The sequence below is a fragment of the Silene latifolia genome, chromosome 7 (genome assembly GCF_048544455.1).
Source record: "Silene latifolia isolate original U9 population chromosome 7, ASM4854445v1, whole genome shotgun sequence".
In the NCBI taxonomy this organism is placed as follows: Eukaryota; Viridiplantae; Streptophyta; class Magnoliopsida; order Caryophyllales; family Caryophyllaceae; genus Silene; species Silene latifolia.
In genome coordinates, this window is record NC_133532.1 from 16,103,736 (window position 1) to 16,175,824 (window position 72,089).

At 35.5% G+C, this 72,089-nt stretch overlaps 2 protein-coding genes, 1 non-coding gene and 1 pseudogene across 5 annotated transcripts; 2 read left to right on the plus strand and 2 right to left on the minus strand.

Moving 5' to 3' along the window:
• The first annotated feature begins 522 nt into the window (after positions 1–522).
• LOC141593348 (small nucleolar RNA R71) lies at positions 523–629 on the plus strand. The gene has a single exon (XR_012521437.1). It is a non-coding gene; the product is annotated as a small nucleolar RNA R71 (small nucleolar RNA).
• A 6,090-nt stretch (positions 630–6,719) lies between these two features.
• On the plus strand, positions 6,720–10,468 carry LOC141591850 (auxin-responsive protein IAA12-like). The gene is made up of 5 exons (XM_074412337.1): positions 6,720–7,221; positions 7,749–8,053; positions 8,674–8,809; positions 9,994–10,055; positions 10,187–10,468. The coding sequence occupies exons 1-5, from the start codon at positions 6,830–6,832 to the stop codon at positions 10,234–10,236; spliced, it is 945 nt and encodes a 314-aa protein (XP_074268438.1). The 5' UTR covers positions 6,720–6,829; the 3' UTR covers positions 10,237–10,468.
• Positions 10,469–13,300: 2,832 nt separating this feature from the next.
• LOC141591851 (xyloglucan galactosyltransferase MUR3-like) lies at positions 13,301–16,009 on the minus strand (annotated as a pseudogene).
• A 2,780-nt stretch (positions 16,010–18,789) lies between these two features.
• Positions 18,790–25,079, minus strand: LOC141591853 (NADH dehydrogenase [ubiquinone] 1 alpha subcomplex subunit 9, mitochondrial-like). 3 transcript variants are annotated; one of them, XM_074412339.1, is made up of 13 exons: positions 24,832–25,048; positions 24,602–24,704; positions 23,520–23,584; positions 23,349–23,434; positions 23,183–23,267; positions 23,035–23,105; positions 22,156–22,287; positions 21,381–21,496; positions 21,114–21,237; positions 20,953–21,021; positions 19,372–19,492; positions 19,100–19,282; positions 18,790–18,960 (listed from the first exon to the last, which is right to left on the minus strand). In XM_074412339.1, the coding sequence occupies exons 1-12, from the start codon at positions 24,914–24,916 to the stop codon at positions 19,143–19,145; spliced, it is 1,197 nt and encodes a 398-aa protein (XP_074268440.1). In that variant the 5' UTR covers positions 24,917–25,048; the 3' UTR covers positions 18,790–18,960; positions 19,100–19,142. The 3 variants fall into 3 exon arrangements, with proteins under 3 accessions (XP_074268440.1, XP_074268441.1, XP_074268439.1); XM_074412340.1 differs by having other exon boundaries at positions 18,790–18,942; positions 24,832–25,023; XM_074412338.1 differs by having other exon boundaries at positions 18,790–19,282; positions 24,832–25,079.
• Between the last annotated feature and the right edge of the window lie 47,010 nt (positions 25,080–72,089).

A 72,089-nucleotide genomic window follows, 5' to 3' on the forward strand; every position in this document is an offset into this window, starting at 1 on the left:
GGAACAAAGTTTCCTTGTGGTTGATTACCACGATTTGGAGGAATGATATAAGCATTATGTTGTTGGGCTTGAGCAAAAACATTCTGACTCCTTTCAGGGAAGAAGTTAGAATAAGGAGTACCTTGCTTGAAGGACTGAAACGCATGGACTTGTTCAATGGTACTCATACACTTTGCCGCAGTGTGGCCATCTATCCCACCTCTCTCACAGGACGCCTCTTGATTAACCATTGCATGGACCGTTTCTTTCTTATTACCCAAAGACTGAGATGTCTTTAATTCATCTATTTTAGCCGTTAAGGCCTCCAGTTGTGCCGCAATAACATTGTCTAAACCACTTCCTCTCTTACTACGTCTTGGGTTACCATACTCAGCAGTGTGAGTAGGTATCTGATCAATCAACTTCCAAGCATTACCGTCATTAGTATTATCCTGGAATCTCCCATTGGCAGCGGAATCAAACAAAGCTCTGTAATCGTCACACAACCCGTTGTAAAACTGGTTGCAAAGGAACCAAATCTGGAAGCCATGATGAGGGAAGAATCGAACTAGCCTTTTGAAACGAACCCATGTCTCATTAATGTCTTCGGTAGGACCTTGTTTAAAGCTCGTAATCTGGCTTCTAATGGTATTAGTCTTCTGCGGTGGAAAATACCTCTTGTATAATGCAAGAGCTAGTGAAGTCCAGTTAGTGATTGATTCAGTCTCTATATCCAAATCACGTAGCCATTCTGCTGCATCATCTCTCAGAGAGAAAGGAAAAAGAGTCTGTTTGACTTGAACTTGAGTCACCCATATAGTCAAAGGAATAGAACAACGATATGTAACAAATTTCTCCATGTGCTTGGCAGGGTCCTCTCCAGTTTTTTCTCCAAATAGATTTAGCTCAACCAGGCTTATATAAGACGATTTGATCTCAAAGGTCCCTTTATCAGTGGTAGGGAGCTTAAAGCCTTTAGGAATGGAATCAATGGTGGGTTCGGAATGACTTATTGCCGAGGTCGACATCTTCAACGTTGTAGGAGTAATGGGTGCAGAAATAAGTGTGTCCTCTTCAAAGGACGAATCTTCTGCGAAAGTAAACCGCTCGTAGTCAAGTGTACTCAAGTCTTCCATCCAACTTACTTCTCTTTGAAATTTTCGTCTATAGCGAAAAGTCTTCTCTGGCTCGGGATCAAAAGGTACAATTTCGGACCTGTTAGACCTGGATATACACGAAAACAACAAGAAAAAATCAAACTATCTCAAGGAACTGATACTCCCTGAGACAAAAGACAAAAAAAAAAACAAAAAGAAACAAAAAAATTGTTGCCTCCCTGGCAACGACACCAAATTTGATAAGGTTATTTTCAGTCGTTGGCCTATCAAAATAAATCCTATTCTCAACTAATTAGTAGCTAGCAGTAAGAAAGAGTCGAATCCATAGGGAGGCGAGTTAATTAGTCTAGTTTGTTTATATTTAAGTTCGTCTTAAAGGTAACAGTTTAATGGGGTTTGATTGTTTGATTTCTAATAACTAACTGCGATGTAAATAAAGACAAATTCAAATAATAATAAAGAGTCTAGGGATTGGGTTCACTAAGTAGTCATCCAAGGATAAGGTTTAATTCATTGATTGAGCAATTTATATTGTTGAAAGTCATACGATCGGTCGATTCTAATATGTCTTTTTGGATCTGAACTTAACATGTGATTGCTATTATTAAGTCAGTCTAATTCAATTATCGTGGCTTATGCTAGTCTTAACCCGGTTAGTGAAAATCCTAGTTTGCAAGACTAATTAACCAATTCTGATAAATAATTAATTAACTAGATGTAAGACGATAATTGAACAACAATCAAAAGAAATTTAACAATCAATTCATTAATAACTCCTTTTCTAAAAACCTAGATCTCCTTTCACTCTAGATTAGAGGTTTAGCTATGCATAATAACTGTAATAACAACAATAATAATAAAGGAAAACATAATTAAAAGCATAGAAGATGAACAAGCAATTGAATTATTAATAATTAAGGAAAGATTAGAAACAATACTGTAATAATAATGAAGAACAAGCTTAGAAAATCCGAACAATAACAATAAAACTAAAACTAAGAGTATTTGAGAGTTTCTAGGGTATATATAGCGTAGCTAGGTAAAATAATGCGTAAATAAACATAAGGTACGAATTGAGTATTTATAGTAAAACATAACCGACTTAAGGAAATTGCTGAAAATTCTGGAAACTAGTGTGTACTCGATCGAGCCTATGTGCACTCGATCGAGTACACTACTTCCTCGATCAAGCCCGCTTGTAATTGATCGAGTATTCTTCTTTCTCAGCTCTTTTCTTCGTGTTGTCTTCTTCACTTCTCTTCCTTTATTCTTCTAGATTCTCGTGTCATGCTTCGTGTATTCCTTCATGCCCACTCCGCGGTGCTCATTTAATTCATTTGCTCCTCAAATGCATAATTCCTGCATTAAACACCAAATAGCGGAAGTATCGACATTCTAACATAAAAGACATGTAAATAATATAATTTAGCACGATAACCGTATCAAAAGTAACTAAGGGGAGGCATAAATATGTATATAATTATGACTCATCACATATAATCAACACGACACGAAAATACGACATGGACACGACACGATATTAGCGGGTTATGGTTGAGGCTTGATGACCAATTTGTGTAAGTGAGTCTACACCAACGCGACATAATATTTAATTGGGTCGAATTTGGGTTAAAAAGTTCATGATCCGTTTACATGTGACATGAACATGACTCCGATACGACCCGATCTGTTTGCCAGGTCTACTTGCGGGTGGTTGATATATTAAATGTACCAACCGACAAGTATTCGTTACCCATCAAATTGTGTATAACCCGATTAGTTTTAACAAGCCATTTTTATTTTTCAATATCTTATCCAAGATCTGATCAAGGTCATTTCAACAAATTATTCTAGGTTGGGTTGAGTTTGGATAAAGTCATTTTGAAGTCTATCGTATAGGGTTACATGTAAGGTAAAAGAATCAATGACATGGTTATTTAGGATTTTCATAATTTCTCATAAACTCAAATTGTAATTTTTGATTGGTAATCTTTGGTGAATCAAGTCATTTTCAATTGTGTGGTTTTGGGTTGGATAACTCCAGTTTAGCTAATCTGAAGTCATTTCTTATCAAGTCTCTTTGGAACTTCAGGTCATTCGGGACACTTTAAGTCCGGTAATGTAACACCCCCACTTATTAAGCAGCCTTAAGAAGACCTTCCCTAGTAAGTAAGGGCGTCATCATCTCGATTGCCTGAGTAAGTATATCAAATAGATCATAAAAAAACAATTAATAAACTCTTTACAACTTACAGCGGAAAAAAAAACAACTCAACTATGATAACATAAGAAAATACAACTGGTAAAAATACTATCGTCCAACGACCGACTCTATGTCATACGACCTCTCCAATCCAGTAGCTACATCGAGACAACAACCATAGCAACCTGAAAAGTCTCACTGCTCACCATTTGCCGGCAATATCAAATGGATCACCACAGACACAGAAAACAAGAAGAAACACAACAGACACCACATAAATCAGTAACATGATATAAAGACAGTAACAACAAAGCTATACAATGGAACAGTACAAACTCAAGACCACCAATTGCCGAGCTCCACCACTCCAACTCCATAGTATCCGATGGTTCCCATCGTATAACGGGTAACCTGCACCGCCATGGGAGACCACAGCCTTGCCATCTAAGCCCCGCTCACCGCAACGAGCGAACCCAAATCATTAATGTGCACATCCCCCTTGTGACGGGAGCCAGAAGGGGCGAACATGGGGGTGAAGACCATCTCCTGACAATGACTCCACAATCAATACCAAAACCGCTACTACAACGCCACACCATAACCACGCCGTGGTAATCAAATTCATACAGTATAACACTCACAATAAAAGCTAACACAACAACAATCAATCAATCAAACAATAACTGAAACTGAGTAAGGAAATCCTACCTTCGCGCTACTCCACAGAAATACATCAACCACATCGTGCCTAGCAAGAATCCACATCATTTCCTTGGAGAATAATCAAATGTCGACGGCGACGACCCGACTCGATGACTTCATGCATAAGCTATCTCCATCCCCGGATTAGGGTTCATGGCTAAAACATGATTGGATAGTGAGAGATGAGAGGATTGATGAAACGTATGACGGAAATGAATTAAGTTGTAACCTCCACGTTATATAATAACACGCTGTCAGACGCGTACTCGGTCGAGTATGGAACATACTCGGCCGAGTACACCGCACTCGGTCGAGTACGAAAGATACTCGGCCGAGTGACCCTTACTAGGTCGAGTATCTAGTCAAGAACGTAATATAACTCTCCCTTCCATCTCTTACTAAGGGTCTCACATGGTCATTAGGCCAGTCAACGGGTTCCTAACAGAGCGGGTATTACAGGTAATTTCAGTTTGGGTCAAGTTATTTTAGCTCAATCGGGTCAAGTTAGAGTCATTTTTTGGGTCATTTTCGAATCTCAAGTCATCCTCATCGAGTCGAGTCAGTTTTACCAGATCACTTTCAGCACAAGTGATTATTATCTCTAAATTTCCAAAATTTCGATGAGAAATGACTTCTTAAATTAATTTTGAAAAAAAAAAATCTTAAAATGGTAACACTCTCAAAATGTTGGGGTTATGTAGGGATAATAGGCCACCCACATGAGTAGATAAGATAAAAAATAGAATGTTCAGGGAATTATAAACAAATTGTCTTTATCCTGTTATATGAGTTTATTTAACCCGTTATAAACTTGATACGAATATTGACCGTCACAAATGAGAATTTGTTACGTAGGGAGGCGTAGGAAATGATAAATAGTTGATACTTGAGTCAACAAATAGGAAGGTTTAATGAACAAATAGGAAGGTTTAATTTGAAAGATACGTCGTCGGTATTAGTATTAGCAGGTGTCAAACGGGACTCAACGTCTTCGAGCACTGTGACGTGCGGGCCCCACTTCTGTCGGCTTGTCGTTTGGAGTGGAGCGTAATGGACCCCATTTGTTTCTATTCATCTCGTGAGAGACTTGACATTTGACACTCCATCCATCCGGATCCCACCCACGGGTCTCTCACCCCTTTCTCTATTTTAACTTGCCTCTTATTTTACGTTTAATTTTCTTCTTCAATAAAGTCTCCTCTTAATAGTTAAAACAGGTATATTCGTTTTAAGTAGACCTAACAAATAGATTAATCGAGTCGTTTTCGGATGGGTAAATTTCGGATCGAGTTATTTCGGGTCTGTAGACTTTGGGTCGGGCCAAGTTATTTTCGGGTCAACTATTATCAAGTTATTTGTGGATTAAATATTCGGGGCGGGTTATATTAAGTAGATCAATTCAGGTTCGAATCTTGAGTTCAGAAGCCGAGTTGGGTAATTTAAGCCGGGACAATTTTGCCATGTCTAGACTCTTAAAATTAAAACGAATCGAATTAAATACAGCACAAAATCAAAGGAAATGTGAAAAAAGTATTTTAATAATAACAATAATGCATGACAAATCTACCACTTGTACCTCGATAATTTGCACGGTAGAAGTTACTATAAATAGACATGATAACTATTGACTGATACATCTAAAAATAGAAAATGATAACTATTGACCGAGACAAAAGGAGTAGCTTGCAATTTAAGTTGTAAGTAAGTGTACAAACCAAATCATTGGACTTGCTTTAAAAAATTTCAAGTTAAGAATAAGAGCTTGCCTGGTATCCATGGAATAATCAAGAGGTAAATTTTAATCGGGTGATAATTACCGGGGAAGTTAATTACTTGGGTAATGAGTTTCTTGATGATAGGTTTGGTATATTGTAATGATTACTGAGGAGATGTTTTACTCTCATAATCATTATCTAGGGAGGAGGGTGGGGTATCCGTCACAAACAAGAGACGGGTACCATATTGTCTCACAAAAAACCCATAGGGGGTGAAAGAAGGAGCACATGGGATGGGTACCCACCTTGTCCCCTCTACCCATTTCTACTCATAAAATACCCGTCGCAAGATCCGACCCGTCACAAGCAAGACTTATTGATGAGGGTAATAGATTCAGAATGTGAATATTTACTCTCATACCAAACATGAAAAATGCACCTTACATATCACTCCCCTATTCATTTCCCCCATTTTACTCTCAATCCAAGCAAGCCCTAAAAGTAAAGAAATAATCGGGAAGGAATCCCCTAGAACTAGTAGACCTGGGAAACGGGTCAACTAGACCGGGTTTGGGTAGGGTCAATTTTGAATTTGCCAGCTTTGGGTCGCGCCGAGTTATTTCGTGTTCAAGTCATTTTCTGGTCAACTATTATCAAGTTATTCATAGATAATAATCAGACTTTTCAACAATAAACTTTCGGATAGGGTTATATGGGTCGGGTCAACTCGAATTCAGGTCTAGCTCAAATCTTAAACTCAGACATCAGATCGATTTATTCAGATCGGGTCAATTTTACCGGAGCTACTAGAAGCGGAGGAAGGATAACATTTTGTTTTAGCAAAAAGCAAAAATTGACCCCCAAAACAAATTTGTTTTACAAAAAAAAAGAAAAAGGTGGGCAGAACAACAGACAAGGTGAGGACCCACCATAATCACTATCTCCACCTAAAATTCCCCCTTTCATTTCCCACAAAACAAACACCTTCAACCCCATAAACAAAAAAAACACACAAACACAACATTCATTCTCCTCTCTTCTCTTAAACAACAAAAAATCAAAAGTTTCTCTCTCAAAGATCACAGCTTTCTTACACTAGAAGCTTAGTTTTAATGGAGTTAGGAAGTGGGTCATCAGATTCTTCAACAGTTGATCAAAATCATGATCATGGTCATCAAATGTTGAATTATGAAGTTTGTGATGAATCTTCTGAACTTGAATTAGGTCTTGGTTTAAGTCTTGGTTCTTCTAAAATTCATCACCAAATTCCAAGGATTTTAACTGCTAATGATTTGCAGCAGCCTTGTTCTACTAATCTTGCTGCTGCTGGTGTTGGTGTTGTTTCTCCTCCTTCATCTTCATCTTCTTCCTGTTCTTCTCTTGGTTTAAGACCTTCTACTAAATCTGCTCTTACTAATATTAATACTAACACTACTAATATTAGTAATAAAAACGTTTCTGTTGCTGTTGGTACTAAAAGGGCTGCTTCTCCTACTGGTGTCAGGTAATTTCATCTTTTCCTTTTTTTTTTTTCCTTTTTTTAATTAGCACTAATTCTTGTTTAAGACCGTCTTAAGTGAACCCGGGTCCTTATAATTAGTCCCATATAACAATATGAGTTAGTATTTGACCTGTTTTATTATTAAGACGGATATGACCGGGAGACCAACCTGGTTTTTTTTTGCTGCTTTTGTTTTTTGGGGTAAATTATGATAATTTGTGGTGGGTTTTTATCAGAAAAAATAACCAATTTGGAAAATGTCCATGTAGTTAGTTCTAATTTTAGGTTAATTGGGTTTGGTTTTCTGTATTTGGATGTTGATTTCATGTTCTTATCATAATTAATTTGGTAATTGAAAGAGTTAATACTCCCTCCGTCTCAATCATTTGTTTACATTTGATTGAAATACCCCTGGGACGGAGGACGTAAATAAAGATAAACAAATGATTGGGACGGAGGGCGTAATCCTTAATTTTTGAGGATATCTGTAGGATGAATTTTGATGGGGTTGTTGTTTAATTTGTGAACAGTCAAGTGGTGGGATGGCCACCTATAAGGTCATACAGGATGAACAGTATGGCTAACCAAGCAAAATCAATTGCTACTGGTGAACACAACTCACAGTTTGATGAAATTAAAGGGAAAAATGGAATCTTTGCTGAAGACAAAGGAAATGTCTGTTCTAAGGATAGAGTAGCCAATAAAGGCTCTATGTTTGTGAAAGTGAATATGGACGGTGTCGCTATTGGAAGGAAGGTTGATCTCACTGCTCATTCGAGCTACGAGTCTTTAGCACAAACTCTGGAGGAGATGTTCACCAACAATGGTGCTGAAAGTGAGTTCTTTCACATTGCTCTTTCGTAGCATGAATTTGGGGTTTTATGTTTTGTATCATGAAGTAACAAAGTGTCTCTGCATTTTAAGAGTCCATTGTCATTATGTTTTACCCGGAACAAATTCCGTTTGTGTCATAACAGAACCGCAGAAGTTTGATGCTAGTTAGTGAGATTTTTGAGTGCTTAGCTGCTTGCAGATAGAGTACCTTCTTGAATGCATGCGAACTACGTACTGTGATTTTTGGTTGAAGATATTTGTATGACAATGTAGAAGTTTGATGCTAGTTAACGTATTACATATTCGTTTAAGCGCATACTGAATTAGGCAGCCATGCTTAGATGTGTTTCTTCTTCTGCTAGGGAGAAGGGGGGTGTCACTGAAAGTGTAAACTCGTAGCAATATCAAATGTAATTGTTGAAAGCAACTCTCCTACGGCCTATGGGATTGGATCTGTGATGTTTATGAGTAGTTGCAAGTTGCAGCCGTAGTACGGGAACGGCTGAAATACTGATGTTACTGCAGAAACTTATGAATGTAACTTTGATGATGGTTAAGTTGAGCTTGATGTTACTTTTAATGTTTGGAAAATAACTATTGATTGATATATGCGACCACCAGAAACAAATGCAGAGGAGCTTATATTGATGCCGAAAGTGACAAGACCTTCGAAGCTGTTGGATGGAACGTCTGATTTCGTGCTCACATATGAAGACAAAGATGGAGATTGGATGCTTGTTGGTGATGTGCCTTGGGGGTATGTACTATCTAGTTGCTTTCGCATATTTATGGACCTTTCATGTTTATCAACAATCATGCTTCTACACTTTATAATGTTTCATGTCTCGTGTCCCATTGTCGACCGCTCAAATTGACAAATTTGCTCTTAGCACTTGGGAGTGTGATGGATACAATTTCACTAAATCTATAAGTTTTGGCTTTGTTTTGACTTTATGTTACCCATTGGCGGTCTACCCTATAAGGACCCGGGATCCTCCATTGTCCAGTTTTTAGCCGAAAGTCTTAAAATTTTTGTAAGCTTCAGTATATTCAGCGAAAACAATTTTTTTTGGGATTTCTGTGTTACCTTGACGCGTCTTTGTGTTTGTTTGCTGCGTTTTGGCATGACAATTCAACACGGCTAACATTACTTTTACGCCACCCACGAACATCAGTTTTTCACAAAATTACAGCCAGTGTGTATAACTTCTTTCAAAATTTCAGTCACAATGAATTGTGAAGCTTTACATTTATGTAACTTACCTTCATGCTGTGGCCATCAGTTTTACTCTGGTAGTTATTATAACTGTATCAGTGAGATTTGCATTTTACTGTGACTTCATGAAGTGATCAGCAGTAACTTTGATGCATGTATCAATGCTGAATGCAATGTGCCATCCCCATTTAATTTGTGTATTAATTATGTCATTGTCCTGTAAATGGTAGATGTACTATTGGTTAGCTAAGCAGACAGTGAAGGCATGCATGCATTAATGTCAATATTGAAAATTTGTCTCATTTGCAAAGAACAGCTATTGTTTGGTTTCGAGTTGTCCTTATTTCTTTGCCATTGATGATCTTGTTATGCTGTTGAGCAACCAAACTGCTACTTATTGTCGAAAGTAGGCCCGTTAAAACTTCAATTCAAACTGAAAGCTTGTTGGCTGAGATGTAGGAATGATAGCGCTAAAAATGTAAAAGCCGTCTTATATCTGTCTACATAATGACGCCGCTTGAATCCCGTAAAATAGTTTTTAGAAACAATAATTTGTCTTCAGAACTATGGCATTGAACGTTGATCCATGTATCGCTTGTTGCGACTTGATCTCAGTAGAAAATGGAATGCTTAGAAGTTAGCAGTGACTTAGCACCCTTAAATGTTACTGGCACCATCTACCGAAATTTGTGACCTTTGTTAAGCTCCCATTATTTACCACGCAGGATGTTTGTTACCTCAGTGAAGCGGCTTAAAATCATGAGGACTTCTGATGCTAATGGACTTGGTAAGCCTCTATCGTTTCAATTCACAACCTGATTTTCGTTAGTTTTTGGAGAGACGGTTTCATAAAAGTATTTGTGCCCTTAAATTTTGGTCAACTCTATGTAAAGTGATTCTTAGTTTCTGAATTGGCAGCTCCAAGAACAGAAGACAGAAGTTCGAAGCAAAAACGCAGACCGATATAAGTCCCTCTTTGCGAAACAAGATGAAGATAATACAAGAAAGACCTTAGATGCTGAATACTCTCTTAATGTTGCCTTATTTTACCACAAGTTTTGTTTGTTTATTTTGTCTTTTGGTTTGTAGTACATGTGTCGTGGAGACCGGCTTGAGTCACTGTAAATATATATGGGGTGCTAGTATGTAAGTCTGCATACTAAACTAATGTTTCTTCTATTGGTTTCCGACTGTTTTCTCGTCTTTGCTTCTTCACATTTTGTATTTGTATGGTAATAACTAATATCGAGTGCAAATGAGTTCAATTGAATTGATTGAGATTTGATCGAGCCTATTTCAAGTTGGGGTAACTAACTTCATTATCAATAACCCAAACACCCTTTTTCTTGTTTAAACTGCCTGAACTTACGACTGCTTGCGCAGGTTTCGACTTTTGAGAGGTCTTAAGTTAAGACGGCCTTGGCCCAAAGTCCGAGGAGAGTAGGGAAGAGGGTTGAGAAAGAGGGGTCAGAATGGTCAGATGGTCCAAATCGTTGAATTAAATGTGGAATAATCATGATGGTCAGCTGTCAGGAAATGGGGTCACTGCATTCAGTTGAAGACTTGGGGCACTTCATAAATGTTTCTGAATCCTGAATAATTCATCTCCTTCAACCCCATACATAGGTTGGACCAAACTCTATTTACCTGAATAATGCAGTAACAAAAAAAAGTCTACCAACAAAAATAGTAAAAAAGGTCACTATTTTAATCAACTTTTGCTGTTAGAACCCTTTCCAGGACAAAATAGTTCTACCATTTTGGTATTGAGTTGTTGCCTGTGCTTCACAAGTCGCAAACTCGCAATGTATGTCACCTGTTTTTTTTTCCGGCAAATGGATTAATACTTGCCAAGTTGCCATGCACAAATTGACATAAACGGCGGCCTCAGTGGTCCTACTAAAAGTGATCTTGGTAAGTAGTGTTTGTCTCTCTAGAGGGTCATCCTAATGAGGTGGTCGGTTCGACCCCTACATGGCATGTGGTCCGCGCTCAGGCCGGCCCGAACCGTGACATACATGGGCTGGTTCAGGGCCTCACCTTTTCCAGCCTCACCTGCCCTGATCTACCCTATGTCCTGTTACTCTTGTCCAACCCGCCCCCTAAATCATGATCCAAACCGGCCCAGTGTGCATTAAAGCCCATTGTTAGCCATTATAGGTCATTATTATTATTTGTCCAATAATGACTCAAAGATGGCTATAACAATACTATACTCAATTTTTATTCTCTGTGGAAAACACAGATAAGGATAATTGCACTTAGTATTGCATTGATCTGACGGACTGACTGCCAGTTCTCGGAATGGAATGACTGAATGAGTAAGTACCCCTTTGGAAGCTTTGAAGACGAAAGTTTCCTCGCAGTCTTAAATGTACTCTATAGGGCGACTGCACCACATCCTTGACCCGACCAACTCACTACGGGTCAAAACTCAGTAGTATTTGGCTACTTCTATGATCATTACAGGTTTATCAGCCATCCTCAAACAAGTCTAAAAACTAGAAATAATATGTACACGTACATGATACATCTGAGTGATCTGACCCTCGTATCCCACCTCGAGTAGGACCATACTACCACTGAAGTAGGAGGGCGGAATCAATAAAACATCAGGTTACAGTGCACCAAAATGGAAAGTTTCCTTCTTTCGGTCCTTATTACACCAAATTTTACTAGTCATGTAGCATTTTTTTTCAGGTCGCGAGATTGAGTCAAGTATAGCTCAAAATATTGGGCTTACTCAACTATGTTGCCCAGTTTCCTAATAATTTAGTGTTTCATGTCCCCTACAAAATTTCCTTGACTGAAATTTCTTATTACATTGTTTTCATCATTAGATTCGAGATTAACCTCCTCCACGTCGAGTTGAGATTTTGACTTTACAACAATAACATTATCCCAGTGCCTCAATGGCTCCCACAAATTGCTGGGTAAGGGGAAGGGTAAGGGTAAGGGTAGGGGGGGGCGTCGAGTTGAGATTTTGACTTTAGAATTACAAAAAATGAATTTCGAGAATAAGTGTGAAACTTATATGATTTGAACCCGATGAAAATATTTCTGTAAATGTAGAGTACACAAGTCTACGAAAAAATCAAAAATAATGGGGTGTGAAAGAATGACAGTGTAGACTTGGGTAACCTCAAAGCTTGCAAAGGCAAGAATTGCGAGGTCCCGTGTTCGAACCCACGGATGAGCAATTGCATGCGGTTATCTCGGCGGCCCCAATTGGGGTGGTTTACATGGTCCAGGTGGTGACGCCGAAATGCCTGGGCCCGGGGGGATTAAACCCCTCGTCACCAAAAAAAAAATAAAAAATGAATGACAATGAAATATAAAAATACTAATAAAATAGGTGATTTGGTTAACTAATATGGTTGACTTTCACTATAATTTTCTGTGATATGGAATTGTGCAGGCATATACGGTAGAATGGCCGGCCAACGTGATGTGGTTAGATAGCCTCACCAACTCACCACTATTCCTTATTCACCAAATCTATCTCACAATTCTTCAGATTCTTCCATAAAGACACTGGGATTTCTTACTTATGCACACCGATAAAATCCCGAATTTGAAATACGCGAGAACTGATACGATGGTACTAAAACTGAAAACACCTCATTTGTAATTGAGATTTGGTTCATGTTCCTTCCTTAGACTCGTTAAAAGTATTCAGAACGGGTGCGTATCTAATGTCCGATAGTTTTCTGATATACTCATCTTTTGGTTCAAATGCAGATGGTTCAGCAACAAACTTGATTATACGAGATCATACAAACAGTGTCGGAATATCAGAACTTAAAAGAGTTATGGGGTAATGTCAAAATCTCCGTCTACCACGACATTAAGAACAACCAGCAGAATCTATCAGGACAACATTGCCTAATCTAAGTTCACCTGGAACAAGAGCACTTCGCTCATAGTTATACTGTCCTATCCACTCGAAACTACCAACATATACATGTAATCCATTTAGCAGGCAAGAAAACTGTATGTTTCAGTAACAGTAAAAATGAGGCAATTCCAAATCAACAGCAGTTTCAAGGAAAATGCCAATTTTGAAGTAAACTGTATATATTGAAGGAATGCTGAATTGAACTACAAAATCATACACGTATCATATGAGTATTACAATATATCACTACTTAAAAATGGAGAACCAGAAAGAAAAATTCTATTCAGACCAACAAAATCGCGGATTATATATCAAGTTTCAACATGACCATAAACCCGAAACACTAAGATGTAAAGCTCTAGAGTGAAGCCTTTTGTACCTGGATAGTCGAAACTCGTTCTTCAAGATTACTTGAAACCACGAATGACTATTCTGCTCATTCTTCCAGGATTTTTTAAACCCCGTTTCTCAAAATGAGCCATCAGAATTCTGTCACACCTGGTTTTGGCTTGGAGAAGAAAGGATCCCATTCATGAGCTCCTACCGCCCTTTTTCCATTTTCTAAAAGGGCATATTTCCAGCTGTTTTCCTCGAAAAAGTAATCATATTCCGTCCTGCCTTGAATAATATTCCTTCTTAAACTCGTCACCTTGTCAATGATCGCCTGCACGGATGTATCAAATGCATCTTTGAGGGTCTCAAGTTTGGAGCGAGGGTCTGCGTATATCAACCGAGGTATCAGGTTGACGACCGTTTCTCTCATCAACTTCACTTGCTCAGGCGATATTTTTCGCAGCCAATTCTCAATGCTGATGTTATCCTTTCGGACAATATTCTCAGGAATAAACACAGAATAGGTGGAATAATTCTTAGGTAGATGCCATGTGTATTGGGTGTAAGCCGAGCCCGGGTGGAAGAATACGGGGATACAGCCCGCCAACATCGAGTCAAAAGCGGACCTCCGGGTATATGAATCCCCTTGAGGTTGTAGGCAAAAAACAGAACTCTGAAACATCTTCATTATACTATCTGGAGAATGGCACTTACTCTCCCCAAAGTCACATTCCAAGAGCTTGCAGGCCTTTGTCGCCTTACACTCGTTAATTATGTGACCCCTGATTGACTTTGGATTATCAGGTCGCGGGGCCCCAGCAAAAGAGAAGAGATATTTTCTATTCAACTTCCTCATTCGATCTTGCCAAGCGAACACTTCAGCATCGCTTGCTGGATGAAAGTAGGTTGGGTATGGTATCGCAAAATCATTTGCATTCCATGGGCTTGATTCTACAACCAACATGGACATGTTCTTAGCTGCAGGCAAAAATAAAAGCTTGCTACCCCAATCCTGTTCGTTTTCCGACAATCTCCTAAAATCCCAAGTGATCCTGCCTGCAACTAGAAAATGATCTCTACCATCCATAATTTTCCACTCTGGTCGTTTCATAAGCCAATCAACCAAATCAAGGGAAGCGGCATCCCTCATAGATATATTATAACCCCAAAGATACCGGGCAATATCAAACCCGGCATAGAATGGCACAAATATAGCAGCAGCAAGAGACGAGTCATTCGTCAAGCACTCATATTGCTTCATCCGGTTATTAAAAATCACATCGACAGCAAATTGGTTAGTAGCATACCACCCAGTATTAGAGAACACACCATCAACATTCTCAAGTGGCGGACCAAGACCGGCATTGGTCGTAAACTTACACATATTGGTCCACAGACTGAGACTCCTACATTCTTTAAGCATGTCATCATTAAATCTCGAAGGGAGATCATGAACATAAATGTACCTCCCACCACAAGGATCACTCTTGTCATCAGCCGTCTTCAGCGCTTTCATAAACAAAAACTCCTGAGGCTCCTCCTTAGGTACCAAATCATTCCTAGAACTCGGAATATTAACATCAATCTCACTACCATTCATCGATTTACCCACATTGTCGACCTCCCTTTCGACAAAATCATCATCTCTACTCGAATTAACCTCATCCGGGATCATCAATTTGGCAGGCTCACTTACTACAGGAGGATCACTACTCGAATTCCGATTAAAAGTCTCGATCTTGATCGGATTCGAGTGTAAGGTAGCGGGTTTAGAGAGAGCACTACCTCCTAGAACAAAATAAGTATACAAAAGCAAACCCCAAAACAATGCACATAATGAAGTCAACAAACAAAGCCTACTCTTATGATTCTTTCCATTTCCTTTAACTATTTGAAATGGAGCATCAATTGTCCACCTTCTCCTCATTATATTTCGAGTAGGTCTCCTGAGAGACGCCGTCTCTTTATAAAACCCCAATTAACTACTAATCCGATACACAACAAAACACTAATCTAACAAAAACCCAGATTAGAATCTGTAAAACCCTAAAAAACCCAGATTAGAATCTTCGATTTGGTGAATACCCAGATTGTGATTTAAGCAATTAATGATGAACACACTTCAGAAATCAACTACAATGTTGAACATCTAACTAAATATGATATACAAGTAACTAAATATAAGCAAAATAAGGAAGAAAGTAAGAAACTTAGAGGTAATTATAGAGTAAAGAAGTAAAAAAGCAGGAAAAAGAGCAGCAAACTTAACTGTTTGAAGCAGAAAAACGTGGAAAAGTAAGTCAAAGCAGTTAAATTTAGGGAATTGAGATTAGAGAGAAAGTGGAGGAAATGTGTGAGAGATTAATGGAGAAAGTGAGGGGATTGTGCAGTGCACGTTAGATTTGAGCGCCGTATCTCAAGGGACTGGTTGTCGGTGGAAGAGTAATATGATGACACGTGGCATGTGAGGTCATTTATGGCTCCTAATTCATGCCTTGTTTACTGTTTAGTTGTTTTTACAGTGTTGGTTTTTTTTACTTTGCTGAAAATGATTGGACTTCAATTATGTCCACATTTTACCTGGGAAAGATTGTGCTTCCGTTTTTTCCGACTTAATTTCAGTTAACACTGAATTTACTTTAATTCCTTAGCTCGGCGTCGTTTCGTGACTTGACTTTATAATTTAGATTTTATTCAACTTAGTTTAGTTTAATCTATTTTAGTTCTGTAAAGTTGAATTGCTTACAGCTTAAAAGAACAAGGCTTAAGATGATGACAAATTAGGGTTTATTTTTTCGGCGGAATTTGGAAAGAGTTGATAGCTTAACAACCGTTCGATAATAGATTATCTAGTACAGTAAAATTTTGACGCTTAATTAGAAAATTAAAAGAAAGAAATAAAAGAGGATTGTAATTAGTGGGTGAGTGATGAAGTGGGAGTGGAAACATGTAAATATTGACACATCACACATAAGATAATAGAAATGGTAATAATATATATGAAAGTGTTTATGTATAAGTAGTAGAAGTGATGAGACACAAGATAAGATACGAAATAGGACAAATGATCTACAGTGATAATTAGTGGGTGAGTGAGGAAGTGGGCATGGAAACATGTAGATATTGGCAAATGGCGTCTTGATTTGGCAATTGTTACATTGCAACCGTCCACATTAAAGTTAGTGATGACGATTTGTTTAGTAAGTCATGAATTACATTTGGTTGGGGGCGTTAAGTGTCAGATCAATACATTATTTATTGCTAATTAAACGTTTTTTTTAATATATTTTCGGTTTTTATTACTCCCTCCATTCAACAATTATCACCCCATTTATCCAATTTATGTGAGGGGTATTATATTAAAGTGGGGTGATAAAAATTAAATGGAGGGAGTATTTCGTTTAACTCAAGTTTGAGTTGGGTATGATCGCAAGAGTGACAAAAGTTCGGGTGCATCTTTTACTTCTTCGGTTCTTCTACTCTTAACGGATAATTGATAAACGTAGTTGCTAAATCCAATACGCTATTTTACTCAATCCAAACATTTTGCCAGTTTTTTTTTCCATTACTATCCTTTATTTAAAAAAGAAAAAGAAAAACACATAATTCCCAAACCCGACAGCTCTTCCCCACAGCCCCAATCACCTTCCACCAGCACCGGCCGCCTGCCCTCGGCGCCGACCTCCTGTCCCCCTCGCCGTCAACTCCATCCTAGCCTCGTCGTCGATTCAACACCTTCGTCGCGGCTGATGGTAGATCAAATGACGATTGCGGCTGAGTCTAGGCAACGAACATGGTGCGGAGAGGGTGGTCGGTACGGGTTTAAGGGCAGGGAGCAGATATCGGCGCATGTATAGGGCGGTGAGGGGTGGTTGGGGTGGGGGAGGGGTTGTTTGCTGTTGGGTGATTGGAGGTTGTCATTCTTTGAGTTTTTGATTTCTCGTTTGGTGAGAGTGAGGAATTAGGGCAAGAAATGGGAGGGGTAAACTCGGAATAAGACGAGAAAATGTTCGGGATTTAGTAAAATTGCGTGCGGGATTTAGCAAGTCCCTTGATAAATGGGTGTACTTTTTAGGAACGAGGAGTAGAGGTGATGCAAATAGTTAATTCTGGTTCCACATCATATTTTTCCGGTGATTAAATTACCAGAAACCAAGTATGTGGACTTAATTGCACGCTAAGGGCTTGCTTGGGATGGAGTAATTATTATGGGAGTAATGAGAGCTAAAATAAGAAGAAATTGAAGGAGATTGGTGCTTTGTGGTGGTTGTGGATGGTGGAAAGAGGAGGTGAGGGAGAAATATTACCTCTATATGGAGGTAATTATTACTTGGGGGGGAGGGGTTAACAATTACTCCCTTAATGGAGGGACTATTACACTATATTTCCCAATTTTTATCCATTTCTATCTCCAACCCCCATCTCTTCCCTCCATTTTTTAGTTCATTTTAGCTCTATTACTCCCTTAATCATTACTCGCATCCCAAACAAGCCCTAAGAGAAATATTTGGAGCTAATTTGCTCATTTTAAAAGTAAAGGGGCTCAATTACACGTAGGGACAAGCGTTTGGGGTCAATTTGCAACTTTCCCCAATACACAATACACATCATAGACCATTGCCATATTTGTAAGTTAATTAATGAATTGTGATAGCAATTTTTTAAGTTGCCAATTTAATTAGGGACTTCAATCCTCATGTTAGTGGGTGAATACAAGTAAAAATGGCATATAAAAAGCGACTACCGTGCATTAGTGTCTTTGCGAGGGATGTTAAGTGAATGTTACTTATTTATGAGCCATTTTCAAAACACAAATTCTCATTATAGACGGACAGTGTCTGTCTATAATGAAAGACGGGTCAAATACAATACCACTTTCCTAATAAGACAAATAACAAGTGGGGTGGTAGGGGCAAAAAATGTCACCACTTTTATTGTATTTGACCCGTCTATAGCAATAGACGGATATACCCGTCTATAGCAAGACTAGCTGTTTTCAAAAATGAAAAATAAACCCCTCCTATGTTAATTTTCTGAATTCAATATCAAAAAAAGCAACTGTATTGTGCTTTTTCTCTTCCTTCCGAATTTCTTTATCCAAACAAGGTGGAGCAAAGATCAAGCCGGCTATCTAATTTGACTTCCGACAAGATGGGTATTGAGCAAGTCGGTTTCATTCCAACTTTCTACTACAACAATGAAGCCAAGAAGCTACGAACACGAGACAACACATTCCAAATACATCAAGTCTAGCATGAGATGGTCTCACAGGTGAGATACGCACAAAAACTCAAACTCGTGCAAGAAAGTTTGTTGATATTCATGGAAGAATGGAAGATACAAAAATCATTTCTCAAGATTCGGGAATCCATGGATGACAGAACAATCCTCCTGTTTATTATTTCTCCTGGGTTTTCCCGACAGCAGACGACATTCCTCCTTGCTAAATAGTTATGAATTGCTACAGATGGTCAGTATTTTTTTTTTCAAATTAATGTACTGAATCCACCTTGTTACAATTTATGAAAGATTACATAAAGAAGTTGAGAAAGTAATGCCTCCTGTACTCAAAACCGTGACAGAGAGAATGCGTCACATACCGATTCAGTGATTCCAGGAAGCTAAGAAAAGTTGACGCAGATTTCATTGGCCGGCTTCTGGAGTGACTCTATCACTGATTGTAGACCCAAATGACGGCCCACCCTTGCGATAGCATGAAAGAAACTCAACAGGATATCCCCTGAGCTTGTGCGGAGAAACACCAAGATCGGTGAAAGTCAAAGCTGTTTCACCATCCAGATCACAGTAAAAAAATAGTTGACCCTAATCATTAATGAATGAGATGATACCATTATGAAACCAGAATGCTAACCATTTTCTGAGACTAAAGTATCCCCAGAGAGGGCTTTGATCTGATCGAGATTGAAAATTGTGGGATTTGGCATTGGAAATGGAACTTTATTGAGCAAAATCTCTCGAGGTGAGGACATCACCTGGATTAAGCACAAATGTACCATATTACGTTGAGTTGCTTCATTGTATACTTGGTAAAGGAAAAGAGAGAAGACTGAAATTAACATTCATATACATTGCCATCAAGTAATTCGACTATCCTACTTTAAACATCTAATCAAAAACTTCAAAAAAAAAAATTAAAAATAGTCCCCATGTTTCTGAATTCTGAGTGCTCTTTTTTCTTATTTTTGGTGATTTTTATTGGAAGAAGACAAGATTATCCTGATTTTTCACTTTTAATATTTACACAATTACAGTACATATAATTTAACCCATTAGAAACTAACTTATCCATTAGAAACTAACTTATCCATTAAACTCATCCACCCTAATAATCTCATTTGTTCGCTCTTTCTCCTCCATCCAAATCTCTCCTTTCCCCAGTGCTTCCAGCTGTTCCCAACTCCAACGGCAACTGACCACCCTACGGCCTCACTAACGGCCAAAATCTCTCACCCCCCTCCCAGTCGCCTCACTTGCTCTCCTGCCCTACTTTCTATCACACTAATATGCTCCAGAATTCTCATCCATCACATAATAAAGTTTGTTATGTTAATTAACTAACACTATTGGGAAAAACTGGATTATACGAAGTTAGTTTTAATCCGTCCTTGTTGGTAATGTCACATTGTGGTTCATTTATGTGCAAAAATGTTTCAAAAGACAAACAAAACAAACTTATTAGTTATAAGGTAATAGACTAAATAAACATGCAAGAGGAAGTGAAGAACATTATCATCCTCTTATTTTTTCTTTTACCCTCTCATTTTTTGACACATCATTTTCTCTATGACTCACATTCATTTCCACTATGTTCATCCTCTTCTTATAATTTTTGTTCACAATAGAGAGGATCCTTTTATCCATCCTCTACATTTTAATTATATTTTAACTTCTATTAGAAGGAAAAAATAAAATGGAAATATTAAAAATGGAAAAATATGATTGGATAGTTGGCACAAGGGCCAATGTTCCAAAACCTCTAATTTTAGAGGAAGTGAAGAACATCCTCCTTCTAAGAGGATGTTCTATGCATTCTCTACAATAGAGAGGACCTCCTCTTAGATGAGAGAGGGTGCTAAGAGGAGGGTAAATCCTCTCTATTGTACATGCTCTAAGGTGCTAAATAAATAATTATATCATGTGTACCATTTTAAAGCAGCAACAGAACGCACCAGTACAATTATAACATTATTAACGAACACAAATGTATTTTTACATTCACAAATTCTCATTGAAGACGGACACTATCCGTCACAAGCTGAAGACGGATAGTGCCCCTCTCACAATATGCAAGTGGCAAATCAAGTGCGAATTAAATGGAGCACCCCACTTGCACTCCCACTTATGAATTATGATATTGTGAGAGGGGCACTATCCGTCTTCAGCTTGTGACGGATAGTGCCCTTCTTCAATGAGACAAGCTGTTTTACATTACCTTTGCAATTGGCACTGGAATTTTGACATAATGAGGATATTCACGAATCATTTCGAACATCAGTTCTGCCTGTAAATAAAACAGAAGTTCAGCTAGGCATCACAAAAATTGAACAAGAACAATGGATTCTATAAAAGTATAAAGAATCTTAAATATATTACCAACTCGTGCATTGTAAAGGCTTCGGGTCCTCCAAGTTCATAGGTTTTTCCCATGCTAGATCCATCATCTTTTAGCGCAGCCACAATTCCAGCAGCAACATCAGCCACATAAACAGGTTGTATTCTGGACCACAGAACAGGAAAGTACAAACGGTAAAACAGATAATACATGAGAATCACACATCAGATGAAAATTTGTGTTCTCTTTCCACCAATACTGATGCTGAAATTGCAGCCAAAATATATACGGAGTATATGAAGACATACTTATTTGATCCATCCCCAATTAAAGGCAGAAAGCTATATTTCTTGACGAATTGCGCCCAGATATTTAGGATTCGATCTTCTGTACCAATCATAGTAGAAGGCCTCATTATGGTTGCCTGTAGATTCAAACTGGGGTTCGTTAGTATAAAATGATAGCAAACAGGCAACCAGCAGATGCTATACAACTAATACAAGATATTGGCAAAAAATGTTTAAATGCAAAGATTTTCAGCATCTAAGCTTGATCAGTGACAGGGTCGGCCATTGCAAATGTGCCGTAATAGTGGAGTGGTTTCACTCTATAATACCTATAGAGTATAATCACTGAAGCAACATTAATGTTACCGTGATTTTGCTCTGAAACATGCAGGTTTGGATAATCACACCACTTATAACATAGCTACGCCATTGGCTACAAATAGTCAGTAGCAAATTACTCACTAACTTAAGTTTGAAGAAAGCAACCACAACAAAGATGATAAAGACACCAACGATGGTTCTTGAAAGAGCAAATAATTAACTTGAAACCCAGGAATTTCTTGCTAAAGTGACAGGCTGAACCAATCTTATAGCTAGCAAAGCTGTTCTGAGCAAATACTACATCGATACCAAGAAAATCAAAGTCCTGTGTCATCATCATAGATACTAAATAAATAAACCTAATACAAACTTATTTTTATGTGCTACTGGATACAACGGTGTGTAAAAAACAAGAGCAATATATGATCAGTTTCAGTGCCATGCCAAACACATGGAAAATTTGTAAGAAACTTACCTCTGGCAGTTCTCGTAGAATAACTTCCTCTGCAGCAGCTTTAGCTTTAAGCATCCTGGATTCTGATGCCGGAGATGCTCCAAGGCAAGAGACTTGAATAAATCTCATAATACCACCATGCTCTTTAGCAATCTGCATAACACAAAAATTACTGACATGCAAAAAGAAAGATATAGACAAGCTTCTCTATAAATGGCTTTGAAACTTGTTACAGAATATTGTACAACATAGTCCTCAAGTCAATTGACGCAATACTCACTTTCCCTCAATATTTTAGGAATGTCCGGTGATCTTATTCCTCCAACAGGACCACAAATACAACTAATGCCAACGCAATTCTCTCACTTCCAGAAAACGCAAGGAGAAACAGAAGTCCCTTAGCCTATTCCCGGAAGCTCAGAAACAAGACAAGAAGCTACCTTCTGATGCCAACCCAAGCCCCAAGTCTAGACTCTGTTCATTTGAAAAGCTCAAGTACATCATTTGAAAAAAAAAATTAAATAAATCCATCTGTTAACTTATACTATAAAAATATAAGATTGAAAAATAAGAAGTTGTTAGCACCATGATCAAATATTAATATTTGGTTTGCCTCTTAAAATGGGTCACTAAGCATTAACCTCTAGAGAGGACAGTTGATTATACATTACAGGATTTGAGGTTGCTAATAAACTCCCTTTTTAAAAGAATTGATAAACAATGCCCTGTTTCTCTTTCTTTATACCTCAATGAACAAAACAATCCTACATTAAAAAAAAAAAAATAGATGGCTAAGCAGTTTAAATGAAACCAGTAATGTAGAACAATTTCAAAGGGTATTGAAATGTGACATCTACAGTGATAAGTACCACAAACAGAATGCAAGAGTAGAAAACCAACCACAGCAAGCTGTTCAGCCATATGGTAGTTCACTTCCTCAAAGCTATAGTTTCTTGTCTCATATTCCCTGCCTGTCCATAAATACATATCCGATAAGAAAACAAAGTACTTCCAGCACTTAGAAAATAAAAGAGAAATTGAACCATACCTATTAGATTGATAACAACATTTGCTTTTGCCATCACAGCTTTAATTGAATTTTCATCTCTTGGATCATATTTCATTGGCACAATCTGAAAAAACAAAAATAAATCAGAAATTTACTACCATAAGAAACCATTAGGTAGGGAGGAAACCATACGGTAGAGACTCACCTGTCCTAGATCACCCATTAATTTAAGATGGCGAGGAGAGTCCTCGGAACCTCGAAAAGGAACCAAGACTTGACTTCCCATTTTTGCTGATGTAAATAAAGATATTGTCAAGACATAGACAGGGTTAACACGCAAAGAAAAGTGTAGAAAGACAAATGAATCTAGACTGACCAAGTTGTTGTACGAGGTATCGTCCCAAAAATCCAGTTGCTCCAAAGACTGTCGCAACGATACCACTGTAAGACAATAATCAGTGTTAATGATAAAACACACTAATCAGAAATATAACTGCAATTCCTGATAAATTACATCAAAAAAAATTGGCAAAAGCTACTTAAAAATGACAAGTGCACTGGAAAGGCGGCTTGGACTTCGTGGACAAAAACTCCTCCACTCATTGAAGCACCATTTTCCAAGATTACAGGAACAAGGGTCAGAAACACGAGTATTCTGCTAGCATTCTGAAATGGCTACATACTAGGAAATAACAACTACATTGCTATAACTCAAGGGAGAAATATACTCCCACTGTCCTAACAAAATTGACCACGATCAAATACAGCTCTTTCCTACTTAAACAAGAAGATACGACTTAAATGCCTGTTTTACGGTATGTATAAATAACCAACACCTAATCTTCCACTAAACCTTTCTAGCTTTCTCCTTTTGACTGAGGGTCATGTGAATGTTAATCTTTCGTCTAACTATTACACAAAATCCATTAATCAACTAGACAAACTAGATTCAAAATGTTGCAATTCTTTATGAGACTAAGAATTTAGTACCCTAAGACCTATTCTAACATTCCTGCCATGTAAGCACATAACCATAACAACTCATAAACTTAAGCCATTGCTAACAACTGAAGCCTCATAGTCGGGCCTCAACCTACAACAAACAATATGGAACACCCCGATTCACTGTCATCTACTCTAATTTCGCCAAGTTTTGACATTTTTTAATCCCCACCTCTATCAAGCACTAAAGAAGTTTGCTATCTCTTTGTTTGGTATGCAAACAACAAATTTCAACAATCCTTAAGCTTAACACCAGTTAGTATAACAATCCACAATCCCCAAACAACAAAATCATGTTGAAACATATACCAAATAATCTGATTATTGAACACATGAGAAAATCAATAAACCAACAACATTACCCAGGTGCCTCAATGGCTCCCGCGAATTGCGAGGTGGTGGGTCGAGTAAATCAATCAACTATTAATTTAAAAAAAAAGTGAAAGATAGAGATACCTAACAGAAGATCTTCCACCAGTACCCTTGCGAACCAAGTGACCAACGCCTTTGGGAGCGAGGGTAGATCCGAACCTAGAATGATGAAGATCAGCTCCATAACCTGGAAAAACAAACAAAAAACGAAAACAATCAGCTAAAATTGGAGAAGCAAATTATCGAAAACCCTAGAAATGAGGGTAAAAAATGCGAGGAAATGTGAGATTAGATGAAGAATTAGGGGAAATTACGAGGATGGGTGAAGGTAGAGAGAGATTTGAGAGGCGATGGGGTGAGGTATTGATTGGTAAGTAAACGCCGGGAAATGGTCGTCATTATCTCCGGTGAGTTGCGGTGGTTTGCACGGTGGAGAGAGGACTGAAATGGGGGAAAATTGGTGGAGAGAGGATTATTGCTGGAATTGCCGGACAATTGGGGGGAAAAGAGAGTGGGATTGCGAAATGGTCGTGTGACGATCAGTATTACAGTGTGGGTTTTGGGATTTGTGTCGGGTTTGGTTTCGGTGTCGGTTTTACGATTTTGTACATGAATTGCAATTTGGTTAGACTTGGCAAAGCTGGCCTGATCTAGTAAGGTTGATCCGAGATTCGAAAGTGACCCGAACTTGCTTGATCCGAATATAACCCTACCCGAACCTTGATTGGCCAATGTTGACCTGACCCGAGATGACCCGACCTGAAAAGACATGCACCATAATTAACCCGGTCCAAAATGACTTAAAGTGACTCAAAATGATCCAAAATGACAAATACTATGTTATAGGAGTATTAGTGTTATATACATCAAAATAGTCTTTCATTGTTATGGGGGTGTAAAGAAAGGGGAAGGGAATGAAAGTCATTCATTCCTTTTGTTCATGTTTAAGCAAATCAATCATCCCCTTATCATTCTCCTTACCCCCGATCTCTCTACATCCATTCACCCCTCACCCCCTAGGGTAACCCATTCTCTTTCCCTTGTTCCTCCAAATCACCCCTATAACATACCCACAACTATCACTGTCGGTTTGCCAACACCCCACCTCAACGCCTGATACCACCACATTAACCGTAACGTCGTTGCCCTTCCACCACTATGGACGCCGGCGACCCACAACCGGTGTCGGCGACCCCTCCGTCGCCATCACCTATCGACTTTGAAATACTCTAATGACCGAACTCCGTGCATAACAATTCTCAGAAAGGCGATGTCACTTATCCTGCCATTTGTTTCCATATTGCCAGCACACCATCCACAACCACTACAACTGGGATTCGACTTCTAACCGATGTGGGGGTGGGGAAGGGATTTCAGGGGTTGGGTGAGGGTGTTCAAGAGTAGCCGTGGAGTTTTTCAACGGCGGGGATGAAGAACGACGGTGGTATGGGTTGGGTGGCCTGAAAAACCAGAGCCACCACAGGTGTTATTGGTAGTTTTTGTGGCGGTAGTGGGTGATGTTAAGATGGACTTACGAACTGGAGTTTTCTTTTGAGGGTCAAACCAAACGGTGTTTTTAATCAAAGGGGATTTGATTCCTTGCCCCTTATTTTCCTTTGTTGATTTCATTCTCTTTCCCTTTCTCGAACCAAACGCCCTAAGAATAGGTGAAACTAGAAATTTTCCCGCTCAAATCACTATAATCTAAAAATTGGGCTCTAACATTTGGGTTATTCTTAACTATTGGGCTTAACTTTTTTTGTTAGGCTCCGTTTGGCAAGACATTCCAGGTACCTGTTTTGACTGAACTAGCTTTTTTGATAAAAGTTTCAGGTAGCTTATTTTTATGGATGTGTTTGGCAAGTAGCTTTTTTGCCCAAATAAGCTACCTGAAATGAAATGCTACCTAGAGTAGCATTTCACTTTTCAGGTACCTGATTCTTGGTAATATTACGTTTTTGCCCTTTCAATTTATAATATATTAAATAATTATTGTATCCTTTTACGTCATTTTACCAAAATAAGCTACCTTTTCAGTTAGTTTGCCAAACAATTTTTTATATAATCAGTCACCTTATCAGCTCCTAATTTTCAGTTACCTTATCAGCTACCTTTTCAGGTTTCAGTTAGCTTTTTAGTTTCCAGGTACCTTTTCAGGTTTCAGGTACCTTTTCAGTTCGTTTTACCAAACAGAGCCTTATTCTATACAAATGTTGATCTGACTTATTCTATTCAAATGTTGATCTGATCTTTGTAGAGAAATTTATTTTACCAAAAAAATGTTAAAATTTTCAATTTTTTCTTTTTAAATAACTTTAGTAATAATATTAATCTAAAAATAAATTTGATAAGTCCATTTTATATACTCTTGAACCCCATATTTTAGCCCCATTTTGTATGTCATTATGCACTAAACTTAGTGATTTTGAGCTAATATTGCTCCCTAGTTGTATTTTGCATGCTTTGCCATATTTTGTAGGTATATGAGCTTTTAGGAGCTTAATCCTACACATTTCCAAGTAAACTAAAAGCTTGGCTAACAAAGAAGTAAGATGGACCAACTTGAAGTGATGTTTGGACTTGCATGAACAAATGTTGTGGATTGAAAAGAGAAAATAGAAATCAAGGTCAAAGGAAGTCTAGCCCAAATGCAAAGTCCACACAAAGCTCTTAGGATGCTTCATCAGATGCTAAAAGGATCTTAAAACCGGAGATTAAAGGCACATTAACAACAAACTTTGGATTCCACAAGACTTTAATCATGCATTAATTGAGAATTACCCGGATAGTGGTAACCCCGATCGGGGTGGCCTGTCCCCGATCAGGGACGTGTGATTTTGGGTTATTTACGTTTCAACATGAGTCCTATATAAAGGGGACTTGACACAACCATTTTACACACCATTCCATATACATTTCTCACATAATATTCTCTCTAAGTCTTAGGTTAGTCTTTAGTTTAGTTTAGTTTAGTTTAGATTAGAATTACTCTTAGTTTTATGTTACAAACATTTTACCTTAAGCATTTCAATATAATTTCCATTCAACTTCATTTACAATTTACATTTCAAGTATTGTTCTTCCAAGTTCCATTTCCATTTCCATTACAAGGTATTCCTATTCATATTTTCATTATGTTCATCATTTCATTTGTCATTAGTTTAGTTTGCATTTTCATCATGTTAAAGTAGTTTCATTTGTTTAAAGAGTAAGGGAAGCCATTCATGATTAAGTAATATGTAAATGTCAAAATGAGGATAAGTTAAAATTGTCTAATTGTTTCTATCACATGTTTGCGCCACAATGTTTAATCTTTGGTTATTGGCCGTAATCGTAGATTAAGTTTGTTAATTCATTCTATAAGTCGAGAAGCACGGAATCGGATTAGACTAAACATGTGTAGTAGGACGACCTAGTCATAAACGAGAGTTTCTCTAGGACCCGGTCTATGGTTGACACTAATATTGTGAGGTGGTGGGTGTCTTTAAGCCTAAATATTTATCGTAAAATCAACTTCCTAACTTGACATGAGCATTTACATAATTAGCATGTGTAACCCGACCTCCCTAGACATTTTCTTTATTATTGTTTTATCATTACATCAAACCAAACCAATCAATCAAACGTAACCGACCTCGATAGAATTCAATCCATATCAACTTGTTTAGCAAACTCTCGTCTCTCTGTAGATTCGACCCCTACGTACTACATTCATTTGTTTTGCTAGGGTATAAATATTATCTTTGCATAGGTGTGCGATAGCCTATCAAATTTTGGCGCCGTTGCCGGGGAGACGGTTTTGTCTGTTATTAGTTGCTGAATTTTATCATCTTTATTTTGTTTCGAGAAACACTTGTTTCTTGGGATCTTCTCACGGTTTCTTTGTAGTTTTAGTGCCTATTTTGTAGGTAATAAAGTTTGGTCTTTCATAATGAGTTACAAATTCGTCCCACAACTTCAAGATGAGTCTTTTCCTGACTATCTTGACCGATTCTACTACTTTTGCGATGGTCTCATCTCCCCTGGACATGTCCTTGATGGAGATTACTTGGGTCATTTTGTGCTTGGTGGCATGGATTCTGAGACCCATGGATTGACTCTAAAGTTGAGTAATGGGAGTCTCTACAACATGATTGGGTCGGAACTTTGGAATTTTTTAGATTCCATGGCTACCGAATGTCGAAAGTTAGCACGCCAATTTGATGTGTGGCGTATCCAAGAGGAGCTTAAAGTGCTTCAAGCTCATTTGGAACAATCTTATCAAAAAGAAGTGAGTCAATGTGAGATAATTTCTTCTCCTAATGCTCTCCCAACCTCCCAATGTGAGTCTTTTGACCCTAACCATTTTGATTTATTGGATGACGATGACGATGAACCTACTTTCATTATTGAAATGCCCCTATATTCTTTCCAATTTACCATTTCGTGGAGGAAGTAGTTGACATACGTGTCATGGATAAGCTTGAGCCCGACCATAGTGAAACGGATAAGGTTTTACCCGAGACATGTGAAACCTTTGAAAATTCTTTCACATGTGATGTAGTTGACGAATTCGAAGTTGATGGAGGACTTAGTAATGCTAATATAGAGATTAAGTGCGATGCACCTCCCATTTGTTATGAGTCCTACCATTTAGAGATTTCATACCACCAATTTGAGACCAATTATGATTATAATTTGTGCACTAACGGTTATTTTTATGGTCTTAAGCATGGTGCTCCTTCTCTTGCTGACGAGGGGAGTACGGTGGTTCTATTTGAAATCTCTTATGGGTAATTTGATAAGATTAATCCTTTCTTGTCTTTGATTTTTCATTCTTATATCTTATCAATTGCTTACATATGCTTGTGTATTGCTCATGCGCAGGAATATGATCAACTTCTAAGGGCGTTGACATGCTTTTTAGAGGACAATGGATATTCGTTTCGGAAAACCACTTTTATTTGTTTTTGTTTTTAATTTTCCGCAAATTTAATGTTTTCGTAGAAATAGAAATAAAAGTACTAGACTTGACGATGTTTGTTTTTGTGATTTAAAGATGAAAATGAAGAAAAGGAGATAGCACGCTTCCCCATGCATGAAACCCCGTTCGGGGTCGCAACTTTCAACAACGGAAGAGCTAAAAGAAATGCGGAGAAAGTCAAAATATGACAAGATATGGTCAACCCCGATCGGGGACGCAACTTTTTCCGGGAAAAAAAAATTAAAAAATCTTAAAAATTGTCAAATCACTTGCAAACATCCTTCCTTCATCAAACTTTCAATTTTTGACCCTTTTCTTGAATTATTGATCAATGGAAGAGTCCCTCGTATACGTTCTAGCTTGGGGGAGGCTAGCTAGTCTAATAAGTTTTCTTTGCTTTGCACTTTAGTTTATGTCTTGCAACTCATTAAATATGACCTCTAGTCTTTCTTGTTTATGTGCTTTGAGCCATTTTCATCATGTTAGAGTAGTTTCATTTGTCTAAAGAGTAAGGGAAGCCATGCATGATTAAGTAATATGTAAATGTCAAAATGAGGATAAGTTAATATTGTCTAATTTTTTCTATCACATGTCTGCGCCACAATGTTTAATCTTTGGTTATTGGCCGTAATCGTAGATTAAGTTTGTTAATTCATTCTATAAGTCGAGAGGCACGAAATCGGATTAGACTAAACATGTGTAGTAGGACGGCCTAGTCATAAACGAGAGTTTCTCTAGGACCCGGTCTATGGTTGACACTAATATCGTGAGGTGGGTATGTCTTTAAGCCTAAACATTTATCGTAAAATCAACTTCCTAACTTGACATGAGCATTTACATAATTAGCATGTGTGACCCGACCTCCCTAGACATTTTCTTTATTATTGTTTTATCATTATATCAAACCAAACCAATCAATTAAACGTAACCGACCTCGATAGAATTCAATCCATAGCAACTTATTTAGCAAACTCCCGTCTCTCCGTGGATTCGACCCCTACGTACTACATTCATTTGTTTTGCTAGGTTATAAATATTATCTTTGCATAGGTGTGCGATAGCCTATCAAATTTAAAGAAGTTAAATTACTAGATGTTAATTTTTCTATATATGATTATAATCTAAAAAACCGTGCATTAGCACAGATCTACACTAGTTCTTAGTAAATAGTTAAATTTGTAAAATATGAAATATTTCTTAATGAAAAGGATTAATTAACAAGAATAATCGAGACTACGAGGGCTCTTCTCATATTAATCTCAACTCCATTTTAACTCGCAATAAACCGAATTATTACCCTCTTTTCTCATATTACCCCCAGGTGACCGATAACTTGTTTATCAGGTCACTGTCTTTTTTTTTTCTTCTACAATAATGATAATATAAATACACCACTCACCTAGTCACCTATAAACATAACCCCCCAAATCCTTCCAGTGGCCTAACCACCATCACCCCCACCTGACTACCACCGTGTATCCCCCATCCTTCGGAACAAATGTTGCCGGCGGTAAAGACGACCACCTATTCTGGTGGTGCGAGTATGCAAATTTTGAAGTTTCAAGTCCACTGACAATCAAGTCCTAAACCACCACCACCATGCTCCTTGTTTGATCAATAATGGTGGAACAAATCACCATTCTCACTCCACTTTTCGTCTTTTCCAGCCACCGTAACATACACCACCACCGTAACCCATTCCTCATATGTCGAACTCACGTGTGCGTCACTACCACACCGCTGCTAGTAATCGCAAATCTAACCATCGTCATCCAACCGCCACATGAATCGTTGCTTACCATCATCAATGAGTTTGTTATTGTGAAACCTTAATCCCCAAATTAATTTTGGGAAAATTTTCAATTAGGGTAATAAGTAATGGTGTTTGTAGTGGAGGGGGTGATGTTGGATGGTTGTCGAATTATGGTAATTGTAGACAATTTGTAGCAGAGATGCGTAGTGGATTTTGTGGATTTATGGTGGTGGTGGATTTTGGCAGTGTGCCAGTGCCAGGGACTTATGGAGGAGTATGTGGGGATGTGAGATAATTAGATGCAGAGGGACAATTACTTTTGTTTTTATTATAATAAATATCTATCTATATTAATAAAAGATGCTTTTTACGATCATTTATAGAGTCTTCAACTTTGATGAACCTCTGAAATTTAAAATAAATATAAACATTTAACAAAAGATATAATTTCAAATAGTCTTATTAGTATCTTAGATGTACACTTGAATTGAAACTCCAACTTCTAATATAAAAATTTAACAAAAGATATAATTTCAAATAGTCTTATCTATAAAATACTATTAAAAGTCTAGGCTAAAATGACCCATAAACTCCATGTAGACAAATCCACATAGGATTTAGAAATGCCACGCAGGATTTAAAAATGCCACGTTTGTTTACGACTGCCACGTTTGAAATCTATAAAATAGGCAAGATAAATTAGTCTATTTTGCCATGTGTGATTAAGCAAAAACTCTATTTATTGCCCTTTTGCTTCCATGTCATTATACTCTCAAGGTTCCGTCATAACTGCCGCCTACTATTCGGATCCTCGGGCAATACTGAAACGCTTATACATTGTCTTTGTCTCTTCCATTCCCTTCATTGATGGAGAATAAAGTTGAAAAACGCTTACCATTAATTAGGATAGAAGTTAACATTTTTCCTATCAATGTATCCCTTTAAATAGCTATGATGAAAATACAACCACATAATCGTTTCTCTCAAATCTGCATCTGCCCAACAAACTTCTATACTATTGAGTATTGACCATGGTAATGGTTGTCCATCCACCACTGCCATCTGATTTTATTGCTTCTAATTCTCGATCTTTCATCATTTTTTTGGTATGACTGCAGTTTAAATATTTGCATTTATATATAACAATATAGCATGATTAATGTTTCACATATACTTTTTCGATATTGCAGTACTTAAGTCCTGTGATTGTAACCTAGAAGATGCTTTTTATTTTTATCATCTTGCCTGCAAGTTATATGCCGATTGCTGACATTCACTGAGTAAGATGCAGGTTGTTGCGATATCAATCATTTGGGGAGATTTTTAAATAATTTTAGAAAAAAATTACGGTTGAACTCATTTCAAGTTTTTTTATATTGAATGAATCATTCTCTATATATTCATCAGGTTAAGAGCGTTTGCGTTGACGGAAAGTGCTTCCATCATGTATAAATGTCCTTTATTCTTTATACTCTTTTTTTCCTTTATAACAAATTCATGCATTTTTTTTTATCGTATTGTGAGTTCATATTAACCAATACTTAGATTGTTCCAATGTTTGTTCGTTAATTTAAGGGTTGTCGGTAGAATTGAGAATAAATAAATAAAAGATCCTACATATACACTTTCTTTGTACTCAATTTCTCTCAAGTATAAGCTTCATTTTAGTAGGTTGTTGTCGCTCGGACAATCCTTTGGAAACTCATGCAAGACTCGTGGGCAAACAAGAACTCGCTGACAAAATTTGGACAAAATAAGGCATATTAAGGTAGAAGAAAACTCTTTAAAATTAATGTCCCTCAATTGCTTATAATTCACTTCCCATATTAAGGAATAAGAATAGTGTTCGGGCAAGCGAGGTTTTGCAAATGAGGTATTTGTATGCATGGGATTTGCCGGGAAGTTATTTCGCAAGCGACGAGTATCTGATTTGTTGTTGACAAGTTTGGATGCCGATAATTATTTGGTGTGGAGGAATATGTATGTGTACTGCCGAAGGAAAAAGATGGGGCGAATGAATGATAGTTGATACTGCATTAATTGTCGAAGAAGGGCATGGGTAAAAATAAACAAGTCCTCTTTGTATCATGAGAATAATGTAAAGTAAGATTATGTACATAACTACATATTGATCAAAGAAAAATATGTATTCATTTAATTTTAGAGCAAGTTAAACACTTTTTGGTCAAAGAAAAATATGTATTCTTTTAATTTATTTTTATTGTTGTCCATTCTATTTCTCAAAAGGATTTAAGAAAAGCATCAATGACATATACTTCACCCATTAAATTGAAGAAAGTTGAGACAATATATTACTCCCTTCAAACATTAATATTCATCCCATTTCATTGAAATGCTACTCAGATATAATAGAGAAATGGGAAGAACGTTAATGTGAAGGGAGTACTATAATGGAGATGTGGCAATTGATTATCAGAAAAAATTATTGATTGATCGAACTTTTTACTTACTAAATTTCGGATGAGTACAATCATTTGGGGAGATTTTTAGGGGGAAAAGGGACAATAAAAACCACTATTCTAACATAAAAAAACGTAGACAACAAGAGTAAAGTTAAACTCCACGGAGTAAGAAAGAGTACGACAAATTTATTTATATTGGAGTTTGTAGATCATGACCTTGTTTTTTTTAAAACTTAATTTTATTTAACTTTTCTAAATTGAATTTATAGAAATTTAATTTTTCTTAACGAAACTTATAAGAATGTTAATGAACTTATATAAACTAAATTTTTCTAAAATGAACTTATAAGAGTTTAAGTGCTGAACTGTTTTTTGGAAAGGGTAAATAAGAGTTTTATTTGTATTATAGTTAGATGTAGTCTATATTTGATGATTTGAGCTCAAATATTAAGATTATCATTTTGGTAGGTAGTTTATTGTCTAACTATTTGTCTATAAGTAGTTAATGGACTCGTACTCATTATTCTATGAAAAATATTTCTCACTTTTTAATATAGTATATGAGTTACTTTTACCCTTTTTACCCTTTTTTACAGCTGCCAAAAAAAAAATGTCGCAATTTTAATCATTTACTATGCCAACAAAAAATTGAGGCTCATACAAAACCTGTAATCTTTTAGTGTGTTATGAATATCCCGTGCATTTCACGGGTCACAAAACTAGTTATTATGTTAGAAGTACAATTGAATTAAAACTGCAACTTCTAATCTAATGCTGTTATAATCATCTCATTAAATAGAGGGAGTACCTTGCATTGTGGCACTTCGTTATTAGAAGTATTTAGTTGGCAGTATTATAAGTTCATTAATTATAGTTTTATTCATAGTTATTGTATTAATGTACATTACATTATATTATACTTTACGTAATTAGTATCCTCATAATTTATTGCTTGATGACAGGTTTTTATGGTGCACGCTAAATTAACGATGCTAAAAGATGTTACATCGTCATTAAGGTTGGATTTTCTATCATAAACTTCTTAATTATTTTAGTTGTCATTTACAATAGTACTTTGTCGTATATCGTAACATCGTAATTTATTGCAGTTTTGATTTTATTCTGGAGTGTATTGTTTTTAAAAGAATTAAAGATAATTTTATTGTTCACAGAAGTCAAGACATTCAAATCTACGTGAGACGCACTAATAATATTGCTCGAGATTAGACTCCTAATATGCTTCGTCAGAAGAAACCTTGAGTTTTATAGATGCTTGCGTAGTTGTGTGAGGATAATACGAGGTGATTAGTAGATTTACGATATGGAGAAGGCCATGATAGCGAATGACGGAACAGAATATTCATTGTCAGATAAATGATTTTCTATGTGATGTATGGCTAAAAATAGAATAATTTACGTTCATTATGTTTGTCGTTTCATCTATATCATTGGTATGAATGTATTATTAAGAAAGCAAGTTTGTGAGAGGTATTTAATCAAAAGGCCAATAAATAATAATTATAACATAAAAAGTATTTTAGTGTCTTATTAATCTAATCTATAACCGTAGTTGTATGATGGAGTATGGTTATTAAAAATTATGTAATTATACACTTTGTACTGGGCAAATTAAAACCTTCCATCATCTTTCGAATCCTTTCAACAAATTCGGTTTTATAATTACATGTAATGTAACAACTATACTTCTCATGTTTATTGTCAAAAAGAATAGTTATTTACGTTGAGATACATGGTTATTACGTCATGCAATTAAAGGGTGAGTCTACATGACTACATACATCTAATGTCAATCCATTCTAATTGCGAATATTAGTTGAATTTTGGCAATCTTACTTTATTTAATCAAATCGAATTTTAATGTTTAAGCACTTTATTCAAGTTAAGAGTTTTTATCCTAACCCTTATGACTAATAGAAAAAATACCCGTAGCATGCAAGAAGAAGAAAATTTATCCGCATTATAGAACTTAAGAAGAGTAGGCAACAATTTATATAGTTATTGACAAAATTTATAAAATCAATTAATTGAGTATATGAATTGTTTTAGTGACGTAGAAACTCTTCAGATTCACATGACAAAAGTGACTGATTTTCTAAAATTTTCTAAGTTTATTTATATAGTAGTTAAAGTATTATTGAATTATATATCTTATATACGATATTAGAAATTGGCCTATCTTCTATATTAATAAAGGAAGCTTTTTTCGAGCAACATAAGAGACTCCAACTTTTACGAAATACTAAAGAGTTGTAAAAAGTATAATCTATTTGAATTTGTATTTAAATAATAGTGTTTGTATAACTGAAGAACGCAAGAATTTGACCAGTAACAGAATAGATTTTATTTTAATAAATAATTTATTCACAATAACTGCATTTGTATAGGACCCAAAGTCTATTTCTATATATAAAATTATTATAAATGCTTCACAAAACTACAACTCAACGTAAATTTCCTTCCCTGAATCTTCACTATTTAGCTTTTCTAATATTATTGGCCGTGAAATTGCTAATAGTTTTTTTTCTACTCTTTATTGATTGTATATGATGTGATTTTTCATTCGTATTGATTTATGACTTTTTTTCCTTGCAGATCATTCACGCCATTAGTATGACTTTGAGTAAGATAACGAAGATTGTACAATAGTATAGTGCAATGACGTGCAATCAAAGGTAAAACTTTCATAGTGTAATGGATACATGTTTACAAACTTCATAATATAAAAATATTATTGAATTTTTGTAGTTGAGGTATAGTTATCATACAAAAACATCCAATGACGGGAAAATGAGGGATAAAATATACTCCATCCGTCTTGGTCAATTGTATTACTAAATGATAAGTGGACTAAATTGAGCGTGAATGATCAAATTACTCATTAAACGAATAACTAAAATAGGAAAGGATAACAATTAAGTGAGACACCCCAAAATATAATAAGACAACAAATAACCGAGATAGAGGGAGTAATAGTAATAGAATATTAGAAAAGACCCTCATACATGGATTTATATATTTTACATAAGAAGCACGCAAGTCATTTACGTCTTTTCCTCATGCAAGGCATTATCTCTTCTTATCATGCGTAGTAATCTTATTTTTTGAAAAGGTTTGACACTAAATTCAGTATAACAAGTTAATTAAAAGGATTATTGAAGAGATAATCACACGATAAACAAGTTAATTAAAAGGATTACTGAAGAGATAATCACACGATAAAAACAACAATTACCAATAAATCAATAATATCTAATTTTGAATGAGACGTATATACCCAATTTCATAGGAAAGTAGCCTCACAAATAGGAAAGGACGGTTCTGTGAGGGATAAGTCGAAGGAGGCGGATCTGCGGAGGATGACAAGGAATTCAAGGAGGAGAGACGATGAGATAGAGCATCGTACTGATATGCAAACTGAGGGGTTGAGTTGAGCACTAACGAGATATGTCAGTATATTTAAATCAAAGTCATAAAATAGAATAATGTATATAACTATAATAAAATTGAGGACAAAAAATATTTATTCTTTTGTGAGACAGTCTATCATAGAAGTTGCCTAGAATGGTTTGTTAACACAAATATAAATTTCGTATGTAAACTCGGTTATAGGATAATTTGTATTCATCTAATCGATCTTACTAAAATTATAAAGCTAAAGTTAGAGCATAATAAAATATAAGATAGGTTTGCAATTACTTTATCGGAACATCACTTTAAGTCATACATCGGTAGAACACCAAACAAACAAAGTAATATAAATACTTTAAATCGTAAAAACATGTTTTATTTACCGAATCATACAAGAAGAGCACTACAATTAGGCCCGTGCATTGCACGGGCATTAAAACTAGTATATATATAAAAGAGGTTTTTTTCAGACAATTCTAGAGACTCCAACTTTTTTAAAACACGTTTTTTATTTTTAATAATAAACTCAGCTGAAGATAATTATTTTTTAGCTAATAAAATAAGAGATATAGTAAATTACAAAAAAAAAATGAGTTTTATTTTTGAATCCTACATAACATAAATCTCCAAAGAGTCATATACATACATATATATATATATATATATATATATATATATATATAGATAGATAGAGGAGTTCTAATGAGTCCTCCTTTCCAATTGAGTCCATAAGTCCTTCTAAGGGCCATTGGATGGACTCATTGGATGATTGAGATGAATTTGATTAAGGGCTATTAAAAAGAAAAGGAAAAAAATGTGGATGGTTGGATTGAGATGAGTGGTTGAGATTGAAAATTACCAAAAAAAATTATCACTAATCAAATTTCTATATACTAATTAATTTTTCTTTCTCTCTCTAGCCCCTAATTAATCAGTTTTGAGTTTTAGATTTCAGAAGTGTAAATGTAATGTTGTATGAGTTTTACAAGTGTAAATGTGACGGAAATTTTGAATTTATATAATTTTAACATTTTACAAGTGTAAATGTGATGTTTTACGAGTGTAAATGTAACATTTTAAGAGTGTAAATTTAATTTTTTGTGACGGAAATTTTGAATTTATATAATTTTAACATTTTACAAGTGTAAATGTGATGTTTTACGAGTGTAAATGTAACATTTTAAGAGTGTAAATTTGATTTTTTGTGACGGAAATTTTGAATTTATATAGTTTTAACATTTTACAAGTGTAAATGTGATGTTTTACGAGTGTAAATGTAACATTTTTAGAGTGTAAATTTGATTTTTTGTGACGGAAATTTTGAATTTATATAATTTTAACATTTTACAAGTGTAAATGTGAAGTTTTACGAGTGTAAATGTAACATTTTAGAATGTGTAAATTTGATTTTTTGTGACGGAAAGTTTGAATTTATATAATTTTAACATTTTACAAGTGTACATGTGAAGTTTTACGAGTGTAAATGTAACATTTTAAGAGTGTAAATTTGATTTTTTTGTGACGGAAATTTTGAATTTATATAATTTTAACATTTTACAAGTGTAAATGTGAAGTTTTACGAGTGTAAATGTAATATTTTTAGAGTGTAAATTTGATTTTTTGTGACGGAAATTTTGAATTTATATAATTTTAACAATTTACAAGTGTAAATTTGATGTTTTACGAGTGTAAATGTGGTGTTTTATGAGTGTAAATGTAGTATTTTAAGTGTAAATTTGAAGGTTTAAGAGTGTAATTTTGGGCCTTTGAGTGTGACTTTGGTCCTTTATAAGTGTAACTTTTGTCCTTTACGAGTAAAACTTTAGTCCAACTACCAAAAAACACCACCACCGTCGTCCTCCACCACCAACTCATATCCACACAAAATATGAGTGCAAATCTATATAATTTTAACGAGTGTAAATGTACAGATATACAAGTGTAAATGTAAAGAAATATGAGTGTAAATGTAAAATATGAGTGTAAATGTAAAGAAATACGAGTGTAAATGTAAAGAAATACGAGTGTAAATGTAAAGAAATATGAGTGTAAATGTAAGGAAATAGGAGTGTAAATATAAATAAATATAAGTGTAAATGTAAAAGAAATATGAGTATAAATGCAAAGAAATGTGAGTATAATAAATATATTTATTAGATCTAAGAAAAAAAATCATGATAATACGATTTTGAAAATCTATAACAAGACGATATATCGTATCAAGGAAAGAAAACTAGGATCTAGGAAACTAGATCTATTAATTTGAAAAAAAAAAATTGTGTTAAAACAGATCTACAACAAAACAACAAACAATGACATTTTTGTTGTAAAAGAAATATGAGTGTAAATGTAAAATAATACGAGTGTAAATGTAAAATAATACTAGTGTAAATGTAAAGAAATACAAGTGTAAATGTAAAGAAATACAGGTGTAAATGTAAAATAATATAAGTGTAAATGTAAAAATAATACAAGTGTCAATGTGAAATAACACGAGTGTAAATGTAAAATAATAAGAGTGTAAATCTGGAACAATAACAATAACACCAGCAAATATTAACAAGACGAGATTTGTGAAAAACTGAAAACAATAAACTCCAATCAAAAAAAAAAAAAAAAAAAAAAAAAAAAAAAAACACGAAATATAAATAAATCAAAATCAGAGGAGAATATAAACAAAAGCAAAGTCAACCAAAAGTACAAATGAAAAAACACAAAAACGAAACACAGAGAAGACTAAATAGTTTATGGTACCAAAATTTAAACCAAGCAAACACAAACTGAAAGTCAGATATGAAAACATAAAAGGAGGGAGGGTCGGGTTGTGGTCAGATCTGGCGGCAGTGGGTGGTGTTGATGGTGGAGGGTGGGTCGTGGTGAGGCGTGGGACTGGCGTGCGGTTTGTGTTGATGTGGTGCGGGTTTTGGTGTGGTGTGGTGTGGGGTGCGTGAGAGAGGTCGGTGGTTCGTGGGCTGTGGTGGTGGTGGGGGATGTGGTTGTCGTTTTTTTGGTATTTTTGTGGTGTTGTGGTTGTCGTCGTGGATGTTGTTGGTGGTTGTTGTTGGTGGTGCGTGAGGGTGGCGGTGGGAGAAAAGAAGGGAGGTGGTAGGGCTGATGGTGGAGATGGGGTCGTGGTGGTTGTCGTGGGGAGTGGTGGTGGTTGTCGGTGGTGGTGGCTGAAAGGAGAAGTCGGTGGTGGTGAGGAGGGAATTTTATTTGGGGGGTTTTTTTAATTTTTGGGAGTTTTTGGGTTTTATTAATTTTTGGGTTTTTAGAGAGATGAAAGGAATGGTAATTGTGTGGGAGGAGAGAGAAGTGAGTGGAAAAAGAAGGGTTATATAGTGAAATTATGGGGTTGATTAGTGAAGGTAGAGAGGGAAAATGATTAATTAACATCAATCCCCTTATTTTAGCCTTAATCCCCTACTTTTTCCCTTCAATCCCAACCCCTCATCTCATCTTTTCAATGGCTCTTAAGAGGACTCACTTGATCTTCTCTCTCTCTCTCTCTCTCTCTCTCTCTATATATATATATATATATATATATACATATATATATAGAGATAGGTTCAGGTAAGTCCACAAATTTGGTTGAGTCCCTAAGTCCCATTCTTAGCCAATCATTTCTTAGTGTAACTTTATTACTTTATGAGTGTAACTTTAGTCATTTATTGATTCATGAGTGGAATTTTTGTCTTTAAGGTCATTTTGTATATGAAAATTTGAATTTATAAATTGGAATTTATGTAATTTTAACAAAATTATATGTAACTTTATTTTTTTACGAGTATAACTTTAGTCGTTTTAGTTGTAACTTTAGTCATTTTAGATGTAACTTTAGTCATGTGGTGGTTTCTATACTTTTACAGGTGTAATTTTACCCCTTTTAAGTGTAACTTTAGTCATTGGAGTTGTAACTTTAGTCATAATAGTGAATTGTATGTGAAAATTTGAATTAATATATTTTGTTATTGTAACTTTAGTCATTTCAAATGTAACTTTTGTCCTTCAAGAGTGTAACTTTAGTCAATAAAGGTGTAATTTTATTGACTAACGAGTGTAACTCTAGTCCGTAAAATTGTAACTTTAGCACTCAGATCTGTAACTTTATGCTAACAACCACCTCCCAACCCTAACAACCAACAACAACCCAACCACTTATTATTTCGATCCGAACAAAAAAAAATGCAACGGACCCACCACGCACTACAACCACCACCACCACCACCCCCCTCCGACACACACGACACAAACAAAACCAAAAAGGAAAAAAAAAAAAAAAAAACGAAAAACGAAAAACGAAAAACACAAATGACACACCCACTACGGCACAACCAACCAAAACCCGAAAAAAACAACCACCAAATCACCAATCACCAATCAACAACCAACAACCACCATCATTTATTTTTTCAGATCCGAAAAAAAAAGAAAAAAGGAGAACGGGAGGGAGAGGCGTATAGTGGGGTTGTTGTTGCGGCGGCGCGGTGGAGGGTGGGGTTGTGCGTTTGTAGGTGGTGTATGGTTGTCGGCGTGGTGTTGTGTGGTGGGAGAAAGGGAGAACGATGGAGAAGGAGAAAGGCGGAGGAGAGAAAAGCATGGTGGTGTGTTGTTGGTGAGGCGGCGGCAGCGGCGGCGAGGGGAGGGTGGCGGCGGCAGGGAGAAATTCAGAGAGAAGTTGAGAGAGAATGAAGAGAGAGAGAGGGGGTGGAAGGATTTGTGAAAGTGATTAGGGTTTGGGTGGGATTTGAGAGCTTTTAATCTCAGCCTTCCATTTTCTTTTAATCCTCACCACTCATCTCTTAGATCTAAAGGCTTAGATTAGGACTTATGGACTCAACCAAAATAGGTGGACTTACATGATCCTTTCTCTATATATATATATACATATATATATATATACATATATATATATATACATATATATATATATACATATATATATATATATATACATATATATAGAGAAGGGTTCTTATAAGGCCTTTATACCATATAAGGCCCTAAGTCCTTATAAGAGCCCTTGGATGAAGGGATTGAATGGATGAGATGAGGAGAGAGGGCGTCTTTTTTAGAGCAAAAAAAAAGGAAATGCTTGTTGTATGAGAGAGGGTCCACTGACACTGTTTTCTGTACTTCCTCCACTGCATATCCCGCGGACAATAGGAATAAACAAACACAAATATATCATTTTGCATGCTTTCCCTCTTCATTCACCATTCAAAACCTCTCACACAAGCAAAACCCATAAAAATCACCACAAAAATGATCCTAAATCCTGTAAAATCCAATAAAAATCATCAAAAAAATAAGAGAAATTTCATCCCAAATGTAAAACAACTTCATTGATCATCAGATAAATAAATTGTTATCAGATAAACTATTTCATTGTTCATCCGTTAAAATTCAGTAGTTTTGTTGAAGACAAAATAAATTTTCATTGTTCATCAAAGAAAGAAGCGGGAAATGACAGTCAGTGTTTGTGAAATGAATCATATGCAGATTGAAGTTGCCGTCGATGGTGAGTTTTTTACTTTCTTATTTATGTCTAGGTTATTATTGCAGCTTGATGTTCAAATATAAAGTGCTATATGTAATTTTGGATTGATGTTCATTATTGTAGCTTGTAGTTATTTCATTTGTGTTCATTATTCTTAATGGTGTTGTACTTTCATGGTGTTCATCAGATTTGTTCTTTCATTTTGGTAGCTTGTTGTTCATGGCAAAAAATGATGGAAATTTAAAAGCTTGATAAAGGACGAAATATAACTTCAGTGGGCTTTAGTAAAACTCTGACCATAATATGTATAACTTCAATAATATAGTGTACTCATGCAGTTCTTTTATTCATCGTGTTATAACTCCACTGGTTTTTTGTAGAACTCTTTGACAATTTCCTGCAGCTTCAGGTAACAGAGTAATTCAAACCCTAAATTGTGCGTAAAAACTCTTACTAAACAACCAATTTTGATATAGTTATTCATGTTATAGCTGAAGTTATACATTCATTAAATGAAGTTATAGGATGTGGAGGGTTGTACATTATATGCCTAGAGTTATACAGGATGGGTCTAGAGTTATACATTGTATGATTAGAGTTATACAGACTGTGTATAGAGTTATACATTATATGCCTAGAGTTTTACATTGTATGATTACAGTTATACAAATTTTGTACAGGGGTTATACAACACAGCACTGCAGTTATGAAAAAAGGCAAAATTTATTAGACAGCTATGAGTTATACAAAAAATATCAAGAGTTATACAAATTGTGTACAACAGTTATACAACACATGACTGCAGTTATGAAAAAGGCAAAATAGATTAGACAGTTATGAGTTTTACAAAAAATAACAAGAGTTATACAAATTGTGTACAAGAGTTATACACTCTGTGAAGTACAATTATCCATATATGGGTAAGAGTTATACATTGTATGCCTAGAGTTATACATTCTGAAACTACAGTAATACAGTCTACAAATGTATAACTCTAGGCATATAATGTATAATTCTTAGCATATACAGACTGTGTTTGGGGTTATACATTATATGCCTAGAGTTATACATTATACGCTAAGAGTTATACATTATATGCAAAGGAGTTATACACTCTGTGCCTGGAGTTATACATTGTATGACTAGAGTTATACAGAGGGTGACTAGAGTTATACATTGTATGGCTAGAGTTATACATTCTATGACCAGAGTTATACAGACGGTGCCTAGAGTTATACATTGTATGACTAGAGTTATACAGAGGGTGACTAGAGTTATACATTGTATGACTAGAGTTATACAGAGGGTGACTAGAGTTATGCATTGTATGACTAGAGTTATACACACTGGGACTAGAGTTATACATTATATGCCTACAGTTATACAGTCTGTGCCTAGAGTTATACAGTTTGTGCCCAGAGTTATACAGTCTGTGCCTAAAGTTATACAGTCTGTGCCCAGAGTTATACAGTCTATGCCTAGAGTTATACAGTGTATGCCTAGAGTTATACATTCTATGCTTGGAGTTACAAAGAAAATGCTAAGTAGCTTGGAGTTATGTATTTCTTAATCATTTCATGGATGTTTGATTCTGCTCAGATGGTCGTAAGGTAGCGGAAACTGAGTATTGTAAGCATTTGGCAGTGGAGTTTACACCTTGTGTAAGGCAACAATTTTTTGAAATCGACGAGGCAGTGACATTCTATAAAATTTATGCATTGGCGTCGGGGTTTGATGTTCGGAAGTACTCGACGAAAAAATGGCGCGACGGTGAAATCAAGTCAAAGTTGTTGGTTTGCAACAGAGAGGGATTCACATATGTCCCCAAAGGAGAGGCAGTAATTAAAAAAAATGAGACCGGGATTAGGGAAGAAGAAATGCAATGGGGAATAAGAACTGCGAAACAGAGGAAATATACAGTCAAGAGGGTAGGGTGTAAAGGACATGTCAGGCTATTTATGAAGAATGGAGTATTAGTAATTGACCGATTCCACATGGGGCATAATCACGAGCTTGTATCCAGTGAGGATCGTCAGTTTCAAAAGATGTCGCGGAACATAGAAGATTTTCACAAGTACTTGATAATGTACAACTCAAGGGTTAGTTTACTATTAATCAAACCTCCAGTAATTGAATGGCAAACTTCTAAAGTTATACACCGAGATGATAGAGTTATGTAAACCTCGAGTAATTGATTGTGAAACTTGTAAATATTTTTTAAAATTCTAGAATAATTTTTTACAGCCTTAGAGATATATAGAACGTTGTTAGAGTTATACATATTCGCATATGTAAGAGTTATAAGTAATAAGAAGTTGCACAATCAATCAATGGAGTTATCCATATGTTTCATGAAGTTGTACGAAAATGTGAAAGAGTTATAGTTGAGGAATCCTTGATTATTAATCAAGATGATGATCGAATTTGTTGTCCACTTGCGATTGAGGATAGGAGCAACTAGGGACGTACAACATGTGTAAGGAACTCGTAAACGGGTTCGAGAACATTGGTGCATCCTTAACTGATTTTAAGAACTTCCACCGAGATGTGAAGTGCTTCATCCATAAACGGGACAGTCAATTGTTCATAGACCGGTTCAAGAATATGGCGCAAAATAGACAGGGGTTTTATTTTGATTATGAAGTTGACAAGGATAAATGACCTTGAAGGGCAATATGGGCTGAAAGAACCGCTAGAAGGAACTACTCCGTTTTTGGAGATGCAGTGTCGTACGACCCAACATACTCAACAAACAAGTACGATATGATTTTCACGCCATTCACTGGCATAGATCACCATAAGCGATCAGTGACATTCTGTGGGGCATTGATTGCCCATGAAGACCATGAATCCTTCCAGTGGGTTTTCAACAGGTTTTTGAATGCTATGGGTGGAAAGGAACCCAAGTACATTATCACAGATCAGGACGCGGACATTATTAAGGTCGTACCCCTTGCCTTCAAGACTGCACGCCACCGATTTTGCATGTGGCATATAATGAACAAGGTGCCATCGAAGTTCGGGGTGACAAGGGAGGATTATAAGGAGTTCCTTGAGAAATTGAACAACATTATATGGGACGACAACCTAAAAGCAGGCGACTTTGACCGTAGGTGGGGAAATAATGGAAGCGCATGGTCTTGTGAACGAAGAAGACCGGTTTCTGAGCGTACGATAAAAGGAGTCAATGGGTGATGGCGCATTGCGGGGACTTGAACATGGGTGGTGTAATGAGGACAACCCGGAGATCGAGAGCATTAATAGTTTTTTAAGAAGTTCGAGCGAAGTCGTGCACGTTAGTGGAGTTTTGGATGCGTTTTGGAAGCGCTATGGACCATCAACGGCATACTCAGAAGAGACTTGACCATGAAAACCGACACTCAACACCAGCAAGGGGGACGCATTTACCCATAGAGGAATATGCGTCAAATGTTTATACCCGTGAGGTTTTCAAGGAATTCCAACTAGAGGTCATTTGCTCAATCGATACATGTAAGACCAGGGGCTATCAAGTCGATGGAGTTGAAGTGACTGTCGTTAAGGATTCAATCGAGAGAGAAAAGTTTCAACGTAGAGTACAACCAGTAATGACATTTTGGCATAATCTTGATGTGGTAGTTGACTGAAGTTGCTAGATATAGTGCCAAAGTTACATTGTTTGAAAATAGAAATTATACAATTGTTCACTGAACTGAAGTTATCTGCTGTATAAATCTGAAAACATTTTCAATAACTTAAGTTTTCTGAATGTATAACTCTTCTTATTATATGTATAACTCTACTTGCAGAATGTATAACTATTCTTGCCATATGTGTAACTCTACTTTCAGAATAACATTAGAAATTCTATTTTTCTTTCGAATGAGTTATTTGTAGTATAACTCGATTACATTTTGAATAACTTTAGCTTTCAGAATGTATAACTCTGGTTGCCATATGTATAACTCTACTTTCAGAATAACATTAGAAGTTATTCATTTTTTCACTGAACTGCAGTTATTTGTAGTATAACTCTGATTACATTTTGAATAACTTTAGCTTTTAGAATGTATAACTGTTGTTGCCATATGTATAACTCTACCTTGATAATGTTTAACTCTTATTATTATATGTATAAGACTACTAACGGCATAATTTAACTTGATTACAGGTAATCGGCTACACGTTGCGGTTGTATGATGTTTGAAAGGATGGGATATCGTCTTGAGCATATAGTATGGATTTTGTCACCTAACGGGAAGAAGACAATTCCGGATGATTACGTTTCTACAAGATGGAGAAAAGATGCATTGCAATTCAGATTATCAGAATGTGATGGTGAACAAACGGATTCAAATAGTAGCGTTGATGGAAAAGAAGTTGCGATGGTGAAGTTGTGGTCAGAAGTTCATGCAACCATTGGTTTTACTTGTGGCACGAGTGTGGTGAAGTTATGAACTTAACCTTCTTAATTAGAGAGTTCAAGGAGAAACTTTTACCGTACAAGAAAGATTTAACTAAGCGCGAGAAATTCGAGCAAATTTTTGGTTGCCCCTTGATGACGAGGTAATGATACTTCCACCAAAACAATCGAAAAATAAAGGCGCGGTAAAAAAGAATGGTGTCCACTAAGGCGAAAGCCATTGCCTTGGCTTGTAAGCCAAAACGCTTGTGTAATAGCGTAAACAAATGGCACACCACGATAAACGGGCGCCTAACCCATTCTACGAGCATCCACCGTCTTCACCAAAGATCGAAGGAGTAGAAGAAGAGAGAAGAGGAAGAAGAGGAAGAAGAAGAAGAAGAATAGAGAAACTTAACATGCTGTAGTAGTAGGCAGTAGAAAAAATACCTCCGTCTCAACAAATTATTTACAATTTTTTTTTCTTTAAAAGGTAAAAAATCTAGTGAGACGGAAGGGGTATTTAGTAGCTAGCTTTTGTCTATTTTGAAGGGGGATTGCACCTCCCAGATTGTATAACTTCAGTAATATGGTGTGTGAAATTTCAAGCTAATGTTGTATAACTCTTTTACACAATTTTGATGACTTCTGTTCATGGTAAAATATCCAATATTTAAAAGTTTGATAAAGAACGAATTATAATTTCAGTGGCTTTAAGTAAAACTGTTACCCATATATGGATAACTATACTTCACAGAGTGTATAACTCTTGTACACAATTTGTATAACTCTTGTTATTTTTTGTAAAACTCATAACTGTCTAATAAAATTTGCCTTTTACATAACTGCAGTCATATGTTGTACAACTCTTGTACACAATTTGTATAACTCTTGATATTTTTTGTATAACTCATAGCTGTCTAATAAATTTTGCCTTTTTTTTCATAACTGCAGTCATGTGTTGTATAACTCCTGTACATAATTTGTATAACTTTACTTCACAGAGTGTATAACTCTAATACTTATCTGTAAAACTTGGATTTTAATTATGACTGACCAAGATGATATAGTAACAATCTATTCCAAAAAGTTGTCTAAGTTGTTAAGGAGTTTCTTGACAACGTACTAGAGTTGCAACAAAAGAGAATACAGAATCAAAGGAAATACATTCTATTTTTTCGCAGGCTTTTTATCTGCTCTCCGCGCTGCTTTTCGTCTGACTTCTACTTGCTTCAGGATCTGTAATTTCTCGCCAATGAAACCGTTGACCTTGGACAGAACTCCTTCCCCGATGATGTTCATGTCAGCTAGGACAAGCGTCGCTGCCAACTGGATCACCAAATATCGACGGTTCACCTTCCTCTCGAGATCAACGTGACCAAAACTATTACCCTCGTACATTAACATGTGCATCATGGCGAACAAGCCAGACTCGGTGTCGTTTATCGTTTGCTTATGCCAGGCAAACTGGATCTGACGAAACTGGAACTCCGGTATGTCTTTCCCTCTATTCTTCTCGTCGTCCCTAGACTCCAGGTAGTCGCTCATGAGGCTCGCCTGGCACAGACAAGAACGTCAAAAAGTGAAATTGTAAAAGCGGTGACAACACTTTTGAGTTGAACGTAATTACAATTTAATTCCACTTACAATTACGTGACACGCTTTGCATATCTCCGATTGGCCCGGACTTGAGTATTACTTATTGTCAAGAAGATCAATCGTCCTAGAATTAAATTTGATACACGCACATGCATAATGGGCTTCAACCTTAATGGGTACGAAGATTAAATCAGCCTTCAAGCTGAAATCTTTGCCACAGTCGATTCGGAAGACGTCCCACATATTGTACAACCTTTCGGTGTCCGGTGTTTGTTGGACAGGGTTTCGTACAAGGCTCAAGATTGTTTCCTGTTCAAGTAGAAGTATATGTGTGAGAATACCAGAGGAGTTATAGGGGTTGTGCATTGGAGTTGCACAGTAACTCTTATAGCATAATGAAGAATGCCTAAGTTCATACTGGCTGTTAATAACTTCTCAAAACAAAATGTTTAACTCCATAGAGGGTATGTATAACTTTAGACTTATTTTCCACTGTGAAAGTTTTAAATATCATACCCTCAAAGTACAACTCTAAAGAGGGTATGTGAAACTCTTATAGCATATTAAAGGATTGATTAGGACTATACCATATGACGGATACCGAAGAAAGACGAACGAAAAATCGCGCAATCCTCTGCCTCCAAACGATTAAGCAACAAGGACCAACACTCAAATCACTTTTTCATCCATTGGCGTCTCAGGGAGCATGGACAACATTTGCAACCTATTAATTGTTCTGTGCCGGCCATAACTCACAAGTGGTTCACTGTAGTTCAGACATAAGGTGTTTATCAGGCTATAACGTATACTAAATGGGAAGGTAACTGCTATTAAAATGACTGCATAACTTCACTGATGAAACGTATAACTGCAGTTTAGGAATGTGTAACTCCATTAACGATATATATAACTTCAGTGATGAACACATATAACTCCAGGTATTACTCTAGGTATAACTCCAGACCTCTAATGTATAACTCCAAAGTATATATTGTACAACTCTGAGCATATACTGTAAAACTCCAGGCAAAATAATGTAGAATTCCAGTATGAAAATGTCTCTATATTGATAAAACTTAATATGATAAAACATTAGGATTTTAGACAGCTTACTCATTTGGAAATTTGTAGTCATCAAGGAAAACGTAATCAGCCACTTGTTTGCGATACACCGGGATATCCCTAATTAATGCCTTGTTCAACTTGGCATCTTGGCGACCCTTTGTAAAGGTCGGCGTCTGGTTCCCCGCAATATGTGGTGCAACCAAGGCCATCGCCCTTACCCCGGGAGCGGCTATTAACAGCTGAGAGGGCCCGACTAGACGACGTCCGGCCCAGGGCTACTTTGGAAGGTGGAGTTTGATAGCTTGAACTGACTTTAGAGCAAGCGCGTTTAGCAGAACTGTTCTCTCCGGCAATTCCAGCACCTCTCTTCCTTCCACTTGTGTTCCCGGCTAACCTCTGTTTATCACATAGCTCCTCCATTTCACGGTTTTTAAGCTCCTTAAAAGCTGTTACCCTAGATAACACAGCTTCCCTGTCCACGTTAATGTCACTGAGGACAAGGGTGGCAGCAATTTCCGTTCGCATGAGGTCATTGCTGTCCTTTGTCCCTATGGTACAGTCGAATGGCTCTCCACGGTACAACAACATATGAACCATGACGTAAAGACCACAGTCATTGTCAGTATACCCTGATCCCTGCCAGTTTAATTTAATGTTGACAAAAGGAAACCCTTCAACTTTCTTCCCTTTGTCGAGCCCTTTGTAGGCCATATACTTTCCCCCGTCGGCTCACCGCGGAAGTTAGACAAGGCGTTTAAAAGGGGAAGACCAATTAACAAAACAATGGAGCTGATAATTAATATAGTCACCAGTTTTATAAGACTTACAGTAATACGCGCAATCCCTCCGTACGGTAATTTCAGAAGATCGTCCTCATAAGAACGATTATCAAGGTACTCGATCTGCCCGGAGAGGAAATTTATGCAAATGCAAGAGTAATGATCTTGATCGCCAGCGCTTACCGGGACGAAAACCTACAAACATGCACCAAAAGTCTAAGATTTATAAAACATAATTAGCAGATTAGAGGCATACATATTGTGCATAATTGGAATTATACATTCTATGGTTAGAGTTATACATTATATGTCTAGAGTTGTACATTCAATTTCTAGAGTTATACAGTATATGCTTGCAGTTGTATATTATGTGCAGTGAGTTATACATTCTATGGTTAAAGTTATACATTCTATGCCTAGAGTTATGGAGTGAAGTTAGCCACTCATCAAAACTCTAAGCATATAATGTATAACTCTAGGCAAATAATGTATTACTTCAGCCATAGAATTTATAACTCTAGTCATTCTGAATGCTAAAGTTATATAATGTATAACTCTATCCATAAAAAGTATAACTCCAGGCCTCTAATGTATAACTCCAAAACATATATTGTACAACTCTAAGCATATACTGTAAAACTCTTGGCAAATAATGTATAATTCCAGTATGGAAATGTCTCTATATTGATATCTGAGCTCACCATATCAGAGTCCAGTTGGAATGGACTAGAACACGACTCTTGCCACATGTCCCACGAGGCACAAAAGCCTTCAGAATGATCAACAACCAAGTTTTTTTTCCTGCCTTGCCAAATTGCAATTGCTAGGTCCTATAAAAATGATAGACGGGGGTTAGCAGCTTGTATCACAAGTTACGTACAGTTTGTCACAAAATAACTTGCGGTAGTTCGAGCACACTTACAGCGTGACCTAGGCCAAAGAAACAGCGCGAACTTGCAACAGCTGCGGTGTTCGCGTGCGTAAAGCGATTGAGTAGTGCAGACCAACGATCGATGACATTGGCCATAAACATTTCCGGGCATCAACGCCGGAGATCAATACGCGTTATGCGGTTTGGACAGGCATATGTGACCAATTGTTCCCTACAAAGGATTAGCAAAATGAGACACGCACAAGGAAAAGATTCATGGCACATTTCAACATTGTCTTGAAATATAGGTAAAACTTATCTTTTACTTACTCTTTATTATGGTCGTGGAATTGATCAAAGACATAATCTATTACATCCTTCCTCACCCTGAACATAATCTGTTTCACTGTTAAATCGCAGCAAATGTGAGCATACGTGCAGATCAGGTTCGGGTGCCCCGCAATCCCGAGAACAACCTAGGTTCTCGGGTACAATGTCCATACACGAAAGGGGGGCAGTTGAATGCAGTAAGAAAGGATGGTGGATCATGTCACATCGCGGCACATAAATAGGGGGCGGGGCTGGTGCAACCGGCTCAACCCTAGCACCAACGATTTCAACTACCACACCTTCTTTGGGCGCACCAATCGTTCGCTCCTCAACCCCGGCAAATGCCTCATTCACATCTGCCGTGCTCATGAAAGTCAGAGGGATTTGATTTCCACTCAATTCCGTTGAAGGATCCTCCGGGGTGACCTCCGCACCCTCGACAACATCTACGTTTTCACCCCCGTTGTTGGATTGTTGTTCAACATTCTCAACTACATCCTTTTGACCAGTGGCCTGAATGAAAAATAATGGAAATAAACACCATGCTTTTGTATCAAACAATTTACAGGTATAACTCTAAAAGTGATACAAAGAGGTCACAGGGTTACATACCCAATGCATTACAGTTATACATATAAGGGCAAGAGTTATACACATGTGTGAAGTATTAAAAATATGCTATCAGAGTTATACATATTTGAGTTAGACTTATACACATATGGTTAGGAGTTGTACCAAACGGCCGTTGCAGTTGCACAGATTGAAAGATAAAGTTATATAAATAGGCAGTACAGTTACAAGGCCTCATCATAAGTTTCAACAAAGTTATACTTTATCAACTTAGAGTTATACACGACCAATTAAAAAAAAAACGAATGTATAAAAAGTATTTAGCACAAATTAACAAACTTACCTCGCCACCAGGACCACTCCCGTACGTTGGAAGTCCACATAAAGCTTCCTTGATTTCAGCAGTAGAAAACATACACTCCATCAATTCTTGTGTCTCCATTGGCAATTCAGGGACCGTAGATTTTTCCATCTCCTTATCTGACGGTTGATTGTCTGAAAATCTTTCAACATTTTCTTTCAATCCCTCCCCATGAACTTGCTCATGCACCTCATCACCTACCACGGGCCGAGATTCAGCATCCTCTGACCGTCCGTCAGCTTGGTCTACAATGTCTGATGCTCTTTCATGGTCAATGTCTGACAATCTTCCAACATTTTCAACATTTTCTTTCAATCCCTCCCCATGAACGTGCTCATGCACCTCATCACCTGCCCCGGGCCGAATCTCAGCGTCCTCTGACCGTCCGTAAGCTTGGTCAATTTCTTCCTCGGTGTAATTCGCCTCCAACAACAGTTCTCTGACAGTTTGGACGGGGGTGCACACAACTTGATCCTCTACCCCTGGGCTAGCATCTGACAATGGATTAGAAACTACTGTATCACCTCCCACTTCCTCCATAATCTTTGACCATGAAACTGCAACTGATTTCATTGGCGTGTCGGCTTTGACCGATTCTCGACGCGGCTCAACACGAGGGTTACCACCCCTGCCACCCCCATCATTGGCGAGACTAGACAGAACTTCACTTATTTGACGCGTAGATGCATCGATTCCGTCATATTTTTTGGGGGGCTCACTAACTACCTCTCCAAATGCAGGAGCGTTACCAACAGAAACCTTCAGCCTTTCTGCAATCTGTTCTACTTCAGCGACGTACTTTTGAATCTTTTCACCCTCAAAGAATTCTTGAGAGGCCTGACTAGGATTTAGGCCCGTCGGATCACTAGTTACAGCTTTGATCCTTGCGGTTGCATCTGCGTACCATGAATAGAATGCAATAGCGTTCCTTTGCATCTGTAGATAAAGCTCGTGAGTACGCTGCATTGAAGAAGTACAGTACGTTAGTTATATTATAATAGATGGGTACGTTCAGCTGAAACGGAATCAATCTGCAAAAATATATAATATTTTGAACTTACATCGACCGCCCTAGCTTTCAATTCCTGGTCATCCTCAACACCTGCTGGTAGTTCGATCTGAATGAACTTCTTCTCAGAAGTTGAGCAGGAGAGAGGGGGTGGGGGGCCTTATAGCAACAGTAGTTTTAGTTCACGCGGGTCGCTGAGGCTGATACTGTTCAAACTCTTAATATAAGAGGGATCTTGAAGGCACCTCAGATACCTGGTCTTAGACAAAGTTAAAGTACTCAATTCCCCTTGAGCCACCTCAAATTTTACCCTATCTACAAGCGAAGTTTCATCCCAATGCTTAATCAAAGGTAGATCGTGGAGGCAAGGCTTACCCTTGTAATCATATCGCTGAAAGTAGCTTATCATGAGGAAGGGGATACATCCACCCAACATCGTTACCCCCTTTTCTGATCTGTCCCCGCTTTCACCATCATTTCCAAAATATAAGAGCACCAGTCAAAATGCGAAATGGCTTTAGGATCTTCTACTGACCCTTAATACTTGACTTCAAATCTATCCCGTTGTTTGGGGTGGGTGCGAGGAATAAAGACATAGAGAACAAAACAAATAGCGCGAGAAATGATCGTCCGCCTCCTCGTACTCCATAAGTTGCTTGTGAACTTTCCCTAAACTTATTGAACTATTTGCTTTGCCCACCCCGTAAGCTTGCCGCCATTTGTCCTTGACTCCTTATTTTGGGATCGTTGGACCCCTTATGCGAACCAAGAGGGTACCAAAGGGAGACGGTTGGGCCCAAAAGGTATCAAGAAACTTGATCATGCACGTCATGCTTATCGATCATAAACTCCTTCTTTCGAGAAGCCATGAACACATATGACCCATCAGAGAAGGACTCCAAGAAAGTGAACGTGTGCAAGTGGGGGAAGTGCTAATCTTAAGCTCCAAAAGGCCACCAAACCCAATTTTCTTAACAGCGGACACCTGATCCTCATTAAGCTTTTCAATGAGAGAGACAAGTCTTTGAGGTCGACACGAAACCGTGATTTTATGCACCCTCTTTACCTTTGGGTTGGCCTCAACCATCTGGGGAAAAGCAAGGACAACACACAAAATTAGACATACTGTAGTTGCAATTAGAGATATTTGGAACAAAGAAATAGACATACTGTGAATTAAAGTTATACAATAGATAGTCAGAGTTATACAAAATATAAGTAAAGTTATACATTCTGATAATAGAGTTAATCAGAAAATACAAGAGTTATACATTCTGACAGCAAAAGTTATTCAAAATGTAATCAGAGTTATACAACAATTGACAACAGTTATAAAAAAGTCAAACTTTGAACCTGGGAATCAGCTCCCTTCTCAGTACTTGGTGCATCATCTATCGTCATGGTGACAAACAAATAGGGATTCAGATTATGTATAACCAAAATTCTGTTAAATCAAAATTCTATAAAATCCAAAATTATTTTCACCATTCAAAAGAAGAGATAATCAGGAGAGTTATAAAGAATAACAGTAGAGTTATACATATAATAACAAAAGTTAGACAATCTGAAACTAAAGTTATATAATGTGTAACTCTAGCCATGAATGTATAACTCTATTATTAAAATGTATAACATCAAGTATATCTTTGTATAACTCTAGGCATATTCTCGTATAACTCTAGGCATATATTGTATAACTCCGGGGAATAAAATGTACAACTCTAGACATATATTGTATAACTCGGTTATACATTATGACAATGACAGAAGTTATTCAACATGTAATCGAGTTGTACAACAAATGACTGCAGTTATAACAAAAAGTTAAACTTTTTAAAGTCCATATAATGTATAACTCTTAACCATTTAAAAGAAGAGATAATCAGGAAAGTTAGCTATAAAGAGTAACAGTACAGTTACACATATAATAACAAAAGTTAGACATTCTGAAAACTAAAGTCAAATAATGTATAACTCTAGCCATAGAATGTATAACTCTGGCCATAAAATGTATAACTGTAAGCATATACAGTATAATGTATAACTCCAGGAATAACACCAGGTAAAACTCTAGGTATAACTCCAGGAATCTAATGTATAACTCCAAAGCATATATTGTATAATTCTAGTCATATACTGTATAACTCTAGCTATATATTGTATAAATCCAAGTATAAAATGTATAACTCTACGCATTTATTGTATAACTCTAGGCATAGAAACTAATTAGAAGTAGAGTTATACATATAACAATTAGAGTTTGACGTTATGAAAGAAGAGTTGGTCACAGACTCAGAAGAGCTATACATCTAGTAACCAGAGTTATACATCTAGTAACCAGATTTATACATATTGAGTACTAAAGTTATACATCTACTAACCAGAGTTATACATATTGAGTACTAAAGCTATACATCTAGTAACCAGAGTTATACATCTACTAACCAGAGTTATACATATTGAGTACTAAAGTTATACATCTAGTAACCAGAGTTATACAACTAGTAACGTAAAAATAAAAATCGAAACTTTTAACCTGGATATCAAGTCCCTTGTCAATACTTTCTACAACATCCATCTGTAGATGACAAAACAATTGGGATTAGAATTATGCATATATTTAATTGAAGTTATACATCATTCTATAAGAGTTGTACCAACAAGATGAGCTTTTTTACCTTTGATTCAGATTTCTTGGGAGTTTTCTTGGCATTTTTCTTGGCAAAAACCATTGTTAATTATCAAATGAACTCGTATTTGATCTGCACAACTATAATTAACAATTGAACAAATCAACATGAGCAAACCCATAATTGAAAATTGAAAAATCAAATGAACTCTTTTTATGATAATTGAAAAATCAAATGAACTCTTTTTATAATCAAATTAACAAAAAACAAAGTACAAATCACTAAATAAGGAATGCAAAAAATACCTTATAGAAAAATGGAGACAGACGAGTTTGCAGGCAACTTGGAATTAATTTGTAGTGATGAAAATGGCGTCTGATGAGTTGGAATTAATTGGTAGTGATGAAAAATGGAGGTGGTTGAGCTGGGATTAATTGGTAGTGGAAGATGGAGTTTATCAGCAATGTGAAGAAAACAAAAGGAAGACGAAATGACAGGAAATAGAGGGAAAAAAACCGCAAGTTGTTTTGAATAACGTGGAAATTGAGGAGGGAAATTATGACAGACTGATGGACATTACACTATAGCATGCATGGGTTAGTGGTTAGAGGAGAGAGGTAATTCTAATGCATTATTTGAGTGGGGTTTTACTGCACAATCTTGGCCATTGGTTTGCTTGATCCAACAGCCCACATTAGGCCTTATGGACTTAATATGATATAATGGTCTTAGTTGATCTCTTCTCTCTCTCTCTCTCTCTCTCTCTATATATATATATATATATATATATATATATATATATATATATATATATATATATATATATATATATATATATATATATATATATATATATATATACATATATACATATATATATATATATACATATATACATATATATATATATATATATATATACATATATATATATATATATATATACATATATACATATATATATATATATATACATATATACATATATATACATATATATATATATATATATATATATACATATATACATATATATATATACATATATATATATATACATATAGATTTGGGATCCAGTGAGAACCACCTACATAATGAGAACAGCGTAAATGTTCCCCTGCATCTCGTCTTCAACCTGCAATCACCACCAGCACCAGCCCCTCTTCACACCTGCAAATCCAACCCACAACACCGCTGCTCCTTGCTTCAACATCAACATCGTCGTCTGCGTCCTCTGTCCAAACTCAACCTTTCGCCACCATCTATGATCACTAAGAACACCAACATCATGACTTTCATCATCATCATCATCATCATCACCTTGCTGCTTCATCATCACGACATCACTTCCATCATCCCTTTCAGTTACCACCATCCCATCTTGCATCAATAGCCCTCCGTTCAGTCAAATTATCGTCGCATTCGAACCCAGAATTGGTTTCCAATTTAAGTCATCATCAATGAGCTCCTAGTCGGCCCATCGACCGCCGCTCTCCATCCCGGCTGGGAATTCATGCGATTTTAGTTGGAGAAATTCCAGGCTGATTTGATTAGCCTAGGTATTGTAATTAGTATAGGGAGTTAAAAATAGGAAATAAATATATGCAAAATTTATCATATGGGGAAAAAAATAATGTCATTTAATCATATTAATAATTGTTGTTGTTCTTTTATCATATTGTCCTTCTGTTTCACGTATTATGTACTCCCTTCCAAATTCTATTTTTTTTATTTTTTTAAATAGGGTTTGGTGTGTATAACACTGTGAAAATAAATACCTCATATTTATTGTGAGACCACATTATACACCTCAAAGACTCTAACAGAGTACCAGAAATTAATACTTTGTAAATTGTCTTACTTTACTTTTTTAACTACCTAATAAAATTATAAATTATAAATTAAAATTATGCAAATTCTATCCGATCAAGGTGATAAATTTATTTGTAGAACTATCACCAAACTTATGGAAATTTTATCCGATCAAGATGATAGAGTTATATTAGTGTGTGTGTGTATATATATATATATATATATATATATATATATATATATATATATATATATATATATATAAACTTTAAAAGTAAAAAGCTAAAATGATAAGAATTTTAAAACAATTCTAGACCACTCAAACGAGTTGGATGGGTCGGCTGCTGAGACGATTCATACATGTTAAACTCGAATACGGGTCAGACTACAAAATTTAGATAATTACCACATGACTTTGATGCAAGGTTCGCTAGACCACTCAAACGGGCTGGATGGGTCGGTTGGTGAGGCGGTTCATACATGTTAAACTCGAATACGGGTTAGACTAAATATGGGTGGGCTTATACGGGTCACGGGTCGAGGTAGAATCAGAATACATGTCAAAATATAGATTGATATGGTATATTTTATTTGTCAAAAGCAATCATATTCAATAATAATAATATTATAATTAATATTACTTACCATACTTATAGTGAAGAATGAAAGAAATGTAGATCTTTATACATACTAACATACTCATATATGTCGAAATTAATTTGTCATAAAATTAAATGTGGATTTTATGCATGCAAACAATATAATAAAATAGAGAAAAATCATATCCTTACATTGAAATTTCGGTTCAAATGGGCACAAAAGAAATCTCCTTTTCTTTTGTTCTTGAGCTTTCCTTTAATGGAAGAACAAGATCCAAGTGTAGGATCTCTCCTTAGGAATAATACCCAAAGCTAACTCTTAATCTAATTAATATTATTTGATCTAGTATAATATTAATCTTATGAAAAATTTGAACCAAAAATGTTTGGTTTTAGGCTCTCAAAACCGGTTGAGAGAAGAGGAGAGGAAGAGAGATTATTTTTGTCTCACTAAAATAATTTTGTGATAAGAATGAATAATTATTTTCCACACACTACTCCATATAGTGAATAATAGAAAAATAAGAAAAAGAACCCTTGTTCTTTCCAAGGGAGAACCGGGTAGGGTGGAAGGAAATGGCCTATGCATGGCCTTTGTGCTCTTACACAAAAGGCACTAGGTATGCATGCCTAAATTAGAGTAATTATCATTATGCTTACCACTAACTTAAACAAACACAATATTTGTTTAAACAACCTCCCATTTTTCGGCACATATGATAATATGAGATCCATATTATTTTTGTCAAATGTCAATATGTCACATGTCATATGTGACATAAATTTGTTATGTAATTTTTAACATGTTAAAAATCAACGTATTAATAAAAATACGTCACATACAAAAATCGACTTGGTAATATCATAATTACTTGTGCCAAAATATTTTACCAATTTATGAATCGTATTTACAATCATTCATTCAAATTTAATTGTTTCTGTAAACAATAATTTCATCCGAGTAATGATACAATTTAATTACTCGAATAGTATCTCATTTAATCACATTTCAATTTGATACGTAAATTTTACTTCCAAAATCGTCCGTCAATTTTTCAAGTAATTTAATTAACTCGTAACATTATACGATTAATTAAATGATCAATTAAGAGTATTGCCCTATAGGTATGACCTAGGGGGTCAACTGATCACCACCGTCACACTGACAATAATGTCAAACTCTAGTCGACCCAATCATTACCGATATATGTTGACCAGTTGTGACAAAGAACAAAATTACTTCCCAATTGTATTCTTTAAAATGAGATTTAATAATGATATTTAAATCACATGATCGCACTATTGTTGAGGACACATTTCCCAACAATCTCCCACTTGTCCTCGACAAGTGTGCGTCACCATTTCTCTTGTCCTATTACTATCTCCCACTCAATGCAAGGTGTCTTTCAGGTCGTACTTGCAAGTGATCATATCGAGAGTGGTTTCCTCGATCTGGAGAATAACTGATTGACCGGACTTATCTATCATAGATACTTTCCGAGCGTGGCCACGCATTTCGATTCATTACTCCTCGAGTGGCCCCGAGATATTGTTTTAACCACGACAAGGGGTGGACAATTCCTATCGCACTCATTCCCTTCGACTAGCCACAGCCATCATAACCCAAAATATGCCCATTTGACCCCATTTACGAAGGTCGTAGTAACACAAATCAAAGTTAATCTGAAGCTGTGCCATCTTAGGTGAATAGTCTTTAGTCAAAAGAATCGACTCATTAGAATACTATAGTAGCTCTCGCCACGACCAGGCTATATAAATTTGCCAGAACTCTATAAGCGGTCATTAGGCCCGACAAAATGTTCCTAACAGTCTGCCTATGTGATCGACTAGTCATCTCACATGACTCTATGGCACTTGAACTTGCCATCAATCGCCTCACACTCTAGTCACTTCGAGACGTCACCTCATACAAGTGACTATGGGCAAATACAATGCTAATCCGTGTTCACTTTAACGGGGTTCAATTGTCTTTACAACCCGTTTGGATGTAACAAAGTATAATATAAGAGTTTTAAAGTAAAACTCGAACGACAAATGCGATTATCACATATGAATAGTCAATGCCTGATTACTATTTCATATTCTATAATCTAATTTGATCTTATACGTAGTTTGTTCATTTCAACTCAATTGAAATGACATGACTCATCATGTTTAGCCTTTGAGAAGGCTTTGGTTAGTAGGTTTTATCAAATTCTTGTACCTTACTCAACCTTACTACATACTCGTTTTCCTTTGTAATGTATACATTTGCATTACAAAACTTTCTGAGTACGTGTCGAGATCTAATCAAGACATAGGCCCTCTAGCCTTAGAATAGCTCCCCACTTTGTTTTCACAAAGTGTGCGGGACTCATCATTCTTGCACATCTCATGATTGCAAGTGTACTCAATTTCCGTTATAAATATCTCTCATTGTTCTTTATTGCCTAGAACGATTCTAGAAAATCTAATTTTTAATTATCATAGCCACAATGGTATCTTAACCATCCTAATGTGTTTTGATTATGGTTTTGTCGGAAACCATGCGCAATCTCAATTGTCAATTGTTACTTGTGTAACACCCTTTACACAAAATTGCATCATAAACACTTTGCTTTACTTCCTTAATGCTTCTGCAAGCACTTAAGGGTAATCTTTATAGCTTACTTGGTAAAGATTACTTAAATTCGATTTTTGAAAACAACTCATCATGCTCAAAGCATATGAAGTGTTATACATCATTTCCTTTTAATTGATTCGGCAGCGGAAGCAAATGAAATCAATCAAATATGTTCAATTTAATTGAACTAGTCATGAATCTTATCAACATAAGACTTCTTACTGACGCTAATATCATGTGGATTTATCTTCATAAATCCGGATATTCAAGATGTATTATAATACTCCAAAAGTCTTAAATCATTCTCAATGATCAATATGTCATCCACATATCGGACTAATTAAAAATTCCGTAACTCCCACTAAACTCCATGTATAAACATAACTTCTCGACTTATCGAGAAATGTTTTATCGCATGATCAAAATGTTGATTCCAACTCATTGATGTCCTACTTAAGACCCTCTCTTAAGTTCCACATTATCTTAGGATTGCAAGAATCTACAAAACTCATGACATGTATTGAATACATTCCTTCTTTTAAAGAAGCGGGTTTTAGATTCACTTGCTACGTATTTCATAACCTCATAATGAAACACAATCCTTAAGAAGATCCAAATAGACTTAAGCATTTCAATTAGTGCAAAACCCTTTGCAACCAATCTTGCTTTGAAATATCTCTTTATTAGTGCAAAACCCTTTGTCACTAATCAAGCCTTTATTTCGGATTTTCATGACTCTAAGCCTTGTATTGAGTTGTGACTTAAACACTCTTATGTAAGTCATTCGTTCATTACTTTCTAGAAGTAATTAACTTGAATCAAACAATTTCTTTTGTAAGTTATAAGCTCTTTACTTTCTTAAAAGTAGCATGAATTCATCATTTTTAGCAAGTGACGAATTTAACCTCCTAGGTTTTGAAGAAACAATGTCTTACACAAAACGTCTCATGTAGCCAAGAAAGACCAGTTTCTTGCGACATAACATTCTCTGTGGCATTCTTTGTGGCTCTTGAATAATTTCTCCCACTCTGTCTTCTAAAAATAAACTTGTATTTTAGAAAAAACTGACTTCACGAGCCGCATAAAAAAACCCGTCGTACTCGTGATAATTGAAAAGGGAAAAATGAGCATTTGTTTCTTGTGAAAACTTACAACCATGGTACCTTTACCATTTCATATCTCATATGATTCGATTTAGTGGAAAAATAATCTAGACAAAAATGATAAAATCCCCAAAAGGATCAAGTAACTCAAAGTAACTTGATTGAAGTCCAAACCATATCGAATAGCGTTTGATTTTTTATCCAACCACACATTAATCCATAATGCGTGCTAAGAGAGATTAACTTGTGATTCTATATCACATTTTCTTTGGCTTATATCAAAGTCTTCACTTTGATAATCCCATCACGACTAAATCGCGTTTCCTTGAACTCTTTGAACTTCTTCAAAGATTTCTCTATTTACCTTATTAAGTGAACACATTAGGGTCAACTTAAATCGTTGGTAAAAGAAATTGATCAACCTATTTTGGATCAATGATTTGCAACCTCGATCTCCTTTTCAACCAAAAGGCACGAGACATCTTGCTTTGAATACAAGATACGCATATACCATTAACAATCTAATGGTTTCAAGAGTACTCGATAACTCTTTACGTTCATCATTCCAAAATTTTAAGGTTTAATCTCGGGTTACCAATTTTGAGTCTTGCATCATCTTCATGATATATTATTCTAGTTTGGTTTAGAATATAATCACCTTGATAATGGGCTAGCCATACATCAAATCGTGGTGTATAGGGTCACAAAAGTGAAAACCTCTTTTGTATCTTAACAAGTTTATATTCTTATTTAGAGTTTATGCACTTAATAGTCATAATTAAGTACAACTTTAAATCCAAAAACTAGATTGAGTACACAATTACTCTATCTCTCGACATTATTGTTGCTAGTCGTCATATTCTAATCATCCTATGTATCAAGTACAATGATGAAAACCTCCACTTGGTTTCTAATATTGTGAAGTGGTACTAGCAAAATTTAGGTTTAATCAAATAAACATTTAAAGAAGAAGGTCCCATTAGATGTCCCACAACTAACTTGTTGATTCTTGATAATTTGGGGCGATTTCCTTTCTTGTGTCCAACATTTAAGACAATGGAAACTTTATTGGTCGGGATTGATAGGTTTAGTATCGTCATTCCTCAATGACTTTACTTTCAACATTACCTTGTATCAATTCCATTATTATCTTTACTTCTTGAACCTCGTCCTCATCTTAACGTTTAAGAGAATGCTCCCACTTATTTCAATGAGTCTTTGCTTTGAGAAGCAAAATTGAATTCATGAAGATCACTCTTCATTTGTTCGTTTTAATCTTAAAACTTTCATTGTAGTGGTTGCGTTATTTTGGTCAATTACGAATTCTTGACAAAACTAATTACCAAAACAATTTATCGCTTCAAGGTACTTAATTCATTTAAGTACATGAAAAATAATCCATTGTAAGTAGATGTGTTAGTCAAGAATCAAAACCTGTTTGATAATGAATAACTTCAATCTATACTCTTTACAAGAGATCCTTAGCAATGGTTCATATGAGGTTTTAGAAGCAAATTCATATTTGTCTTTAGTTACGATGTTTTAATGGAGATTTGAGTCAAAATCGAAATGATATCGTATATGAATTGTGGTAAAGAAATAGAACAATATAAAAACGGAATAGTGGAAAAACTTAACATTTATCGTTTTATAAATACTTGAAATAACAAGTATAGCATTTACATAGTGACCTCTACCCAACTATGATAAATGATTCCAAGACCCAAATTCATATTGACTTAGGCACGGGGTAGCCGATGCAACCTTTATCAATATAACTCGGTGGATTAACCTTTTAATCGATTCTACTTTTAGAACTCTTGGTCGATAAAATTACTCTAATGTTTATCTATAGCCCAAAACACATCAACAAGGGCACGGGGTAGCCGATGCAACCCTTATCAATAACTTTTGTTGAGTTCAATCCAAATTTCGAATAAATGTGTCCATTATCCAAACCCACATCAACTTGGGCACGGGGTAGCCGATACATCCCTTATCAACATGAATTCGGTGGATAGACATTTATCACCCACTTCCCCTACGTAACAAGGTTTGTACCCCGGGGTAGCCGAGCGCACTCCCTCGCGAAATAGGTTTTCATGGTTTCTACTATTTGGTAAGGCTATGTCTCAATTAATTGTTTTAGCGAGAGGTCATGTCAATTTATTATCTATCACGTTTTAAGTGAATTAAAGCGGTGAACTACGATAATTCGAATTGACACGGTCGATAAACTCGATAAGATAAGAATGCATGTTTTAGTTATGGCGATTTAGCGATGCATGTGACATAAAATAAAATGCAAGCATAAAAATAAATAAATCCTAGTATGGCCTTTCCTAAAATAGAAAAACTATTTAATCTATTACATATTCGGAAACCAACTCCATTGGTCCCTTGAACTTGATTTGTGGCACGTATCTCGAGGTAACACCGTCTTTATGTATCGCCATTCTTGAAGAAATCCGTCTTTGGGAACTCCGGAATGAATAAAATTACATAATAAATTACATAATTTCCTATTATACATTTGTAACTAAAATAAAATAAATCTATTAAATTACAAAACGGTGATACGAGATCACAATAAAAATTACAACCGAATCGGTATTCCCATACATTTCGGGAAATACCAATTAAAAACTAAGGCCATACTAAGTAAAATTACATAATTCAAAATTACATAAATTAAAATTATGACAATCATAAAGAAAATGCAGCATTATAATATGTATAAACATGCTCAATTTTATGCTAAATCGCCTTTAATTAGCCAATATCGTATATTACTCGGTTTTTACGGATTTGCGTGATTTCAACATTTTATAATCACAAAAATACATAAACTCATATTTATGCATAAGTTAATTACCCTAACCTCTTAGGACTAAAAATATAGTCTTCACTAATAATTTGACCATAATTAACCCATATTTACAAAATTGTTCATAAATGGACCAAAAATTACAAAAATAAGCCATTAAACTTCAAATAAATCACAAAATTTCAAATAAATTCAAAATTCAAAATTTAAATTCATGAACATTCTGTAAAAATTCCATGACACTCATAATGTTCAAAATCTTAGGTTAAAAATTTCGAAAATTTACCGGAAAAACAATGTTGCGGTTTATCGATTTTTAATAAAATAATCATAAAAACATGGAAAAATTATTTTCACTAACTTTTCAATTTTAGATCTGAAAAAGATAATAAAATGCAACATTAGACGTTTTTCCTAAGTCATAGATTATGTTTTATTAATTTTTCACTAATAATGTCACTATTTATGCTATTTTTCTTCAAAAATCCATAAATCATGCAAAAAGACTTCTTTATAGCCAATTATTTTACACACATCTTGTAAAATTGCATGTGACAACATATTAATTTTCTATGACCAGATTCGAAATTTAACTCATATTAACCTATTTTTCACTTAAATCCGTATTTAACAATGAAAAATTCATTTTTCGAGCATAACAAGTCTAAAAATTATGAAAATTTACAGGTTATCTCAAAATAATATATGTGACAACATATCCAAAAATCAATGGAAAATTCGAAGCATAGCTAATTTTAGACCAAAAATGACATTTTTACTCATAAAATCACATTTAAATGTCATTTTAGTGAAATATGAACAATAAAAATCCGTAAAATTAACCAAAATATCCTAAAACATTTTAGGACCAGAAATATTAACATGCATGGATTGATTTCGTGATATCTCATAATAACACAAATTTTACAAGTTTTATTTGTTATTCTTATAACTCGGAAAAACTTTTAACCGATTTGCATGCAAACAACCGTGGCTCTTGATACCGATTGAAAGAAATGTAGATCTTTATACATACTAACATACTCATATATGTCGAAATTAATTTGTCATAAAATTAAATGTGGATTTTATGCATGCAAACAATATAATAAAATAGAGAAAAATCATATCCTTACATTGAAATTTCGGTTCAAATGGGCACAAAAGAAATCTCCTTTTCTTTTGTTCTTGAGCTTTCCTTTAATGGAAGAACAAGATCCAAGTGTAGGATCTCTCCTTAGGAATAATACCCAAAGCTAACTCTTAATCTAATTAATATTATTTGATCTAGTATAATATTAATCTTATGAAAAATTTGAACCAAAAATGTTTGGTTTTAGGCTCTCAAAACCGGTTGAGAGAAGAGGAGAGGAAGAGAGATTATTTTTGTCTCACTAAAATAATTTTGTGATAAGAATGAATAATTATTTTCCACACACTACTCCATATAGTGAATAATAGAAAAATAAGAAAAAGAACCCTTGTTCTTTCCAAGGAGAACCTTAGGGTAGGGTGGAAGGAAATGGCCTATGCATGGCCTTTGTGCTCTTACACAAAAGGCACTAGGTATGCATGCCTAAATTAGAGTAATTATCATTATGCTTACCACTAACTTAAACAAACACAATATTTGTTTAAACAACCTCCCATTTTTCGGCACATATGATAATATGAGATCCATATTATTTTTGTCAAATGTCAATATGTCACATGTCATATGTGACATAAATTTGTTATGTAATTTTTAACATGTTAAAAATTAACGTATTAATAAAAATACGTCACATACAAAAATCGACTTGGTAATATCATAATTACTTGTGCCAAAATATTTTACCAGTTTATGAATCGTATTTACAATCATTCATTCAAATTTAATTGTTTATGTAAACAATAATTTCATCCGAGTAATGATACAATTTAATTACTCAGACCGTATCTCATTTAATCACATTTCAATTTGATACGTAAATTTTACTTCCAAAATCGTCCGTCAATTTTTCAAGTAATTTAATTAACTCGTAACATTATACGATTAATTAAATGATCAATTAAGAGTATTGCCCTATAGGTATGACCTAGGGGGTCAACTGATCACCACCGTCACACGACAGTAATGTCAAACTCTAGTCAGCCAATCATTACCGATATATGTTGACCAGTTGACAGTAACAAAATTACTTCCCAATTGTATTCTTTAAAACTAGTATAGATCCCGCGCATTCGCGCGGTTTTTTTAGATAGGGATATTAGAGAATTTAATAATTATATTACCGGTATTTAACCTCTCTTGAAATTTAATTATGAAATTTACTATTAGTAATATTTCGTATTAAGATGTGGAAAAGAGAAGGTTCAATAGTGTTAAATTGTAAAATTAACCAATATTTAAATATTTTACATAGTATGAAAAAAATGTGATATTAAGTTAAAGTGTAAGAAAAAAAATATTATACGTAAACTTTTCATTTTAGAAGTAAACAATCTATGAATACTCTTAACTTGTAATATGCTTGTATCAAGGACGAAACTATAGAATTAATTAGAAAGTGTTTGCTAAAAAAATGTTCGTGACTATCATGTTTATTTTTAAAAATAATAATAGAAAAATATTTCTATCACATCATATGTATAATTAGTGAAATTTCATTTATGTAACCAAATAAAAATATTCTATTTATTTGTCTATGCAAGTTGAAAAACTATTATCCCTTTTTTAAATGACATTGAATTATTTATTGTATGGATGGAATTCAATCAATATGGCCCAGTTATAAGCATGATAAAATGAAGCCCAAAGCCCAATAATAGAATAATTCATTTAGGCGGGAAAACTTTAGGACCTCTTATTCTTTTAGTATAAGGGGGATGAGATTTAATAATGATATTTAAATCACATGATCGCACTATTGTTGAGGACACATTTCCCAACAAAGAATTTATAAAAATTATATTAATTTAATAAAATATATAAACTTGATTTTTCAATTATTTTTGTAATTTAAAATATTTAAAATAATAATAATTTCTAATTATTCTTCAAATATAAGATATAACATACTCCGTATAATATATAAGTATTAATATTGAATTAGTCAAGGCCTTTATTTAACTCATTAATTATTTATTCTACGAAGAAAAATTTATATTTTCCACATGCAAAAAAAACTACATTTGTACAAGCTCACTTACAAACAGAACATTATTTAGTTACTCGTGCATGACAATTATAACTTTTATATACACAAATCATAAAAAAATTTATTTGTATATACTTATATTCTAAAAAAAAAATATTTCACTGTATTTGTATATACTCACATTCTCACGAGAAAACTAATGTTAAGAAATAAACATAACTTCTCAATTGCGAAGATACAATTAGAGACGAATCAATATTATAACCCGTACAACGTACGAGCACAAAATCTAGTTATATAAATATTAGTAGTGCCATGTCAGTGCCACATCATATTTGACCTGATGTAGTTGGTTAAATATTAAACGATTATATTTTAAGAAGAACCATCCAAATTTCGGTTTATTGTAGGTTAAATCGTAAATTGGATTATATTGAGGAGATGGGTAATAGTATGAATTATTCTTGTTAATTAATCCTAATAAAAATAGTACTAACTAAAGTGTTTTAACCATTAATCCGGCCGACCCATACCCGAAAGTGACCCGACAACCGGTCACTCGAAATTGATCCAAAACCGAAATGATCAGACCCAAAATAACCCGACCCACACTACCCGACCCGATGGACCTATTTCACGTTGATTCGAGATTTAAATTGACATGAGTGGTATGACTCGAGGTTGTGACGATGATTCGAAAAAGGGATGTCAATCTCACCCGCGCCCACTAAATATCGATCCACCCGATTTAAATGAACGGGAGAAAACCCAAAATAAATGAATGACGGATGGATGATGGATGGAATAAATAAAGCTAAATCCAACTCGTCATCCATCCACCACCCGATATTCTTCCTTTCTTGAAAATAAAAATACATATTTATATAAAACTTAAGATAGCAGGGATTAATCTATTTTGTAATACCCCCCCTATTTAGAAACCCGTTGACTGACCCTTTGACCAAAGGAGAGCCTTAGTAGGGGTTATGGGAGAGGTTAGGCGACCAACGTTGCTTGTTGCTCGACCTAGTTAAGGTCACTTGGCCGAGTAGTGCGAATACTCGACCGAGTAAGGCTTACTCGGCCGAGTATGTCTATAATCGACCGAGTTTCACGTCTGTTAACGCGCTATTATAAAACGCGAGATCGTAAACTTCATTTCATTTTCGACGGTTCCTTTCTCTTTCTAACCTTAATATCTCTCTCTGTCCCATTTATGCTCATCACCTTACACTCTCACATGGCCTTGACACTAACCCAAGAAGGGAGATGGTTCATTCTTGACGTCATCGAGTTGGGTTGTCGCCGTTGTCAGCATCGGTCTACGTCTCAAGGTGGATTTGTGTTTCATTATTATCTTTCAATAGGTCTTGAATATTCTAGTGATATGATATGGTTACTACTTGTAGAATTCATCATGGAGTCTTGCTTGGCTTGTTTGTTGGATGCACTTTCATGGAATAACAAAAAGGTAGGGTTTTATTACTTAGTTGATTGCATAATTGATTTAAGATGTGGTGGTGATTATGTTGACATGATTAGCATTGTTGTTGAATTGTATTCTTGATTGTTGGAGTTGTGGTGGATTGACTATGTTGGTGAGGTGCGTCCTCGGCTGAGTGGAGTCACTTGCGAGAGTGGCTTCACGCCCTTTGTAGAACCCGCCATAAGAGGGGATGTGCACATTAAGGAACATGGGTTTTTGCTCGTAGCGATAAGCGGGGCTTAGGTGGGCAAGACCGCGGTCCCCCACTGGCGGTGTGGATTATCTGTTGCGGCAGTAATTTGGCATGATTGGAAATGGAGAATGATTGTGGGGTTGTTGTCATTGTTATTCGTGTATATTGATTATCTTAATTACTCGGTGAACTGACCCTATGTTGTGTTTTTAAAACTGTAGTGATCCATTCGGGGATGGTGAATAGTTGGTTTAGCAGGTACAACTAGTTACGATGATTGCGGGACATGGAAAGGAATCGAGTCATCATGCTATCGATCTAGATGTTGTTGTCACTCATGTCTAGTAGTTTTTTCAGTTGTTAATGTTGTAATATCTCGCACGTTGGGTTATGATGTAAAACTAGTTTTGTGACCCGTGAAAAATCACGAGTGTCATTTAAAGTTACGTTTTCATCAAGACGTTTTTTTAATCTATTGTACATCATTTTACATCAATTCATGTTAGTGGCTTAGTGAGTACCGAGTGATGATATGGTGTCGTATTAATGCTAATAGGTTCGTCTAGTAAGATCTAAATAAACACGCACTAATGAAAGTAGGAATACAATGATACATAAGCCAACTAAATTACTGTGGTAACATACCAATCAATTGAGCGTTAAATGATACATGATACGGATTTAGTAAATAACCAAATTATTTCCATGGTTGTTGTCTCTTCGATATCCAGAACCATAATGGCTCGAAATTATTGTCATGTATTGGTTAAAATAGGAAATCTCCCCAAAAAAATTCTAGGAAAAATTCGAGAAATATGCTAACTCATAAAAATCCACATACTTGTAATTTGTCATTTTTCATGTATTGATATCCAAGTGTGCCTTTCTCCTGAAATTTATCAATTATAATTTGTACATACAAATTAGTATTATGCCAAAATTAGAAGCCCACGAAATTAAATAAAACATTACCAAATGAGAGTAAATAATTATGATGGAAATTAAAAGAGAACATGAGAAAAACAAATGAGCTTTAGGATGATACAAAAAAAATGCATATTTATTATTATGCTTATGGAATGAACATTATCATTTCGAGATAAAAAAAAATAGGAACTAAAAAGCCATAATTTCATGAAAGTTTTCAAGGTAAACTAAAAATACGAATCATTATAAAGGAATATGAGAAATGAGTTATGGAGAAAGAAGATGAAAAGTGTAGTTAAAAGTTAATGGTGAATTGAATAAGGTAATCAAGTGGAGGGAGATAAAAAGTTTTACCTTTATTAGTTTTTTATAAGATTATAATTGTAAGAATAAATATTAGGGGAATCATTTAAAAAAAAAATATGACAAGACTTACAATATGACTTCTTTGAAATCACATGGTTATGCCACTTAGCTTATTCACTTAAAAAGTGCGTAATGTTAGCTTTTTTATATTATTGTATATGAGCTTTAGAATGATACAAAAAAAATGAATATCTATTATTACGCTTATGGAATGAACATTATCATTTCGAGAAAAAAAAGGTAGGAATTAAAAAGCCATAATTTCATGAAAGTTTTCAAGGTAAACTAAAAATAAGAATCATTATTAAGGAACTTGAGAAATAAGTTATAGAGAAAGAAGATGAAACGTGTAGTTAAAAGTTAATGGTGAATTAAATAAGGTATTGAAGTGGAGGGAGATAAAAAGTTTATTACCTTTATTAGTTTTTTTATAAGATTATAATTATAAGAATAAATATTAGGGGAATCATTTAAAAAACAATATGACAAAACTTGCAATATGACTTCTTTGAAATCACATAGTTATGCCCCTTAGCTTATCAGTTAGAAATGTGCGTAATGTTGGCTTTTTTATATTATTGTATATGTTTCATGTTATGTTATCAACAATTAAATAATCAATAAAAATTAATGGATTCAGAAAATATCTTATGTAATAAATTTTAATGGTTTATCTAGCCTTTTATATATATTGCATAGATTTATTATTATTTATAGGTTTAATTATAGTTCCATGTTATGTTGTCGATATTTAATCAGTCAATAAAATTTAATAAATTATTGTATTTTAAAATTTTTCATGTGGATGTGAACCCTTCAATTTTACCTTTTCA

Excerpts from the sequence above, each read along its gene's own strand:
- LOC141591853 (XM_074412338.1), bottom strand. The coding sequence starts at position 24,916 with ATGACGACCATTTCCCGGCGTTTACTTACCAATCAATACCTCACCCCA. Across the intron at positions 23,585-24,601 it reads GGTGGAAGATCTTCTGTTAG|TGGTATCGTTGCGACAGTCT; the intron begins GTATCTCTATCT and ends ATTGTCTTACAG. Across the intron at positions 21,238-21,380 it reads ATTGGGGATGGATCAAATAA|AATACAACCTGTTTATGTGG; the intron begins GTATGTCTTCAT and ends TCTGTGGTCCAG.
- LOC141591850 (XM_074412337.1), top strand. The coding sequence starts at position 6,830 with ATGGAGTTAGGAAGTGGGTCATCAGATTCTTCAACAGTTGATCAAAAT. Across the intron at positions 7,222-7,748 it reads GCTTCTCCTACTGGTGTCAG|TCAAGTGGTGGGATGGCCAC; the intron begins GTAATTTCATCT and ends ATTTGTGAACAG. Across the intron at positions 8,810-9,993 it reads GTTGGTGATGTGCCTTGGGG|GATGTTTGTTACCTCAGTGA; the intron begins GTATGTACTATC and ends TTTACCACGCAG.